General features: G+C 44.0%; 2 protein-coding genes across 3 annotated transcripts; both read right to left on the bottom strand.

Annotated features, from left to right (window-relative positions):
• Positions 1-3198: 3198 nt before the first annotated feature.
• Positions 3199-11833, bottom strand: LOC125517395 (portal protein). 2 transcript variants are annotated; one of them, XM_048682588.2, is made up of 22 exons: positions 11065-11833; positions 10786-10888; positions 10605-10689; positions 10438-10518; positions 10216-10350; positions 9985-10106; positions 9628-9792; positions 9441-9546; positions 8480-8585; positions 8275-8388; positions 8020-8192; positions 7818-7935; positions 6721-6945; positions 5908-6098; positions 5655-5822; positions 5413-5518; positions 5191-5319; positions 4953-5111; positions 4640-4843; positions 4340-4534; positions 4191-4262; positions 3199-3673 (listed from the first exon to the last, which is right to left on the bottom strand). In XM_048682588.2, the coding sequence occupies exons 1-22, from the start codon at positions 11647-11649 to the stop codon at positions 3560-3562; spliced, it is 3456 nt and encodes a 1151-aa protein (XP_048538545.1). In that variant the 5' UTR covers positions 11650-11833; the 3' UTR covers positions 3199-3559. The 2 variants fall into 2 exon arrangements, with proteins under 2 accessions (XP_048538545.1, XP_048538546.1); XM_048682589.2 differs by having other exon boundaries at positions 8275-8385.
• Positions 11834-18313: 6480 nt separating this feature from the next.
• LOC125517396 (uncharacterized) lies at positions 18314-19836 on the bottom strand. Its single transcript, XM_048682590.2, has one exon. It carries the CDS (start codon positions 19720-19722, stop codon positions 18463-18465), a length of 1260 nt encoding a protein of 419 aa, XP_048538547.2. The 5' UTR covers positions 19723-19836; the 3' UTR covers positions 18314-18462.
• Between the last annotated feature and the right edge of the window lie 41112 nt (positions 19837-60948).

The following is a 60948-nucleotide window of genomic DNA, read 5'->3' as shown; positions in this document are numbered from 1 at the left end:
ACGTCACGACCAACTTATATAGCTGTCTCCCACCATCGATTCAAACTCATTTGAAACTCGCCGCGTTCCGCCACTACCCTGTTGTGATGGTCCTGCAGGCCGTACCTGGCCCAAAAGGCCGGCCCTTTCGCCGCCCGGCTTGATCGGGCCGGACCAATTACATATAGTTGCGGCTTGTAAGGATGGTTGGGCATTTTTTTTGACATCCTTAAAATGAACCCCAAGTTTTTTTATAGTGTCCCACCAACATGACTAGTACGCATGACAAGTTTCGTGGCTTTTTGCCACTTTATGAATTTTCTACAATTTTTCCGGTGGAAATATCATATAACACTCATTGGACGTGACGCAACATACTTTTTGTGTCCAAATACGTTAAATTTTTGGATTGAGTGTGGGGGTGGGCATACCAACTCACTTGCAAAATTTGAGGCCACTCTGAAGATGGCAAAAAAAATGCGCTCGTTCTCCGGAGACCGTTCGGGTAGGGAGTAATGGCCCTGTCCGAAAGGACTTTTTTTTTCGACATCCCTCAAATGAACCCAAATTTTTTCATAGTGTCCTACCAACATGACTAGTATGTATGACAAGTTTCGTGGCTTTTTATCACTCTATGAATTTTCTACAATTTTTGCGATGAAAATACCATATAGCACTCCCCATACGTGACGCAACATGCTTTTGGTGTCTAAATACGTTCAATTTTTGGATTAAGTCTGGGGTGGGCATACCAACTCAATTGCATAATTTGAGTCTATTTTGTAGATGGCAAAAAATTGACCTCATTCTCCAGTGACCGTTCGGGTATGACCGAAGGCCCCGTTCGAAAGGACTTTTTTTCGACATCCTTCAAATGAACCCAAATTTTGTTCATAGTGTCCTACCAACATGACTAGTATGCATGACAAGTTTCGTGGCTTTTTGCCACTCTATGTATTTTCTACATTTTTTGCAGTGAAAACACAATAAAGCATTCCCCAGAAGTGACGCAACTTGTTTTTTGTCTCGAAATACATTCAATTCTTGGATAGAGTGCGGGGCTGGGCATACCAACTCAATTGCAAAAATTGAGGTCATTACGAAGATGTCAAAAAATTGATCCGGAGACCGTTCGGGTAGCGAAGGGCCTATCCGAAAGAACCTTTTAATCGATGACTAGCATCTATGACAAGTTTCGTTGCTTTTTGCTACTCTATAAATATCCATGATTTTTCCGCTGAGAATTGAGGTCATTCAAAAAATTTCACATCATTTATCAGAGACTGTTCGGGTATGAGCAAACCGGCCGTTTTGTCTCAATTTTATTTTACCACTTGTCGTCTCGTAATGTTCAAATGCGTGTATTTCCATCTATTTTTTGAAGCTTTATTGCACGACTAATATCAAATTAAACATAAGGATATATTTTTTCCAGATAAACCATTCCGAGTTCATTCATATTTAAAGATATTTTACATAACTTAGGACAAAATTTAAATCTAAACCTAAAACTAAACTACTCCTCGTCACTGGCGCCGGTGAGGTCGACGGCCGGCGCCATACCTCCGGCACCTCCTTTGCCGCCGTCGCCATCGTCGTCGCTGAAGTCGTCGTCCCACCAGTCGCCGCCCTCCTGCGCCTGCTGCGCTTGCACCGCCGCTAAGGCCGCCTCCCGGTCCCTCTCCTCGCACGCCGCCGCAGCCGCCGCCTCGTTTGCCGACTGGGCCAGCGCCGCAAGTAGCCCCGGGGTGTCGTCGGGGTCGCCGTCTTGCGCAAGGGCGGCCTGCGCTGGCGGGATCGGGAGCAGCGCCGGGGCAGGGGGCGCCTGCTGTGCCGGGGCACTTGGGCCGAGAGCGGGTGGGCCGTGGCGGCGTTGCGACAAGAAGAGCCGACCTCGCTGGTAATGTCTCCGATGGGGCGGCCGGTCGCCGCGTCCCTGAACGCGTCGAGGACGACATCAAAGTCTTTGTCGTGTCAGAAGCTGCGGCAGGCCTTCCTGTTGTACCAGCCGCTAGGGAAGGCGCAGAACTGCTCCCTCGTCAACGGGGGGCCGCGTGTGGGGACGACGTCTGCGCCGATCCACCATGGCCTCGGCACCTTGGAAGCCGGCGGCACCATCAGGCGGAACCGGGCGAGGTCCTCCGTGTCGCCGATGGTGAGGCTCAACGGCCAGACGCCGCCCGGCCACGCGCCTTCGTCGGAGTCGCTCGAAGACATCGCCGGGGTGCGGCTTGTCGGTGGCGTGGAGAAGAGAGGGACTGCCGTGGAGTGGAGAAGAGAGGGGCTACCGGGGAGAAGAGAGGGGCGGGGCGGCCTTTTTATAGCCGGCGGGTGGAGGAAGAGGCACGGGTGAGCCGTCGGTGGCGCGCGCCATGAGGGAGAGGCCGGCGGCGGGCGGCAGGTGCGGCAGCAGTGGCATGAGAAGGGGGCGGGCTGCAGGCGCGACAGCGGTGGCGTGTGAAGGCGGGTGCGCCGGTCGCGGCAGTGGCGGCAACCGAGCGGTCGCGTCAACGGCCGGCCCGAGGCAGAAGGCGGGCGGCAGGCGGGCGGTCGCCGCACGCGCGACAACGAAGAGCGCGGCCTATGAGGGCAGAAGGCGGGCGCCCTGAGGGGAGGCGATGGCCGGCAGGCGGCAGGAGACCGGGCACGAGCAGTCGGCACTTGCATGCACGCTGCAATTAGTGCGGGCAGTTACTGCATGATGATACAGCCATTCGCGCCACGTCCACACGTACGCCCCCACCGGTCAACGCCGACTTTTGTAAAAGAAACACACCCTGCATCTAACATAGTGGGCCCATGGATGCTAACGGCTTGGCTCGGCTCGCGTCCTCACGGCTGCCAAGCGGCTCGGCTCACCCTGCAGTCCCGTATACACGGGCGTGCGAGGTATCGGCGTGGACGCATGGGGATAGATTTTTTTTATACATAAGACATCGTGCCTCTAGCAGCGAAGGGGTATGAGCAAATCTCAGCCTTTGATGTGTTTAAGGGGGGTGTACCGAAGCCGAAGTGTAAAGAGTCTTTTGTCTCTCCGTGAATCTTGTATTACTCATATCAATCGTAGCCAGAATAAGGTTAGTGATAGCTTAACTAAGCTTGCTCGTTTAGAGAACAAAATCATGACTTGGATTGGATCAGGGCCTTCAGTTGCTACAAAACTTTCTACGATTGATTGTGTGAATTTTTTGAGTTGAGTAATACAATATTTACCCAAAAAAAAAGCAAAGCCAAACTTCGGACATATTTCAGATATTCTCAGCAGAGATCCATCTGAATGTTACACGGTTCTTCTCCCACGCCGCCCTCAACAGAGGATAGAGCGAGCATCAATCACCGATTACACATATACTCTTTGGAAAGCAAATCTTGCTTGCCACTAACCAATTACACAACTTTCCTCTTCACTTTCTGAAACAATTACAACCCACTATGAACAGAAAGAATGGAGCCATCTCTACCTGTATACATATTCTGCACACTAAAACAAAGCAAAACCGAATTTTCACCTCGGACATATTTCAGATCTTCTCAGCAGAGATCCATCTGAACGTTACACGGTTCTTCTCCCACGCCGCCCTCAACAGAGGATAGAGCGAGCGTCAATCACCGATTGCGGTGGATCCAGGTCCTTATCCTGGAGAGCGTTGCCCAGCAGCTTTTGCATCTCTGATGCGAAGACGTCATCCAGGATCTGCACAAGGTAGCTCCTCAGGATTAACAGATTTATAAACTACACCATATTACTAGCTCCGTCATCCTAAGGATCTAGCACTTGCTTATTGTTGTCGATATGTTGCACTGTGATCTGTAGTTTCACATGGAACTTGGCCGTCCCTTGATAATGCATGGAACCACCCACTGGAAATGTAGTCCAGGGTTCTCTATGAAGTGATACAAACTTTATAGGGCTGCTTCCCTAACATAGAGCTGCTTCCCTAACATAACGTCTTATATTATGAGACGGAGGGAGTATAAGATAAACACTGCAGGTACACCAAACTTATTAGTTTATCTCGGTGTACTATTGCCCGTGCTATTATTCCATATTACTATTTTCTAGTAACATGTCTTAATAACAGTTTACTTAGAGCTGCTTCCCTAACATAAGATAAAACACTGTAGGACATCTAACCTACTATTTTCCAATAACAGTTTTCATTTCTTAGAGCTGATTCCCAGATGAATATTGATGATGAGTGTGGGCTTACCCCTAAAGCGTAATCGGATCCACGGTACCAAATCCTGTTCTCCTTTCTGCTCTCGAGAAACCTCAACACAATCTGCCAAAATGAAGTTAATAAAGTAAGCATAAATTGTCATGGCAGCATTTGGACAAGTTTTTTCTCCTTGTATTTACCTGGCCCAACCTATCCCAGAAACCTCGGCAAATAGCGACAAATATTCTGCAGGAAAAGACCCCGTGGAGGTTGTGTATGGAATCAGAGAGTTGCGCACGGAGAGCCTGCATCCTTTCACGCATTTCACTTTCACCTTCAGTCTCTTTTGTTTCTTCAAGAATTCGTTTTAACCTTGTAGTCCGATTAGCTTGTGTCTGAAATCAACAATCACAATTATGACCTCTATATATGTAATATGTCTTATCTAAATCACATGAAGAACTGTATTAGCATTAAGAATGTGTCAGAATAATCCTTACTTCACTAACAATCTTCTCCACTATTGCCTGCAGGTATTTCTTGTACTTCTTTCTCAACATGACTGTGATGGAGTTCATTTGCTCTCCAAAAAGTGTGGTCCCGTTTGCTATGGTTAGATATGCTGCCCACGATTTGAGAATATCCTCAACCCGGCAGTGTAACACATCTAGCATTCTTTTAACTGTATTCATGAATGTTCCTAACTGTGATGAAGAACAATCGGCTGGTCATTAGTGAACGACTCACTGAACAAACCAAATTTTTTTAGATAAAGACTGAACAAACCACATGATATGATGCAAGCTTATATACCTGATTTGGCACAACATATGGAGCTACCGATTGTCTTCTTGTCAGTCTTTGAACATGCTTCTCAAGAATTTTTGGTATGCCGTCTCTCAGAGGCATTAGAGTCTCCATGTATTGCTTCTCCAGTGCCTTCATAACTTCTCTTTCGACATCAGCAATAGCCTGAATAAGAGAAAAGAAATATCAGTCGAGTGCATTACATGAAAAATGTGGGAAACTGATTCAAGGTGGTGGCACATACACTCTCCAAACTCATTAGATATTGAGGCCATCTGTTGATAACTACTCCATACTCATTTATGCTTTCTCTTATTTGCTCATATATTTGCTCAACAAATGGTGAAGTTGTAGATGCTGCAGGATAGGATAACTGCAAAAGGGCAAGGTGGTTTATGCAAGGAAGTCCAACTGCCAAGGTCAGACAAGCGACCTGTTTTTATCTACGATGTGTGTTTATGGTTACCTTCTCAGCTTTGCAATAATCAAGCAAGTGCAACCGGGTATCTTCAATCCACACCATAATGTAATCATGAAACAACTCCCTCGAAAGTACACCCCCATGAACAGGTCTACAATTGTATAAATGAAACAAAACGAATCAGCTGAAAAGAATATGCGGTTTGGGCATTTGGAGACACACATATCAATTGGAGAATACAGTAAAGGGATATCAACTGTATGATCTATTAGTTGTTTGTATCTTACCTGACTTGCCAGGAGTCAAGATCTCTCTCAAAATCAGCAGTCGCAATGAGCAGTTCAGCAACATGTTGTAAGGGTCTTGATGGGGGACTTGCAGAGAGAAAACCCTTCAACCGTTTGCATAGTTCTGTACTATAGAGAGATGCTGCTATGTTTGGAAGATCTATCGAACTAAAGGGGGAAAATGTGAGGGGAGTTCTGAGTAGTATCTAAGCAAACAAAAATACTTTTACTAGAGCAAGCATATATTTGCTACCTTGGGAGTATATTCTGATCGTGAATCTTGATGTCTGCTTGAATCTCAAGACTTATGTTAATGCATAATGTCTTCATTTTGAGATAGGCAGCAGAAATAGTCATGTCGTCTGTAAGAAGATTGTCATTATTGCTTGACATGAACTCGTCTGTCTCAATCATACGCCTCCTGCACCTCTTTGCCGCAGCAGTCTGTAAAAAGGGAGATTTGCCTGTTTACCTATGGTTACATAAATAATCAACAAAAGGCGTATACTATCATACGTCTAGACCCTCTATTTATGCTAGTTTAAGTGCAAGTTGCATCATAGGTGAAGCTTTAATCCATCTATGGTACTCCCCCTGTCCACAAATGTAAGATGTTTTGGCAGTTCAATTTAAACTGCCAAAAACGTCTTACATTTGTAGACAGCGGGGGTATATAATTTTCAGAGTAAGCTGCACCATATGCGAATCAATGAAGCATGTTTTCCAATTCATTCCTAATCCACTTGTCTCCAAACTGGACATTCCTAATTCACTTGTCTCCAAACTTGGACAATTAAATATGCAAGTCTCCAAACTGGACTATTAAATATTATGAAATCTTTAGCTAATGTTAGAGATAATCATAATGATAAACTCATTAGCCTGTACTGTGTTTGAACAATCAGCATAGAATAAGTACTATCACATATTTGAGCTATAAAATTGGAAATATAAATGCCTTCATCATCCCCTATATAAGTTAGACATGTGCAACTCATCGCTCTGAGAAAAAAATGGCATCTGAATGAAAAATACTTCGTCAGAGTATGCATTTCAGATGTCTGACCTGCAGATAGCTCCTGAGTATGCTCTGTGCTTCGTTAGAGAGTATATCATGCAGTACACTGAATATCTGAACTGCAGGTGCCAAAGCTGGTGCAGCACAATCTGATATCGGGCCAAATAGCTCCGATAAGCCCGTAATAGAATGCTCATCCAGTGATTTATAATTTTCGAACACAATCGCAAGAAGAACATTGATCCTATCTTCACAGTCAAGCAGTATACTTCTCTGCACACACATACAAAATAATCATGGCTCCGTAAAGTGTTATCCAATTTCTGCCATAATTCTGTTTTTTTTAGAGAGGAGGTGCTTGCCCAGCCTTAAGAATGAGACCCTTAATAATTCTGTTTATACTTGGCATAAGTGATGAAAAGAGAGGATCACTGGGTGGCTGTACCTTTGGCACACATGCCTATTTTAGTACACGCTGTGTTCACTTGGACATTTTGAACTTCTTACGTCTATGTGAATTATTGGTCTATGTATTCATGTCATCTGGCAGTATTTGCATGGAACCTTTTTAATGTAAAGACCTCTCTTGTCTCGTGAAAGCTAACGACCACCTTCCTCTTAAAGAAAAAACTGGGGGTGCTAGTAGTCTAGAATTTAGTACACATTGTGTTCACCAGGACATCTTAAAAGTATTGGCCTATGTATTCTTGTCGTCTGGCAGTATTTACATGGAGCCTTTTTCATGTACAAAACCAGGGTATGTCTAGTGGAAGCTAACGACCACCTTTCCACTTAAAGAAAAACCAGGGGTGTTGGTACACAAATTAGTACATATTGTGTTCCCTAGGACATGTTAAACTTCTATGAATTATTGGCCATATATTCATGTTGTAACATGACCTTTTTAGAGCCTCTCCCAGTGCTCCAAGGTGCAAATAGGCCAAGATGCATGGTGACATCCTAGTTAATGACGAGAGAGATTGCCCTTGAAACAATCTGTGGTGGAGTCATACAAATGCTAGAATGGTCCACGAAAGAGCTTAAGATACAACACTTTAAGATACTATGCAATGTGGAAATTGTATGTAAACACCCATGATGCAACAAGAGACAACCCACTGGAAGTAGCCTAATGTAAAGATTACCTCTTGTCTTGTTAAAGTTCTGTCATCCCGTGCTTTTATGACAGGGAGAAGCAGCTCATATGTAAGTTCCAAGCAATCCTTTGTTGGCGTTGCCACATTCATAATGTAACAAAGGTACCTGTAAAATGTCATAGATACCAATATCAAGTTTTGCTATATTTACTAGCCATCATTGAGCGTACACAACCAAATAATATATCACCTCAGTTTTCTATATGCGTCTGATACCCCATAGTAATCAGAAAATTCATCCAACAGCCATTTCCACGAACCACTGATGTGCAACATTTTGCTGTTGAAATTTTGAGCTCTCATTGCTGCTTCCAGAACCATGTCATATATAATTGTATCGACAGCCAGACCACCTTGCAGCATCTATTTTTACAATGCCATCTAAGATTAAGATAGATATTTAATGTTTGCACACTTTAATAAGTAGGAGAATAAAAGAGCAGACCTTTGCAGATCCATAATTGTCCGCAGGCATGGACAAGTTCAGACAAAGTTGAATTTTGCCCACACATTCTTGATCCTCAAGGTATAGAGGCCACCATCTGGTGACTTCCTCCTGCTGTTTCCAAATTTGTACAATTGAGAAATGGATTTTAGTACAGTCATGAATCAACTGCAACAATGAGGGTGTGAGCACTGAGAATACATACGTGGGCATCACTGAATGATGAAACTTGAATTTCTGCACGGCCTATGACAACTCTATTGTTGTCTTGTACTTCAACAAGAATAACGTCTCCCTGGCCCTCTAGATAACTGAAGCATAAGTATTAACTGTTAGTAGATGGTTCAAGAACGTTGTCTGAGCAAATATTTTAATTCCATTGGTAGAATGAATATGTAAGTGTATAACACAATCATAGCTATTTTCTCTGTTCCCAATTATTTGAAGTTTTAGTTTTGTTTTTAGTCACACTTCTTTATGTTTGACAACTCTATAGAAAAATATGCTAATATTTACAACATCAAATATGATAAGTGTATCTGTTATTTACAACATCAATCATAGCTAAGTCAAACCTCTAGATAACTGAAGCATAAGTATAAACTGTTAGTAGATGGTTCAAGAACATTGTCTGAGCAAATATTTTAATTCCATTGGTAGAATGAATATGTAAGTGTATAACACAATCATAGCTATTTTCTCTGTTCCCATTGATTTGAAGTTCTAGTTTTGTTCCAAGTCAAACTTCTTTATGTTTAACAACTCTATAGAAAAATATGCTAATATTTACAACATCAAATATGCTAAGTATATCTGTTGGTTCAAGAACATTATCTGAGCAAATCTTTTGATTGCATTGATAGAATGAATATACAAGTGTATAACACAATCATAGCTATTTTTCCCAATTATTTGAAGTTCTAGTATTGTTCCAACTTAAACTTCTCTATGTTTGACCAACTCTATAGAAAAATATGTTAATATATACAACATCAAATATATATGGTATGGAAATATATGTTATGATGAATCCAATGAAACTAATTTGATGTTGTAGATGTTAATATATTTTCCTATAGACTTGACCAAACTTAAAGAAGTTTAACTTAGGACAAAGCTAGAAGTTCAGATAATTTGGAATAGAGGGAGAGTAGGATAGAACTTACAAGAGTTGAGATTCACCAGTCCCCGGCTTCAAATATTGCAGAGAAATAGAATCTCTTTGTTGACCTTTGAGGGAGCTTTTTAATTCTAGTGTGCATGTAAACATCTCTGCAGGTATGATATTGTGTTACTAAATACAGAAATGAACTCTGTCAGATATAAGCCATAAAAGCATTTGACCCTCTTAACCTTCTGGCAAAGATGTAGATGATGTGGATGTCAGCATAGTGACCTGGCTCTTCAGAATTTTAGAAATCTGTCTAACATACTCGCTACCAGCTTGCATGTAGAGATTTCTAAAGGATGATGTTGCACGAAGCTTTGGTCTTTGCGGTACAACACGTATCTTTCTTACTGTTAGCAAACAATAAGAATATGAGAACAAACCATTGAAAGCACACACAAAGTAATCTGTACACTTGCATTCTGCAATGCGTTGATTGTTAACTTCTCATTCCAAAAAGAGTTTGCTCAATGATATTATTTCCAGTTTAAGAAAAACTGAAGTTGAAATCTATATTGATGTTCTGTGGTTCTGAGTCATACCTTCGATCTCAATCCGTTTAACAAGTTTCCTTGCCTTCATGCTACAACTTTCATCCTTATCATAGGTATGTTTTCCATCATCTTGATTCTTATGCTTTGGATGAAGCAAAAATTTCTGTATTCTATTCATCATAAAGAGTTGATAAGCTGTGAGCCCAAAGGCAAATTAAGGTCAAATGACATAAAGCTAGATTACCCATAACATTAATTCATGCATGAGTTGTTGCATACCCAAAGGCGCTTCTAAGTACCATGCACTCATCACGGAGGAATTCTGGAGCCTCCATGCAATTTTTTGCCCACGCATTCAGACAAAGCCGAAAGCATGCATCATATGCAACAAATGACTGCCATGCATTTTGGACACTGTCAAGTAAAAAAGTGGTCGATAAGAACAGAAAACAGATGAAACGTCTACAAATGGGTACCAAGTAAAAAAATAATAACACACACTTGGTTGTGAAGCTGGGTATCTGAGCTAATAAATTGTTCTCGATGTACGGCATCCGAACACCATCCGCCTGAACAGTTGATCTGAATTGCATTTTTTTGGTTAGGCGGAAAAAAAAAACAATCATGTGCCTGAACTACTCCAAAATGTAAATTATGATCTACCGTACCTCGTAGAAAGCTCATGAACATCTTGAGCCAGTATATCCGCCACTGAGGAGATCTCAGTCTTCTCAAAGCCTCCGCTCTCGTCAGCTATTTGCACATCAAGTAATGGTCTAATTATCTTTTCCAGGCAAACGGAAATACAAACAAACTATGTTTGCAATAAGTAGTGATCGTTGCTCTCACCAATTGCATCGAGAATGCCATCCACCTCCCCAACTCGTGCAGCAATTGGGGGAGCACTCGGTGGCCCGAAATCCTGGAATTTCTGCACATCAGCGTAGCGCTCCTGGATATAAAAATAATAATTAGAGCTGCATCCTACTTTTGCCAGCACAATTGCGCACCCATGCAAACTCTAATTAGGAAGCATAAACAAGCATGGACGGAACTGTTAGCCAACAGGATCAGTAATCGCTAATTGTACAGTGGAAAATATCAAGCAAGCTGGAGCAGCATCCTTACATGCGAGCTGCAGTCCACCTGATCCTGACCACGGGAGCTTTTCCCGGCAAACGCGGCCGCGGCCGCGGCTCGCACCTCGACCCGAAGGTTCTCCTTGGACTGGCCCCGGGCAAGCCCGCCGCCCCTCCGGCCGAACTGCGACGTGACCTCGTCCTCGACGCCATTACCGTACAGGTCCCTCGCCCTGCGGAACAGGCTGGAGTCGCTGGAGCACACCCCGTCCTCCTCGGCCGTGTGGTCAGAGAAGTAGCCGTAGCCGCAGTCCTCAGTCAGCCCCCAGGACGCGACGCTCTCCTCCCCCTCCTCCTCCTCCTCGGAGTCCGCGGCGAGGAGCACGGAGTGGCGGCCGAGGAGCCCCGAGTGGCGCGTGGCGGTTCGCACCGGCGGCGGCAGGCTCTTGGGGGAGAAGAGGCCGACGCACGCCCTGTTGTACAGCGCGGGGCTCCTCGGCGCCGCCGCGTCCGCCGAGATCTGGCCCAGAGGCAGCCGCTCCGCCAGCGGGGACCTCGCCGCGGCCGGGGGAGTGTCCGTGCCCTGCTTGATCCAGCTGATGGCCGACTCGTCGAGGCCCTCCGTGAACATCATCGCAGCCGAGGAGCGAGGATTTGGGGATCGATGTCGCCGCGGATTGGGGAATTCTGCGACTGGAAATTTTGGCTTGGGTTTGGGGATTTGGGAGGATTGCGGGGAGGGGAGGAGGGGCGTGTGATATGGTAGTAGTAGAGGAAGAATCCTAGGTGGGGACGATGATGGGCGAGATAGTGGGGAAAGTGGGGTGTTGTAACGGCTAGTTCCTCGGGCGCGGCCTTGAATGGATCCGCGCTGAGCTGGCACACGGCCTTCCGGGCTACGATCTGATGAGGGCCCATGTGTCTGTTGAGGTTGGACTTTGCGTGAGCCCTGGCGCCAGCAAGATAATAATAATAATAATAATAATAATAATAATAATAATAATAATAATAATAATAATAATAATAATAGGATACTCTCTCCTTTTATCTTCGTCTCATTTTAAGATTTCGGGGCCCATTAAATCTTTGCATGCAAAAATTAAAACCAAACCCGCCAATGCATGTAATATTCCTACTCATTTAGTGGCCAAGCATGCATTCACTATAATTAATTCAAATTAATGCATCACTTTAATTTAGATAGATTTGTAAAGTACGAGATACATTTCTCCACTTGCCACCTGCCTTGGTTGATAAGATTTCAGAGTAAACCGGAAAGGAGGGAGTAACTCATTTTGTGGATGGTCTATTGCCTAAAATTGTGATGTGTTGCATTTAATTGCAAAGCTCCTTAGTAATATAGTTGTAAAAAATAGAAAGTTAATGATTAGCCCACTTTAACCAAACAAAGCCTAGTCAGCCTGTCACATTCATTCTTGCTCTATTGACCTAAGTGAGAACACCATCTTCTACCCTCACAAGACCGGGTAGTATATATTTCTAGAGATACTATTTTTCATGTAATATAAGATCATCCAAAAGTGGATTATGAAATTTTTTGTTTCCTATGTTCTTTCTTTTCCCCTACTCTAGGGCTGCGACTAAAACACTAGTTGTCGCCCCATGTACTTCCCTTCTCGTCGCTGCCTGTGGGTGTTGCGTGGGCAAAGTCCGTGTGACACTAACGGTGGCGGGGAGGTCCTGATCGTGGGTGGCCTGCTTGTGGAGGAGTTGGAGGGGCTATCGGGGAATGGCGAAGGAGGTGTGTGCTCGAGTAGTGGTTTTTCGTTAGGTGGTGCTCGACGACGCCGTTGGTGATCCAGAGCAGCAGTATTCTAAGGTGGCCCGGCCTGGCTACATCACCGGAGAAGGAGTTGGTGCATCGTCCGGACCGCGGCGAGCTCGGCATCAGACCCTTGCTTGGCATGCAACGACATGGGTGTTTTTTTCCTTTTAGATTTTCTTTAGAAAGCCTTCGAGTTTGGTTTCGGGCGACAAGGCGGCGACGTTGTTTCAGTGTAGGAATAATGTCTCCCCGCTCTTTCCCCGCTTTGTTGGTGTGCCTATCGCCGACAGAGGACATGTGGAGCCATGTCTATGGTGGGTGTTTCGTGATCCGATCGATTTATGTTTTCGGTGGATCAGTCAAGATTCGGTTGGCTTCCGTGGTCTTCGGAGCTTCTTCAGACCCTTATTGGTGTTTCTTCTCCAGGGCCGTCGTTGCTTTGCAGATTGTGGCTGCCGGTGTCTCCTGGTCTGCATCGACGACTTTTCCGTCTGCTTCTTCTACAAGTTCCTGGGTTTAAAAAGTTTGCTTCACCAAGGAGGCCGCCCAAAGGTCTTCTAGTCTACACATCGATGACTTTTCGGCCGCTGCTTCTACAAGCTTCTGGGTTTAAAAATGTTTGCTCTGCCAAGGCAGTGGCTTAGAGGTGGCATCGAGCTATGCTTACGACACACTGCCAATGGATGCAGAAGGAGGAAGACTTTGGCACCCCAAGAATATGAATGTATTTTTATTTTTTGTATGAATGTGTTTGTAAGGACATGTGATGCATAATATATGGCCATAGGTCCTTTCACAAAAAAATCGTCTAAAAGCCGAGACGAACCTAGAATAGAACAACCATGTCAGTTGATGCCAATGAAAGATGAGAAATCCTTCACAATATTAGGCTGGCGTTTGGGAGAGCTCTACTCCACCTATAAACTATGGGAGTTTGGAATAAATTGTTTGGGGCATAAGTAACTCTAGCTTCAGATATATGGAATGATAATTGGGCTCCTCCGAGCCCAAATTTGATGGTGAGAAGTAGGGCTGGACCAAAAGCTCATAACTCGCGAGCTTAATGAGCGCTCGATAGTTCGGCTCGTTAAGTTCGTAGTTCGCTTCTTAATGAACAGAGCCAATCATTGATTTTAACTCGTTAAGCTTAACGAGCTTAACGAGCGAGCTAACGAGTTTCACGAGTAGCTCGTTAAGCTCGTTAGTAACAACACAACACATATTTTCATTTTACGTGACAAACTTTTATAGCACCTTAGCCCATCTATTCAATCTAATCGACCTATGAGACAACAAACTACTGCATTTCTTTTTATAGTCATCATATTTCATCTTGAAAACCACACCTACACATTCATCCTGTATATCGTAAAACATTATAATCTGTTAACGAGCGCTCACGAGCTTAACGAGTTTCAAACGAGTCGAGCCGAGCAGGTTTTCTGCTCATTAATCTTAACGAGCTTAACGAGCCGAGCCTTAACGAGTACGAGCTTAACGAGCCGAGCTGCTCGTTAGTCCACCCCTAGTGAGAAGACCTCGAGGAGGTATAATGCTGCAAAAATGTTTCAGATCTCATTCATCCAATGACAAGCAATTTGGACGAGGATTTTTTTCGCTCTGTTTTTTGGCCGGTTGATGCCGAAGCTATACTATCTATTCACCTTGTCACAGATAGAGAAGATTCCGTTGCCTGGCACAATTCTAGGGATGGGTATTTCTCAGTCAAATCATCTTACTTTGGTGAATGGGAGCACAAATACATTACCCTTGCAACTACTTTGCATATTGTCGGAAGCATGGTAAATAAGATACGGTATGTACTATGAAAATCAAATGTTCCAATAAAAGTAAAGATCTTCGGACGACGAGCTCTTCATGGCATTGTTCCTTATTTGGGAATCTTGGCGAGTGGACATATTAAAACAAGTGGACAATGTCCTCTGTGCAAAGTGGGCTATGAAGATTTGATACACACGATCTGTCAATATAAAAGAGCAAGTCAAGTGTGAAAGGAACTGAAGGAAATATGCCCTAGAGGCAATAATAAAGTTGTTATTTATATTTTCTTATATCATGATAAATGTTTATCATTCATGCTAGAATTGTATTAACCGAAAACTTAGTACATGTGTGAATACATAGACAAACAAAGTGTCCCTAGTATGCCTCTACTTGACTAGCTCGTTAATCAAAGATGATTAAGTTTCCTAGCCATAGACATGTGTTGTCATTTGATGAACGAGATCACATCATTAGAGAATGATGTGATGGACAAGACCCATCCGTAAGCTTAGCACTATGATCGTTTAGTTTACTGCTATTGCTTTCTTCATGACTTATACATGTTCCTATGACTATGAGATTATGCAACTCCTGAATACCGGAGGAACACTTAGTGTGCTATCAAACGTCACAACGTAACTGGGTGATTATAAAGATGCTCTACAAGTGTCTCCGATGGTGTTTTTTTGAGTTGGCATAGATCGAGATTAGGATTTGTCACTCCGTGTTTCGGAGAGGTATCTCTGGGCCTTCTCGGTAATGCACATCACTATGAGCCTTGCAAGCAATGTGACTAATGAGTTAGTTACGGGATGATGCATTACGAAACGAGTAAAGAGACTTGCCGGTAACGAGATTGAACTAGGTATGATGATACCGACGATCGAATCTCGGGCAAGTAACATACCGATGACAAAGGGAACAACGTATATTGTTATGCAGTTTGAACGATAAAGATCTTCGTAGAATATATAGGAACCAATATGAGCATCCAGGTTCCGCTATTGGTTATTGACTGGAGATGTGTCTCGGTCATGTCTACATAGTTCTCGAACCCGTAGGGTCCGCACGCTTAACATTCAATGACGATTTGTATTATGAGTTATGTGATTTGATGTACCGAAGTTTGTTCGCAGTCCCAGATGAGATCACAGACATGACGAGGAGTCTCGAAATGGTCGAGACATAAAGATTGATATATTGGAAGGTTATGTTTGGATACCAGAATGGTTTCGGATAGGTTCGGGCATTTTTCGGAGTACCGGACGGTTACCGGAACCCCCCCGGGGGTTAATGGGCCTTCATGAGCCATAGTGGAAGAGAGGAGGCGAAGGCCAGGTGGAGGCGTGCACCCCCCCCCCCCAAGCCCAAGCCGTATTGGACTAGGGTTGGGGGGGCTTTCCTTCTTCTCCTCCCTCTCTTCCCCCTTCTCCTTCTTGGAATAGGAAAGGGGGGATCCTACTTGGACCGGGAGTCCAAGTAGGACTCCCCACCTTGGCGTGCCACACCTTGGCCGGCCTCCTCCTCCCCCCTCCTTTATATACATGGGAGGGGGCACCCCAGAGACACATCAAAGTTTCTCTTAGCCGTGTGCGGTGCCCTCCTCTACAGTTACTCACCTCGGTCATATCGTTGTAGTGCTTAGGCGAAGCCCTGCGCCGGTAAACTTCATCATCACCGTCGTCACGCCGTTGTGCTGACGGAACTCTCCCTTGGCCTCAACTGGATCAAGAGTTCGAGGGACGTCATTGAGCTGAACGTGTGCTGATCGCGAAGGTGCCGTACGTTCGGTACTTGGATCGATTGGATCGCGAAGACGTTCGACTACATCAACCGTGTTACTAAACGCTTCCGCTTTCGGTCTACGAGGGTACGTGGACACACTCTCCCCGCTCGTTTTTATGCTTTTCCTAGATAGATCTTGCATGATCGTAGGAATTTTTTTGAAATACTACGTTCCCCAACAGAAACTAGGCTTAAAGGATCGGGTGGATCAACCCCCTCTTTCTTGATCGCTTGGGATCGATGGTGCTAGATGAGATGATTGAAACAAACCAATACTCAGTCTTAGTTCCCGGAATACAAATATTTGATCTTGTTTTTACCGCAAGCTGGTTTTTGTGGTGGCAGCGGAGACAAGTAACACATGGAGAGCAAATACCATAAATCGGTAGATCGATGATGCCGATTTTTGCTCTAGCTCTGAACTTCACAAGGGCAGATAAAAATGCTAGTTTCTACCCGTCGTCCTCCTTAAGGGGTTTATGTAGTCAATGTGGATGCAGCCTTTAATCCCGATACAAAACAAGGTTTGCATGGATTGTTATTAGGGATACCACGGGTGGTTTTGTTGTTGTGAGAAGTTTCTAAATCGACAATGTAGTTGTTTTAATGGATGAAGGAATGGCAACTAGAGATGGATTATGGTTCGCTGAACATATAGGCCTAAATAGGATTATTATTCAGTCAGATAATGAGGTGGTAGTTCAAAATATGAATGAAGGAGGATTTTCTGCAACATCCAGCCCGTCAATTTTCCACCATTACAATCTAAGGGCGAGTAGTTTTGATGAAGTGAAGTTTGTGCACTCTCCAAGGGAAACCAATACGGTGGCGCATGAGGTAGCTAGGTCAGTGTCTTTACTTTCTGAAGCTTGTACCTGGGTCGATGAACCCCCTAATTTTCTCTTGCCCTGGCTCGTATCCGATGTATCTTTGATTCACAATAAATAAAATGCACCAGATGGCTTTCCCTAAAAAAACTCCAGCTTAAGATAGTGAGTAGGTTGATGTGAAAAGACCAAAATACATTAGATCTTGTTTTGATCTATCCAGGTCTATCCCCGTGTTAACTTCATTTTTTTTTCCAGTAACCATAAATTAACAAACCACTGCTTGACATGAGCACCTAATTATCTAGAAAACAATCAACATAATAATGGAGTAACAAACCGATTCATTTTATCCTTCTCAACAAACAAGATCCTTCTCAGCCAATAATTTGTTTGACACAGCAGATCTTTTTTTCTGGCGGGGGACACAACGGATCTGATGAGCTTGAAGTTGCAATTTGCTCCAAGTCGTTTGAAATGAACTACAATTTCAGAAGGAGAAGAAAACTTCTTCAAAATAGGTCATATCAGTTCCACACATGTGTGAGATAGGCATGCGTCTCAGAGAAATTTGCAGCCACAATCATCTGGTATGAGCTTGGACATCAAGAGAACTTGCACCCGCACTCAAACACAAATTATCATCACAGCTGAGGGGACAAACAGAGCAGTGCAAACTATCATCACACTTGAATCCGCAACTCAACCAGAGGAACAAGCACCGGTGGAAGGTGACCCCAGTAATTGTCGTCTAGCTTTCGTCCCTGTTTGAAAGAGACGAGTTAACAAAACATTTCCCCGCTGAGCACTTGTTCGGTTAATTCTCTCCCCAAGAGAATTGGAGGGGATTGGCGAGAATTAAGATGTATTTTGACTTACAAGGGTTTTAAATCCTCCTCAAAACCCCTTCAATCCCCACGGATCCACACTCAACCGAACAAGGCCTGATGAAGAGCCACACATTACTGGGTGGAACGGCTGGCTTTCTATGGTGTACAAAAATGTCAGATGTCATTGTACATAGTGAATGTCGTCAGGTACGTGGGACTGTGTACATTTTTTTGAGGTATACGTGGGACTATATACATGTGCTCCATCCACGCACAAACACGTACTATGACTAATGGGAGGTATATCGATATATCTTTTTCAGCAATTTACCTATAATGGTATAACTATCTATCTCAAATACAATTCACGCTTTTCAAAGTAGTAAATGCCACAATTCTACCAAAGGCTACACTGAATTTCTCTGCAGATTCATTCACATCCTCTCCTGTGGGAAACCAGGAGCGGACAGGTGACAATTCTTCTGCAGGTGCAGTAGCACATCCTTGGCTTCCACAACCGATGATTTCCTGTGCTTTGCAAGCCTGCACGCAAAATCAGCCGCTGTGTTAATGAAGTCGTCGGCAATCTCCAGGATCAAATCTTCCACCTCTGGATCAACCTCGCAGAGTGGATCCACCTGCGCCACCAAATCATGTATCTTTCTCTTCCCAAGAAGTTGGCTGCAATTTCCCCCTCCTTGATGCGGCGCATTTGCACCCGCCGCGGTTCCGCCTGAGGAAGGTGTAGCCGGCTGCGATCCTGCCATGTTTGCGGGCTTCCCTGCGGATGATGCTGGCATCCTTGGAGATGCTTGCTGTTGTTGCCGTTGCTGCTGGTTCAGATGTTGGGCATTAAGATGGGGAAGTCGCTGTAGCGCCTGCGCAATCTGCTGGCGATTCAATCCTCTCTGCTGAAGTTGTTGTATCAGTTGCATCATTTGTTCTTGCTGGCGTTGATGTGGAGAAACAGGCGAGGCCATTGCCGATTGCATCTGATGCGTTGGTAACATCTGCACCACAGGACCATTTTGTGATGATCCAGGTTGCTGCTGTGGCCTCATTTGTGCATGATAGGCAGAACGTTGCTGAGTTTGAGCACCATATGGGGTAGTAATTCCATTAGGCCTCATCTGGTTCATCAGGGAAGCACCCATGGACTGCGCTTGTGCAGTGGGAGTGTTGAATTGCACGCCTTGTACCACGCCCCTCTGCCCTGGCTGCGCCATCATCGTTGGCTGGAACTGGAGCCCGTACTGCGCCGCGGAGGCTGCGTTGCCCTGCCCTTGAAGCATCCTCGGCTGCCCCTGCCCAAACATGGCCGCGCGCAGCCCCGGCTGCTGGCGCAACTGCCCCCCGCCGCCCGGGAAGGTCATCTGCGTGGCATATGTCGTGCCGGCTGTCGCGTACCGTGGAGGCTGGCCGACGGCGGGGGCGAGGGGGGCCTGGCCCGAGCGGTGGATCGCACCGAATCCTCCGGCGCCTTCAGCCGCCTGCGCGCGAGAAGGCGCCTGCAGCTGCGGCGGGAGGTCCGTGGATCTGCCTCCCGTAACAGCCGACGCCGGGTTGACCTGCACGGAGGAAACGATGGGGGGCAGGGGGATTTGGGGGTTGGAGTTCGGCGGGATGGAATCAGAGGCGGCGAGCTGGTCGGGCTGCTGCGATGCGGGGGAGGCTAGGGATGGCGGATCAGCCATGGCGGGGCCGGTTGTAGGGTTCCGGCGGCGGCGATCGGAGACGACGCGGGGTGGACGGTCTGCGTGATTGCGATGGGTCGTGTTGATGTGTTCCTTTTGACCATCACGCAGAGACCGGTAGTCTCATAACCGCGAAACTTATTACCATGTTAAAAAAAACCGCTAAACATGAATCCTGACTGGCACGATATTGTCTTTTCCCCCTCCTTATATATGATTTGTTTTTTGAACACATTAACTCCTTATACTAGATGATGCCCCGTGCCTGGGAATTTGTAGCGCCGTGAAGAAGAATGATTTATGGAGTGAGAAAATAATGTAACCATTAAAGGAATATAAAATATGTGTTAATTTCAATCCTTAATGGAATGGAATAATGCAAACTGTAGAAAATTAGTACATTGTAGTCGATAAAGCATTGCTAATGTGTAGACTGGTAGAATGCTTATATATATTGCAAAATATCAATTTGAGATGTTTAAGTTCAGCGGGGTATCTCAAAAATACACATTTAGTTTGAGTGGTCTAAGATTTAGCCACCATATTAATTCAAGAGAGGAACAACAAATAAAAGTATTTAGAAAATGAGAGAGAGAGAGAGAGAGAACTTCTATAATGTTGGTATTAACCTTGGTGTGTAGCCCATGAGTCCTCATTCTCCAATTTCTTTGTGCTACTGTTTGCCTTAAAAATGCTGGCATTACCCTTGGTGTGTTGCCCATGAGTCCTCATTGTCCAATTTCTTGGTGCTACTGTTTGCCTTAAACGGTCATGGCGAAGCGGCCACAACACTTTGCTCCGTTGCTTCTACAACAAATATAATCTAAGTTTTTTGGGAAAACTTTGTTTTTGCCACTCTAGCTTTTGCCAATTTTTTACTTATGCCACTCTAGAATTTGACTTCCCACGTTTGCCACTCTTAGCTTTTGACAATATATCACTTTTGCCATTCCGTGGCAAAAGCAAAATTTTCAGAGTGGCAATTGTGATACATTGTCAAAAGCTAAGAGTGACAAATGTGAAATGAAAAATTATCATTTTTGCCATGGAATGGCAAAAGTGATGTATTGTCTAAAGCAAAGAGTGGCAAAAGTGAGATGTCAAATTCTAGAGTGGCATAAGCAAAATTGGCAAAAGCAAGAATGGCAAAAACAAAGTTTTCCCAAGTTTTTTGGGACGCCCGAGGGGGGGGGTACCTCAAAAATACCAGTTTAGTTTGAATGGTCTAAGATTTAGCTATCGTAATAATCCAAGAGAGAAAAGCATAAAAATAGAAAATGAGATAGGGAGAGAGAGACCTCTTATAATGTTGGTCATTCTCCAATTTCTTCGTGCTAATGTCGGGCTACTGTGATGCTGCGGCAGCCATGACACTTTGCTTGTGTTGCTTCTACATTAAACAAATTTCTGCTTCCATCCATTGCAAATGCTAATTCCCGGGCATGCTCCTGTACTAAAATTGCACCAGATTTACATCACACACATGCACCTCAACGTAGACCTCTCTGAGCTATAGCTCACCTTCTTCATCATGAATTCATGATAAGGTTCCATGACTCACACGGCGGCCATACCAATATCCCCACACTATTTCTCTTATCAGTCCAGGGTCTCTGGAAACGGAAGATGAAAGGCGAGGACGTAAAACTAATTAGTCCTTATATCCTGAAAATCCAGATGTGTAAAATTTCGTAGCAGACTATGTAAATTACATCACCACTGAAGCATAACTGATTGCATAGAGTAGTGTCTATGTGATCTAAGCTCAATGAATTGCACATAGTATTAGCCAGATAGGTACAAATTTAATATCCACCCTCATCTAAGGATGGCGAATTGGACGGATTGTTTGTTGGATTGGTCAAACCTAAACGATTTTACTTGCTGCTAAAGTTCCCTACTGTTTAGAGATAAAAAAAACTCTGATGTCTGATGAGGTAAATAACTTACACGTACCTCTGAAGTAGAAAAAGTTTTTTTTGGGGGGGGGAGTAGAAATTGATAGGAGACGGGCCTCGAAGAAGAAACACAGTCGGGAGTGAGAAGAAGCCAAAGGTGTTGGGACGGGACAAAATCCCCGCTGGGCTCTCCTTAGGCAAGGGTCGCTGCCCGCTGGTCCTTCTCTCGGCCGCCCGACTATGCACATCGAGGCCTCACCCAGTCGCCTGACCCTCCATGCCACACCTTCGGATTGCTGGCTGCCGAGGCTGACGCCGTCCGTCGCCCTGGAATCCGCGTGTTGAAACACTTCGATCCTTGCCCGTGACTACTGTCGTTTCCTTTCCTTTACAAAATTCAGTAATTTCTCGAGAGCATGGACGATGGGGAGATTACCTTACCTTGACCAGGACCATAGGACATAGGAGTAGAAAGGGAGTGACCTGGGGGAGCATGTGAGGGGGATCGGGGGGCTGTATGTAGATTACCACCAGGAGACGAATCGATGCTAGACAACTGAAAGAATTAGTGATTATGTGACTGGTGGGTTACAGAAGGCGGAAAACAAAACAATCCTTTGGCTTCAATGACTGTCTAGGAAAGAGAAACAGACTTGTACATTGGTAACGGTGAAGGAAATATGTCCTAGAGGCAATAATAAAGTTATTATTTATTTCCTTATTTCATGATAAATGTTTATTATTCATGCTAGAATTGTATTAACCGGAAACATAATACATGTGTGAATACATAGACAAACAGAGTGTCACTAGTATGCCTCTACTTGACTAGCTCGTTAATCAAAGATGGTTATGTTTCCTAACCATAGACATGAGTTGTCATTTGATAAACGGGATCACATCATTAGGAGAATGATGTGATTGACTTGACCCATTCCGTTAGCTTAGCACTTGATCATTTTAGTTTACTACTATTGCTTTCTTCATGACTTATACATGTTCCTATGACTATGAGATTATGCAACTCCCGATTACCGGAGGAACACTTTGTGTGCTACCAAACGTCACAACGTAACTGGGTGATTATAAAGGTGCTCTACAGGTGTCTCTGATGGTACTTGTTGAGTTGGCATAGATCGAGATTAGGATTTGTCACTCCGATTGTCGGAGAGGTATCTCTGGGCCCTCTCGGTAATGCACATCACTATAAGCCTTGCAAGCAATGCAACTAATGAGTTAGTTGCGGGATGATGCATTACAGAAATGAGTAAAGAGACTTGCTGGTAACGAGATTGAACTAGGTATTGAGATACCGACGATCGAATCTCGGGCAAGTAACATATCGATGACAAAGGGAACAACGTATGTTGTTACGCGGTTTGATCGATAAAGATCTTCGTAGAATATGTAGGAGCCAATAGGAACATCCAGGTTCCGCTATTGGTTATTGACCGGAGACGCGTCTCGGTCATGTCTACATAGTTCTCGAATCCGTAGGGTCCGCACGCTTAACGTTCGGTGACGATCGGTATTATGAGTTTATGTGATTTGATGTACCTAAGGTAGTTCGGAGTCTCGGATGAGATCGGCGACATGACGAGGAGTCTCGAAACGGTCAAGACATAAAGATCGATATATTGGACGACTATATTCGGACATCGGAAAGGTTCCGAGTGATTCAGGTATTTTTTGGAGTACCGGGGAGTTACGGGAATACGGGGAAGAAGTATTGGGCCTCATGGCCCAAGTGGTGGAAGAGAGGAGGCAGGGCGCGCGGCCCCCTAGCCCAAACCGAATTGGACTAGGGGGAGGCCCCCTTTCCTCCTTTCATCGCTCTCCTTCCTTCTCCCTCTCCTCCTTCCTTTCCCCCTTCTAGTAGGAGTAGGAAAGGGGAGTCCTACTCCTACTAGGAGGAGGACTCCTCCTCCCAGCGCGCCCTAGAAGGGCCGGCCGGCCTCCCCCTTGCTCCTTTATATACGGGGGAAGGGGGCACCCTAGGACACACAAGTTGATTGTTCCAAGCCGTGTGCGGTGCCCCCCTCCACCATAATCCACCTTGATCATATCATAGTGGTGCTTAGGTGAAGCCCTGCATTGGTAGCAACATCATCACCGTCATCACGTCGTCGTGCTGACGGAACTCTCCCGTGAAGCTCTGCTGGATCGGAGTTCGTGGGACGTCATCGAGCTGAACGTGTGCTGAACTCAGAGGTGCCATGCGTTCGGTACTTGGATCGGTCGGATCGTGAAGACGTTCGACTACATCAACCGCGTTCTCATAACGCTTCCGCTTACGGTCTACGAGGGTACATGGACGATACTCTTCCCTCTCGTTGCTATGCATCACCATGATCTTGCGTGTGCGTAGGAATTTTTTTGAAATTACTACGTTCCCCAACAGTGGCATCCGAGCTAGGTTTATGCGTAGATGTTATATGCACGAGTAGAACACAAGTGAGTTGTGGGCGATACAAGTCATACTGCTTACCAGCATGTCATACTTTGGTTCGGCGGTATTGTTGGATGAAGCGGCCCGGACCGACATTACGCGTACGCTTACGCGAGACTGGTTCTACCGACGTGCTTCGCACACAGGTGGCTGGCGGGTGTCAGTTTCTCCAACTTTAGTTGAACCGAGTGTGACTATGCCCGGTCCTTGTTGAAGGTTGAAACAGCACAAACTTGACGAAATATCGTTGTGGTTTTGATGCGTAGGTAAGAACGGTTCTTGCTCAGCCCGTAGCAGCCACGTAAAACTTGCAACAACAAAGTAGAGGACGTCTAACTTGTTTTTGCAGGGCATGTTGTGATGTGATATGGTCAAGACATGATGCTAAATTTTATTGTATGAGATGATCATGTTTTGTAACACAGTTATCGGCAACTGGTAGGAGCCATATGGTTGTCGCTTTATTGTATGAAATTCAATCGCCATGTAATTGCTTTACTTTATCACTAAGCGGTGGCGATAGTCGTGGAGGCAATAGTTGGCGTGACGACAACGATGCTTCGATGGAGATCAAGGTGTCAAGCCGGTGACGATGGTGATCATAACGGTGCTTTGGAGATGGAGATCACATGCACAAGATGATGATGGCCATATCATATCACTTATACATGTGATGTTTATCCTTTATGCATCTTATTCTGCTTGATTGACGGTAGCATTATAAGATGATCCCTCACTAAATTTCAAGGTACAAGTGTTCTCCATGAGTATGCGCCGTTGCCAAAGTTCGTCGTGCCGAGACACCACGTGAAGATCGGGTGTGATAAGCTCTAAATTCACATACAACGGGTGCAAGCCAGTTTTGCACACGCAGAAAAACTCGGGTTAAACTTGACGAGCCTAGCATATGCAGATATGGCCTCGGAACACTGAGACCGAAAGGTCGAGCGTGAATCATATAGTAGATATGATCAACATAGTGATGTTCACCATTGAAAACTACTCCATTTCACGTGATGATCGGTCATGGTTTAGTTAATATGGATCACGTGATCACTTAGATGATTAGAGGGATGTCTATCTAAGTGGGAGTTCTTAAATATGATTAATTGAACTTTAATTTATCATGAACTTAGTACCTGATAGTATTTTGCTTGTCTATGTTGTAGATAGATGGCCCGTGCTGTTGTTCCGTTAAATTTTAATGCGTCCCTTGAGAAAGCAAAGTTGAAAGATGATGGTAGCAATTACACGAACTGGGTCCATACCTTGAGGATTATCCTCATTGCTGCACAGAAGAACTACGTCCTGGAAGCACCTCTAGGTGCCAAACCCGCTGCAGGAGCAATGCCAGATGTTATGAACGTCTGGCAGAGCAAAGCTGATGACTACTCGATAGTTCAGTGTGCCATGCTTTACGACTTAGAACCGGGACTTCAACGATGTTTTGAACGTCATGGAGCATATGAGATGTTCCAGGAGTTGAAGTTAATATTTCAAGCAAATGCCCGGATTGAGAGATATGAAGTCTCCAATAAGTTCTACAGATGCAAGATGGAGGAGAATAGTTCTGTCAGTGAACATATACTCAGAATGTCTGGGTACCATAACCACTTGACTCAACTGGGGGTTTATCTTCCTGTTGATAGTGTCATTGACAGAGTTCTTCAATCACTGCCACCAAGCTACAAGAGCTTCGTAATGAACTATAATATGCAAGGGATGGATAAGACGATTCCCGAGCTCTTCGCAATGCTAAAAGCTGCGGAGGTAGAAATCAAGAAGGAGCATCAGGTGTTGATGGTCAACAAGACCACCGGTTTCAAGAAAAATGGTGAAGGGAATAATAAAGGGAACTTTAAGAAGAACGACAAACAAGTTGCTGCTCAAGAGAAGCAACCCAAGTCTGGACCTAAGCCTGAGACTGAGTGCTTCTACTGCAAAGGGACTGGTCACTGGAAGCGGAACTACCCCAAGTATTTGGCGGATAAGAAGGATGTCAAGGTGAACAAAGGTATATGTGATATACATGTTATTGATGTGTACCTTACTAAAGCTCGCAGTAGCACCTGGGTATTTGATACTGGTTCTGTTGCTAATATTTGCAACTCGAAACAGGGACTACGGATTAAGCGAAGATTGGCTAAGGACGAGGTGACGATGCGCGTGGGAAGTGGTTCCAAAGTCTATGTGATCGCCGTCGGCACGCTACCTCTACATCTACCTTCGGGATTAGTTTTAGACCTGAATAATTGTTATTTGGTGCCAACGTTGAGCATGAACATTATATCTGGATCTTGTTTGATGCGAGATAGTTATTTATTTAAATCAGAGAATAATGGTTGTTCTATTTATATGAGTAATATCTTTTATGGTCATGCACCCTTGAAGAGTGGCCTATTTTTAATGAATCTCGACAGTAGTGATACACATATTCATAATGTTGAAGTCAAAAGATGCAGAGTTGATAATGATAGTGCAACTTATTTTGTGGCACTGTCGTTTAGGTCATATTGGTGTAAAGCGCATGAAGAAACTCCATTCTAATGGACTTTTGGAATCACTTGATTATGAATAACTTGGTACTTGCGAACCATGCCTCATGGGCAAGATGACTAAAACGCCGTTCTCTGGAACTATGGAGCGAGCAACAGATTTGTTGGAAATCATACATACTGATATATGTGGTCCGGTGAATATTGAGGCTTGCGGCGGGTATCGTTATTTTCTCACCTTCACGGATGATTTGAGCAGATATGGGTATATCTACTTAATGAAACATAAGTCTGAAACATTTGAAAAGTTCAAAGAATTTCAGAGTGAAGTGGAAAATCATCGTAACAAGAAAATAAAGTTTCTACGATCTGATCGTGGAGGAGAATATTTGAGTTACAAGTTTGGTCTTCATTTGAAACAATGCGGAATAGTTTCGCAACTCACGCCACCCGGAACACCACAGCGTAATGGTGTGTCCGAATGTCGTAATCGTACTTTACTAGATATGGTGCGATCTATGATGTCTCTTACTGAGTTACCGCTATCGTTTTGGGGTTATGCTTTAGAGACAGCTGCATTCACGTTAAATAGGGCACTATCTAAATCCATTGAGACGACGTCGGTTTGGCAAGAAACCAAAGTTGTCGTTTCTTAAAGTTTGGGGCTGCGATGCTTATGTGAAAAAGCTTCAACCTGATAAGCTCGAACCCAAATCGGAGAAATGTGTCTTCATGGGATACCCAAAGGAGACTGTTGGGTACACCTTCTATCATAGATCCGAAGGCAAGACATTTGTTGCTAAGAATGGATCCTTTCTAGAGAGGGAGTTTCTCTCGAAAGAAGTGAGTGGGAGGAAAGTAGAACTTGATGAGGTAACTGTACCTGCTCCCTTATTGGAAAGTAGTCCATCACAGAAACCGGTTCCTGTGACACCTACACCAATTAGTGAGGAAGCCAATGATGATGATCATGAAACTTCAGATCAAGTTACTACCGAACCTCGTAGGTCAACCAGAGTAAGATCCGCACCAGAGTGGTACGGTAATCCTGTTCTGGAGGTCATGTTACTTGACCATGACGAACCTACAAACTATGAGGAAGCGATGATGAGCCTAGATTCCACAAAAAGGCTTGAGGCCATGAAATCTGAGATGGGATCCATGTATGAGAACAAAGTGTGGGCTTTGGTTGACTTGCCCAATGATCGGCAAGCCATCGAGAATAAATGGATCTTCAAGAAGAAGACTGTCACCGACGGAAACGTTACTATCTACAAAGCTCGACTTGTTGCGAAAGGTTTTTGACAAGTTCAAGGAGTTGACTACGATGAGACCTTCTCACCCGTAGTGATGCTTAAGTCCGTCCGAATCATGTTAGCAATTGCCACATTTTATGATTATGAAATTTGGCAAATGGATGTAAAGACTGCATTCCTGAATGGATTTCTGGAAGAAGTGTTGTATATGATGCAACCTAAAGGTTTTATCAATCCAAAGGTTGCTAACAAAGTGTGCAAGCTCCAGCGATCCATTTATGGACTGGTGCAAGCCTCTCGGAGTTGGAATAAACATTTTGATAGTGTGATCAAAGCATATGGTTTTATACAGACTTTTGGAGAAGCCTGTATTTACAAGAAAGTGAGTGGGAGCTCTGTAGCATTTCTAATATTATATGTGAATGACATATTGTTGATTGGAAATGATATAGAATTTCTGGATAGCATAAAAGGATACTTGAATAAGAGTTTTTCAATGAAAGACCTCGGTGAAGCTGCTTATATATTGGGCATCAAGATCTATAGAGATAGATCAAGACGCTTAATTGGACTTTCACAAAGCACATACCTTGATAAAGTTTTGAAGAAGTTCAAAATGGATCAAGCTAAGAAAGGTTCGTGCCTGTGTTACAAGGTGTGAAGTTGAGTAATACTCAATGCTCGTCCACTGCAGAAGATAGAGAGAAAATGAAAAGTGTTCCCTATGCTTCAGCCATAGGCTCTATCATGTATGCAATACTGTGTACCAGACCTGATGTGTGCCTTGCTATTAGTTTAGCAGGGAGGTACCAAAGTAATCTAGGAGTGGACCACTGGACAGCGGTTAAGAACATCCTGAAATACCTGAAAAGGACTAAGGATATGTTTCACGTTTATGGAGGTGACAAAGAGCTCGTCGTAAATGGTTACGTCGATGCAAGCTCTGACACTGATCCGGACGATTCTAAATCGCAAACCGGATACGTTTTTATATTGAACGATGGAGCTATCAGTTGGAGCAGTTCTAAACAAAGCATCATGGCGGGATCTACGTGTGAAGCGGAGTACATAGCTGCTTCGAAAGTAGCAAATGAAGGAGTCTGTATGAAGGAGTTCATATCCGATCTAGGTGTCATACCTAGTGCATCGGGTCCAATGAAAATATTTTGTGACAATACTGGTGCAATTGCCTTGGCAAAAGAATCCAGATTTCACAAGAGAACCAAACACATCAAGAGACGCTTCAATTCCATCCACGATCAAGTCCAGGTGGGAGACATAGAGATTTGCAAGATACATATGGATCTGAATGTTGCAGACCTGTTGACTAAGCTTCTCTCACGAGCAAAACATGATCAGCACCAAGGCTCCATGGGTGTTAGAATCATTACTATGTAATCTAGATTATTGACTCTAGTACAAGTGGGAGACTGAAGGAAATATGCCCTAGAGGCAATAATAAAGTTATTATTTATTTCCTTATTTCATGATAAATGTTTATTATTCACGCTATAATTGTATTAATCGGAAACATAATACATGTGTGAATACATAGACAAACAGAGTGTCACTAGTATGCCTCTACTTGACTAGCTCATTAATCAAAGATGGTTATGTTTGCTAACCATAGACATGAGTTGTCATTTGATAAATGGGATCACATCATTAGGAGAATGATGTGATTGAGTTGACCCATTCCGTTAGCTTATCACTTGATCGTTTTAGTTTACTGCTATTGATTTCTTCATGACTTATACGTGTTCCTATGACTATGAGATTATGCAACTCCTGATTACCGGAGGAACACTTTGTGTGCTACCAAATGTCACAATATAACTGGGTGATTATAAAGGTGCTCTACAGGTGTCTCCGATGGTACTTGTTGAGTTGGCATAGATCGAGATTAGGATTTGTCACTCCGATTGTCGGAGAGGTATCTCTGGGCCCTCTCGGTAATGCACATCACTATAATCCTTGCAAGCAATGCAACTAATGAGTTAGTTGCGGGATGATGCATTCGGAAATGAGTAAAGGGACTTGCCGGTAACAAGATTGAACTAGGTATTGAGATACCGACTATCGAATCTCGGGCAAGTAACATACCGATGACAAAGGGAACACGTATGTTGTTATGCGGTTTGACCGATAAAGATTTTCGTAGAATATGTAGGACCCAATATGAACATCCAGGTTCCGCTATTGATGACCGGAGACGTGTCTCGGTCATGTCTACATAGTTCTCGAACCTGTAGGGTCCGCACGCTTAAAGTTCGGTGACGATCGGTAATATGAGTTTATGTGATTTGATGTACCGAAGGTAGTTCGGAGTCTCGGATGAGATCAGGGACATGACGAGGAGTCTCGAAATGGTTGAGACGTAAAGATCGATATATTGGATGATTATATTCGGACATCGGAAAGGTTCTGAGTGATTCGGGTATTTTTCGGAGTACCGAGGAGTTACGGGAATACGGGGAAGAAGTGTTGGGCCTCATGGGCCAAGTGGTGGAAGAGAGGAGGCACGGCACGCACCCCCTAGGCCAAACCGAATTGGACTAGGGGGTCGGGCCCCTTTCCTCCTTTCCTCCCTCTCCTTCCTTCTCCCTCTCCTCCTTCCTTTCCCCCTCCTAGTAGGAGTAGGAAAGGGGAGTCCTACTCCTAATAGGAGGAGGACTCCTCCTCCTGGCGCGCCCTAGAAGGGCCGGCCGGCCTCCCCCTTGCTCCTTTATATACGGGGGCAGGGGGCACCCTAGGACACACAAGTTGATTGTTCCAAGCCGTGTGCGGTGCCCCCCTCCACCATAATCCACCTCGATCATATCGTAGCGGTGCTTAGGCGAAGCCCTGCGTCGGTAGAAACAACATCATCGTCATCACGCCGTCGTGCTAACGTAACTCTCCCCTGAAGCTCTGCTGGATCGGAGTTCGTGGGACGTCATCGAGCTGAACGTGTGCTAAACTCGGAGGTGCCATGCGTTCGGTACTTGGATCGGTCGGACCGTGAAGATGTTCGACTACATCAACCGCATTCTCATAACGCTTCTGCTTATGGTCTACGAGGGTACGTGGATGATACTCTTCCCTCTCATTGCTATGCATCACCATGATCTTGCGTGTGCATAGGAATTTTTTTTGAAATTACTACGTTCCCCAACAAACGGAAGACATGCATTTTGCACGCCAAGAGTTGCCGATGTGGCAGGACTGTTTTTTTTCTTGTGAGAGGATTGCTGATGTGGAGGGGCTACATGTAGAGATAAATCCTATAGTGGGGATGAACTTCTTAAGTACTCCCTCCGTTCCATATTATTGTACTAAATCAGCGACGAGTAATATGGAACTTGTAGTAAATCAGCGACGAGTAATATGGAATAGAGGGAGTGTATAGGATATGAATTATGAAGCCAAAGTAGCATGGAAAGAAGATGTCAGTACTAGTTTCGTACTATGAAAATGTATTTGTGTGTGAAGGCATATTTTCGTTGAAAATGAGCCATAGAAGAATTAATCAAACTATAAAGTTAAAACATTTACAAAACAAAATAATAAAAGCAAAAAAGCATTAATTGTAAATCCTTGCAAGTCGATGTAAAAAGTATATGCTCTGCATAGGTTACATGTGAACCCTTCCATCTCTTCTCTTTGCAACAACTGAGGTGTGCCTAATTAACATGTGCATTGCTAAAATCAAGATGCTCCTAGCATGACATTCAACCAAATATGCTTTTAACATAGCATTCTTTTTTATCAAACATGCCATCAATATCAATAACAATATCACCCGCAAGAAAAAACAATATAACTGCTAGGTGGAGGTGTAGCAAAAAGTTCCTTATAAGTCACTCGAAGTCTCTCATAAGACATGACGATCTTAATGAGCTCCTCTTTAATGACTTTGGGTTGTTGAGGTGCCTAAAGTTCGCCTTAAGGTTATTATGAGCAAATGTTAGGTTCATTTACTTGAAGTTTTGTATTCCTTTGGCAAGTTAAGCAAAGTTTTCAACTTCTTACATTCTTTTAAGAAGTTTTTTAAGAGTTTTTTTGCTCTACATGGAGATCTCTCAAACATGTCATTAACTCCTTTTCTTCTATTAGAAAACCCCATTTACTTGTCAAGTAAAGCATTATGCTCCAAAAAAACTATTAAGATGGTTCCTGAAACGCTCTAGAGGAAATCCATTAAGAGTTTTCAAGATCTCAGAAACATTTTTCATCTATTTCTTTATCACTTGCATCATCATAGTAACTTCACATAGGGGAGGATGGAGCAATAGTTGGATCATATTCGTTACATTCTCTTGCCATGAGGCAAATATGATAATCATCACCATCCTTGAAGTAGTCAAGTTTGAAGAGTGAAGTGGACTTGGGTGGTGCCCAAATGGCTAACCCGACGATCTCAACTCCTTCATCAGAGTCAGAGGCTCCAAAGTTGTACTCCCTACCAACAAAAGGCTTTGGTTACTTGTCCTTTTTGTAAGACCCGCTATTGTTGTAGAAGGATTTCTTATAGTATATCTTCGCATCCTTCTCTGATTTCTTGTCATTCTTTGTGTGACAACAATAAGCAATGAAATGATTGTGATACCACATTTTGATGGTCTTTTCATTCTTGCTACATTGACCCTTCTTGTTGAACTTGCTGAAATTCCTTGCCATGAGAGCTTCGAATATATTTTGGAATAGCTCAACTTGTCCTTCTTGGCTCTCACCTTTGTTATGCTACTAAGCTTGCACAAGGTTGTATTTTAGGTTAAGGATTGGCTTTTTCTTGGAGATTTGAATGGCATGCATTTTTTGGAGGTTCTTGCAAAGTTCTCACGGGTGACGAACATAGGAAGAACACGATAGGTGAAGAGGATATTGAGATACAGTCTTTGTTTGATAAGGACCACCATGCTAGCATGATTTTGCATGAGTGCTCTCAAGAACTTCTCAACAACAAACTTGTCATTTACCCACTCTCTCTTGAATCATTTGAAAGCAAAGAGAGAGATCGGTGAGTCTAGTAAATAAATTTGAGGTGATTTGTCTTCTATCATAGCAAACAAATACATCTTGCTCTTAGAGGTTGATTGGTTGGACGTTTAGATGCTTGGGTTGCCTGATGCAATCACTCTAGAGCATCCCAAGGTAGTCATGGTCTTCAGAACCATGGTGAAAGCTAGGAAGTTGGATTGACATTCCTTTATCTCACACCAAGATGGTGGGAGTCATAGCCTTGAGAATCATTGTGAAATCTAGGAAGTTGGAATGACATTCCTTTATCTATGTGGGAATGATCCTTTATCTATGTGGGAATGAGGTTCTTTGGATTCACTGAAAATAAACATTGTGTAGTAACTTCCCAGAGACCAAAGATAGCTCCATACAGAATTATCTCCATTAGAGTTTTCCAATGAGCATATTGAGCACTATCAAGATGGGTGGAGGGCCTATGTTAGCTATTGCTACTTCTTGAGCTTGTGTTGGTTTTTCCTTGAAGAGGAAAGGGTGATGCAGCAAAGTAGAGATAAGTATTTCCCTTAGTTTGAGAACCAAGGTATCAATCCAGTAGGAGACAACACACAAGTCACCGAATACCTGCACAAACAAACAACAACTTGCACCCAACGCGATAAAGGGGTCGTCAATCCCTTTACAGTTACTTACGAAAGTGAGATCTGATAGAGATAGATAAACGGTAAAGTAAATATTTTTGGTATTTTTGGTTTATAGATCGGAAAGTAAAAGATTGCAAAAATAGTAAATTGGAAACTAATATTGTAGATCGGAAACTTATATGATGGAAAATAGAACTTGTATGATGGAAAATAGACCCGGGGGCCATAGGTTTCACTAGAGGCTTCTCTCAAGATAGCAAATAATATGGTGGGTGAACAAATTACTGACGAGCAATTGATAGAAAAGTGCAAAGTTATGATGATATCTAAGGCAATGATCGTGAATATAGGAATCACACCCGTGTCAAGTAGACCAAAACGATTCTGCATCTACTACTATTACTCCACACATCAACCACTATCCAGCATGCATCTAGAGTATTATGTTCATAAAGAACAGAGTAATGCATTAAGTAAGATGACATTATGTAGAGGAAGTAACTCAAGAAATATGATGAAAACCCCATCTTTTTATCCTCGGTGGCAACAATACAATACGTGCCTTGATGCGCCTACTGTCGCTGGGAAAGGACATCGCAAGATTGAACCCAAAGCTAAGCACTTCTCCCATTGCAAGAAAAACCAATCTAGTCAGCCAAACCAAACCGATAGTTCGAAGAGAATTACAAAGATATCAAATCATGCATAAAAGAATTCAGAGAAGATTCAAATAATATTCATATCTAAGCTGATCATAAATCCACAATTCATCGGACCTCGAAAAACACAAAGCAAGAGTATTACATCGGATAGATCTCCAAGAACAACGAGGAGAACATGGTATTGAGAATCAAAGAGAGAGAGAAGAAGCCATCTAGCTACTAGCTATGGACCCATAGGTCTGAAGTAAACTAGTCACGCTTCAACGGAAGGGTAATAGAGTTGATGTAGAAGCCCTCTATGATCGAATCCCCCTCCCGCAGGACACCAGAAAAGGCCCCTAGATGGGATCTCACGGGTACAGAAGGTTGCGGTGGTGGAGAAGTGTTTTCGTGGATGCCCATGTTGGTTTGGGGATATATGGGTATATATAGACGAAAGAATTAGGTCAGGAGGTGCACGAGGGGCCCACAAGGGTCCCTCCGTCCTTGTGGCTGCCTTGTGGCTCCTCCGACTTCATCTCCAAGTCTTCTGGTCCAAGAAAAATCATCGCGAAGGTTTTATTCTGTTTGGACTTCGTTTGGTATTCCTTTCCGCGAAACTCAAAAACAAGGAAAAAACTGGCACTGCGCTCTAGGTTAATAGGTTAGTCCCAAAAATAATGTAAAATAGCACGTTAATGCATATAAAACATCCAAAACAGATAATATAATAGCATGGAACAATAAAAATTATAGATTCGGTGGAGACGTATCAAGCATCCCCTAGCTTAATTCCTGCTCATCCTCGAGTAGGTAAATGATAAAAATAGAATTTTTGATCTGGAATGCTACCTAACATATTTATCCATGTAATAATTCTTTATTGTGGCATGAATGTTCAGATCCATAAGATTCAAAACAAAAGTTTAATATCGACATAAAAACAATAATACTTCAAGCATACTAACAAGGCAACTATGTCTTCTCAAAATAGCATGGCCAAAGAAAGCTTACCCCTACAAAATCATATAGTCTGGCTATGCTCCATCTTCATCACACAAAATATTAAAATCATGAACAACCACAATGACAAGCCAAGAAATTGTTTCATACTTTTAATGTTCTTAAACTTTTTCAACTTTCACGCAATACATGAGCATGAGCCATGGACATAGCACTATAGGTGGAATAGAAGGTGGTTGTGGAGAAGAAAAAAGAAGGAGATAGTCTCACATCAACTATGTGTATCAATGGGCTATGGAGATGCCCATAAATAGATATCAATGTGAGTGAGTAGGGATTGCCATGCAATAGATGCACTAGAGCTACAAGTTTATGAAAGCTCAAAAAGAAACTAAGTGGGTGTGCATCCAACTCGGTTGCTCACGAAGACCTGGGGCAATTGGATGAGAGATCGACGTTGATTAGGAAATGAGAAGAGATAAGTGATGATTCCAGCCATTGGATGAGAGATCGACATTGATTAGGAAATGAATCTCTATAACAAAGCCTAACTAGACATCAGACATAGAAATGTTGAATTCTTGAGAGTTAGAAGCTTAGATATGGGTGAGGTGGTGTACTTGCACGTGCATGATGGTAGCAGGGGCGACGTGTGTCTCTTCGATGTAGGATGTGTGAGCCAATGGCCAAGGAGTTACGGTGCTACCACAAGTATACATAATTGTCTAGATAAGGTCGAGGGAGAGTTGGAGTCACTTCGCTCGTGGCCTGTGTGAGGAAGGAAAAGAAACCAAAATGGCATCAAGGGTTTAGGTGGTTGTTGTCCTCCTCCTTTGACAGATAGCTGAAGTAGGGGTCAGTCTCACGAGCCACATCCGTGAGTCACCGCTGATCGTCCCCATCGGTGGTTGCGGGGCGGAAGTGCTCGCAGATGTGCTCCCCTTTGTTGGGAATCGTTGCATGGAAAACAAAAAATTCTACGCTCACGCAAAGATCTATCCATGGAGATGCATAGCAACGAGAGGAAGAGTGTGTCTATGTACCCTCGTAGACGGAAGCGGAAGCGTTTGACAACGCGGTTGATGTATTCGAACTTCTTCTAGCTCCGACCGATCAAGCACCGAACGCACGGCACCTCCGAGTTCTGCACATGTTCAGCTCGGTGACGTCCCTCGCTTTCTTGATCCAGCAAGGTGTCGAGGTAGTAGATGAGTTCCGTCAGCAGGACGACATGGTGACAGTGATGGTGAAGTGATTGTCGCAGGGCGTCGCCTAAGCACCGCAAAACTATGACCGGGGGTGTAAGCTGTGGAGGGGCGCGCCGCACACGGCTAACAATTGATGTTGTGTGTGCTAGGTGCCCCCTCCTCATATATATAGGTGGGAGGGAGAGGGGAGAGGCCAAGGGGAGCCCCAAGTGGGGCCGAATCCCACTTGGGCTCCTACCTTGGTTCGACCCCACCTTCCTTGTATAGGCGCCATGGGAAGGAAGCGGGAGGTGGCGCCCCCCTTTCCTTTCTCCCTTGAGGAGGGGAAGGAAGGAGGGACTTGCCCTCCCCCCTTTCCTTTCCCTTTCCTTTCCTTAGGGCTGGCCGGCCTGGTGGAGGGGCAAGCCGGCCCCTTGAGGGCTGGTCTGTCCCTCCCTTAGCCCATTAAGCCCATATCTTTGCCGAGGGTACCCGGAACCCCTTCCGATGACCCTATATGTACCCGGTACCCTCCGGAACACTTCCGGTGTCCGAATACCATCGTCCTATGTATCCATCTTCACCTCTCGACCATTACGAGACTCCTCGTCATGTCCTTGATCTAATCCGGGACTCCGAACAACATTCGGTCACCAAATCACATAACTCATATAATATTATATCATCATCGAACGTTAAGCGTGCGGACCCTACGGGTTCTAGAACTATGTAGACATGACCGAGACACCTCTCCGGTCGATAATCAATAGCGGAACCTGGATTCTCATATTAGCTCCTACATATTCTACGAAGATCTTTATCGGTCGAACCGTTATGACAACATACACAATTCCCTTTGTCCATCGGTATGTTACTTGCCCGAGATTCGATCGTCGGTATCTTCATACCTAGTTCAATCTCCTTACCGGCAAGTCTCTTTACTCATTCCGTAATACATCATCCTACAACTAACTCATTAGTCACTTCGCTCGCAAGGCTACTTATGATGTGTATTACCGAGAGGGCCCAGAGATACCTCTCTGATACTCGGAGTGACAAATCCTAATATCGATCTATGCCAACCCAACAAACACCTTCGGAGATACCTGTAGAGCATGTTTATAATTGATACGTCTCCGACGTATCTATAATTTATGAAGTATTCATGCCATGTTTATAACAATTCTACATGATTTTGGTATGATTTGATTACAACTAACCCGGACTGACGCTGTTTTCAGCAAAACAACCGTAGTGTTGTTTTTGTGCAGAAATAAAAGTTCTCGAAATGGGCTGAAAATTTATGGAGAATATTTTTGGAAAATATAAAAAATACTGGAGAAAAAAGATACCAGAGAAGGGTCCCGGGCTGACCACAAGGGTGGGGCGCGCCCCCTGTTGGGGAACGTAGTAATTTCAAAAAAAATCCTACGCACACGCAAGATCATGGTGATGCATAGCAATGAGAAGGGAAGAGTGTTGTCCACGTACCCTCGTAGACCGTAAGCGGAAGCGTTATGATAACGCGGTTGATGTAGTCGTACGTCTTCACGATCCGACCGATCCAAGTACCAAATGTACGGCACCTCCGAGTTCAACACACGTTCAGCTCGATGACGTCCCACGAACTCCGATCCAGCAGTGCTTCACGGGAGAGTTCCGTCAGCACGACGGCGTGATGACAGTGATGATGTTGCTACCGACGCAGGGCTTCGCCTAAGCACTGCTACGATATGATTGAGGTGGATTATGGTGGAGGGGGGCACCACACACGACTAAGGGATCAATGATCAACTTGTGTGTCTTGGGGTGCCCCTGCCCCCGTATATAAAGGAGCAAGGGGGGAGGCCGGCCGGCCCTTGCAGGGCGCGCCAGGAGGAGGAGTCCTCCTCCTAGTAGGAGTAGGACTCCCCTTTCCTACTCCTACTAGGAGGGGGGAAGGAAGGAGGAGAGGGAGAAGGAAGGAGAGGGAGGAAAGGAGGAAAGGGGGTCCGGCCCTAGTCTAATTCGGTTTGGGCTAGGGGGGCCGCACGCCCTGCCTTGTCCTGCCTCCTCTTTTCCACCAATTGGCCCATGAGGCCCAATACTTCTTCCCCCGTATTCCTGTAACTCCCCGGTACTCCAAAAAACACCCGAATCACTCAGAACCTTTTTGATGTCCGAATATAGTCATCCAATATATCGATCTTTATGTATCGACCATTTCGAGACTCCTCGTCATGTTACCGATCTCATCCGGGACTCCTAACTACCTTCGGTACATCAAAACACATAAACTCATAATACCGATCGTCGCCGAATGTTAAGCATGCGGACCCTACGAGTTCGAGAACTATGTAGACATGACCGAGACACGTCTCCGGTCAATAACCAATAGCGGAACCTGGATGCTCATATTGGTTCCTACATATTCTACGAAGATCTTTATCGGTCAAATCGCATAACAACATACGTTGTTCCCTTTGTCATCGGTATGTTACTTGCCCGAGATTTGATCGTCGGTATCTCAATACCTAGTTCAATCTCGTTACCGGCAAGTCTCTTTACTCGTTCCGTAATGCATCATCCTGCAACTAACTCATTAGTCACATTGCTTGCAAGGCTTATAGTGATGTGCATTACCGAGAGGGCCCAGAGATACCTCTCCGACAATCGGAGTGACAAATCCTAATCTCGATCTATGCCAACTCAACAAGTACCATCGGAGACAACTGTAGAGCACCTTTATAATCACCTAGTTACGTTGTGATGTTTGGTAGCACACAAAGTGTTCCTCCGGTATTCGGGAGTTGCATAATCTCATAGTCATAGGAACATGTATAAGTCATGAAGAAAGCAATAGCAACAAAATAAACGATCATCATGCTAAGCTAACGGATGGGTCAAGTCAATCACATCATTCTCTAATGATGTGATCCCGTTAATCAAATGACAACTCATGTCTATGGTTAGGAAACATAACCATCATTGATTGAACGAGCTAGTCAAGTAGAGGCAAACTAGTGACACTCTGTTTGTCTATGTATTCACACATGTACTAAGTTTACGGTTAATACAATTCTAGTATGAATAATAAACATTAATCATGATATAAGGAAATATAAATAACAACTTTATTATTGCCTATAGGGCATATTTCCTTTAGTCTCCCACTTGCACTAGAGTCAATAATCTAGTTCACATCGTCATGTGATTTAACACCAATAGTTCACATCTTTATGTGATTAGTTCACATCTCCATGTGACTAACACCCAAAGGGTTTACTAGAGTTAATAATCTAGTTCACATCGCTATGTGATTAACACCCAAAGAGTGGTCATGTTTTGCTTGTGTGAGAAATTTAGTCTACGGGTCTGCAACATTCAGATCCGTATGTATTTTGGAAATTTCTATGTCTACAACACTCTACACGGAGCTACTCTAGTTAATTGCTCCCACTTTCAATATGTATCTAGATCGATACTTACAGCCATCCATATCGGTGTCAAAGCTTGCTTCGACGTAACTCTTTACGACAAACTCTTTGTCTCCTCCATAACCGAGAAACATTTCCTTATTCCACTAAGAATATTTTTGACCGCTATCCAGTGATCCACTCCTGGATCACTATTGTACCCTCTTGCCAAACTTATAGTGAGGTACACAATAGGTCTGGTACACAGCATGGCATACTTTATAGAACCTATGACTGAGGCATAGGGAATGACTTTTCATTCTCTTTCTAATTTTTGCCGTGGTCGGGTTTTGAGTCTTTACTCAACTTCACACCTTGCAACACAGGCAAGAACTCCTTCTTTGACTGTTCCATTTTGAACTACTTCAAAATCTTGTCAAGGTATGTACTCATTGAAAATATATCGAGCGTCTTGATCTATCTCTATAGATCTTGATGCTCAATATGTAAGCAGCTTCATCGAGGTCTTCCTTTGAAAAACTCCTTTCAAACACTCCTTTATGCTTTCCAGAAAATTCTACATTATTTCCGATCAACAATATGTCATTCACATATACTTATCAGAAATGTTGTAGTGCTCCCACTCACTTTCTTGTAAATACAGGCTTCACCGCAAGTCTGTATAAAACCATATGCTTTGATCAACTCATCAAAGCATATACCAACTCCGAGATGCTTGCACCAGTCCATAGATGGATCGCTGGAGCTTGCACATTTGGTGAGCACCTTTAGGATCGACAAAACCTTCTGGTTGCATCATATACAACTCTTCTTTAAGAAATCCGTTAAGGAAAGTAGTTTTGACATCCATTTGTGAGATTTCATAAAATGTGACAATTTGCTAACATGGTTTGGACAGACTTAAGCGTCGCTACAAGTGAGAAAATCTCATCGTAGTCAACACCTTGAACTTTGTCAAAAACCCTTTTCGACAAGTCTAGCTTTGTATATAGTAACATTACTATCAGCGTCCATCTTCCTCTTGAAGATCCATTTATTCTTAATGACTCACCGATCATTGGGCAAGTCAATCAAAGTCCATACTTTGTTCTCATACATGGAGCCCATCTCAGATTTCATGGCCTCAAGCCATTTCACAAAATCTGGGCTCATCATCGCTTCCTCATGGTTCGTAGGTTCGTCATGGTCTAGTAACATGGCTTCCAGAAAGGATTACCATACCACTCTGGTGCGGACCATACTCTGGTTGTCCTACGAGGTTCGGTAGTAACTTGATCTAAAGTTTCATGATCATCATCATTAGCTTCCTCACTAATTGGTGTAGAGATCACTAGAACTGATTTCTGTGATGAACTACTTTCCAATTCGGGAGAAGGTACAATTACCTCATCAAGTTCTACATTCCTCCCACTCACTTCTTTCGAGAGAAACTTTTTCTCTAGAAAGGATCCACTCTTAGCAACGAAGATATTGCCTTTCGGATCTGTGATAGAAGGTGTACCCAACATTTTCTTTTGGGTATCCTATGAAGACACACTTCTCCGATTTGGGTTTGAGCTTATCAGGATGAAACCTTTTCACATAAGCATCGCAACCCCAAACTTGAAGAAACGACAACTTTGCTTTCTTGCCAAACCACAGTTCATATGGTGTCGTCTCAACGGATTTAGATGGTGTCCCTTTTTAACGTGAATGCAGCTATCTCTAATGCATAACCCCAAAATGATAGTGGTAAATCGGTAAGAGACATCATAGATTGCACTATATCCAATAAAGTACGGTTATGACGTTCGGACACACCATTATGCTGTGGTGTTTTAGGTGGCATGAGTTTGTGAAATTATCCCACATTGTTTTAATTGAAGGCCAAACTCGTAACTCAAATATTTGCTTCTGTGATCAGATCGTAGAAACTTTATTTTCTTGTTACGATGATTCTCTACTTCACTCTGAAAATCTTCGAACTTTTCAAGTGTTTCGGACTTGTGTTTCATCAAGTAGATATACACATATCTGCTCAAATCATCCGTGAAGGTCAGAAAATAACGATACCCGCCGCGCACCTCAACACTCATTGGATCGCATACACCAGTATGTATTATTTCCAATAAGTCAGTTGCTAGTTCCATTGTTCTGGAGAACGGAGTCTTAGTCATCTTGCCCATAAGGCATGGTTCGCAAGCATCAAGTGATTCCAAAATCCCATCAGCATGGAGTTTCTTCATGCGCTTTACACCAATATGACCTAAACAGCAGTGCCACAAATAAGTTGCACTATTATTATTAACTTTGCATCTTTTGGCTTCAATATTATGAATATGTGTATGACTACGATCGAGATTCAATAAACCATTCATCTTGGGTGTATGACCATTGAAGGTTTTATCCATGTAAACAGAACAACAATTATTTTCTGACTTTAAATGAATAACCGTATTGCAATAATCATGATCAAATCATATTCATGCTTAACGCAAACACCAAATAACATTTATTTAGGTTCAACACTAATCTCAAAAGTATAGGGAGTGTGCGATGATGATCATATCAATCTTGGAACCACTTCCAACACACATCGTCACTTCACCCTTAACTAGTCTCTGTTCATTCTGCAATTCCCGTTTCGAGTTACTAATCTTAGCAACTGAACTAGTATCAAATACCGAGTGGTTGCTATAAACACTAGTAAAGTACACATCAATAAAATGTATATCAAATATACCTTTGTTCACTTTGCCATTCTTCTTATCCGCCAAATACTTGGGGCAGTTCTGCTTCCAATGACCAGTCCCTTTGCAGTAGAAGCACTTAGTCTCAGGCTTAGGTCTAGACTTGGGCTTCTTCACTTGAGCAGCAACTTGCTTGCCATTCTTATTGAAGTTCCCCTTCTTCCCTTTGCCCTTTTCTTGAAACTAGTGGTCTTGTCAACCATCAACGCTTGATGCTTTTCTTGATTTCTACCTTCGTTGATTTCAGCATCACGAAGAGCTTGGGAATCGTTTCCGTTATCCCTTGCATATTATAGTTCATCACGAAGTTCTAGTAACTTGGTGATAGTGACTAGAGAACTCTGTCAATCGCTATCTTATCTGGAAGATTAACTCCCACTTGATTCAAGTGATTTTAGTACTCAGACATTCTGAGCACATGCTCACTGGTTGAGCTATTCTCCTCCATCTTGTAGGAAAAACACTTTGTCAGAGGTCTCATACCTCTCGACTCGGGCATGAGTCTGAAATACAAATTTTAGCTCTTGGAACATCTTATATGCTCCGTGGCATTCAAAACGTTTTTGAAGTCCCGGTTCTAAGCCGTAAAGCATGGTGCACAAAACTATCAAGTAGTCATCATAGCAAGCTCACCAAACGTTCATAACGTCTGCATCTGCTCCTGCAATCGATCTGTCACCCAACAGTGCATCAAGGACATAATTCTTCTGTCGGGACCCCGATTCTAAGTCACACCGATCTAGCCCGTAACACCTCATATCACTTTGTGGCCTCACACACGGTATTCCCATGGGTGTCGCCTTACCATGGCCCGGGACCGTTTGCGCCTTTTGGCTCACGTATATGATAGTATCGCTAGCATCCATATGATAGAGAACCCGGGCCAACATGGCTAGTCGTGAACCCAAAGCGGTGCTAACCTATGGGGACAGGCATCCATGAATCACATCGAGCATGTCGGTCAACAACATATGAATCCGGGCTGTAGCACTGGGCTAACAGGACTTCGGAAGTCACCGCGTGACATTTGCCCGAAGGGACAGACACAGGAACGAATTGAAACACATGCCGGCCAGTTAAGTGTTCTGAGCAGTAGTGCTGGGCTAGCAGGACTCCGGTGAACCGGGCTGTAGCGGACTACTATGGCTCAAGCAAGCACTAGACTACATTTCCCCATAAGAGAGGCTGCCAAGGACGAACAACTAGATTGTCGGATCCCACACATAGCAATACACGTCACACGTATGCATAACATGCAAGTATGTGAGGTACAACATGGCATCACAACATAACGCAAACTCATATAGATAAAGGCTCATAAGAACCACATAGCATTAGAAACAAACAGGGGTCACATGACCCATCATTCAGAGCATACAAGCAACAAGCGGAAACATTACATGTCTGAGTACAGACAACTACAAATGAAAAAGGCTGAAGAGTGACTATCTACAACATCCGATCAAGATCGTAGCTGAGGTACAAGCTACTTGTCGAAGTCCAAGTGGTACTACTAGTGAGACAGACGTCTCATCTACAAAACATAAATAAAGCAACATGAGTACAAAGGTACTCATCAAGACTTACATCAGATCCTATCATACATGCACTTGTATCAAGAAGGTAATGTGGAGTTTAGTTGCAGCAAGCCAGCTTTGACTCAGTGGCTATCCTGTACTATGACTGCTGGTAACTCTTTTGAGGTGGCACACACGAGTCCACTAATCACCACGTTAATACACTACTATGGATTCATTCCCGTCTTCCTACGAGAAGGCCATCCATAGCACTCACACTTGTCTTGAGCATTTTAGAGTATCCACTTCAAGTTGTCTATGTACCACGTAAGCATCCAAGAAGTCCGTAACCGAGGACACGGCTATTCGAATAGATCATGATAACCCTGCAGGGGTGTACTTCTTCACACATGCTCTCACCACTTATCACCATGTACACGTCATGTATCTCGGCAACCTTCAAGCGGAAGCCTGGCGAGGGTGTCGGCCATGACCTGACTAACCACACAAGACTCTAGTCCAGGTTTATCGCCTATTCGGGTTCCATCCGCAAGGAGATCCGGCCGGGGTGTCGCTCACGGCCCCAAACGATGTGTGCAGGGTTCCCAAGCCCACCTCGCTGGATGGATCTACGCTTGGTACACCGTGCCACTTGTGCCTAGTCTGTCCCAAGCCCACCTGGCCGGGTGCCACGTGGTAGACTACTAACACTACCTACAAACACCAGAAACTAATTGCAACTCCTGGACAAAGATCAAGTTGGTTAATAAGTCGAGAGAGTTTGGAGTGCCCGGAGCCCAATGTGTGGTAGTAGCTAGTCATTGGACAACATACACAGAACTCAGTGCTTAAGGACGGTTCCAGTGAGACAACCCACCATGTACTCCTACATGGCCTCTCACCGCTACCTTTACCAAATCGTGTACACACGCTTAACTCTCAGCACCAGAACATATCGTACCACTCCAATTCATTCCCGATGAATCAGACCTGACACAACTCTAAGCAATAGCAGGCATGGCATGGCAAGAACACAACATGGCTCAATCAACTCCTACACATGCTAGTGGGTTTTAACTATTTACTGTGGCAATGACAGGTCATGCAGAGGAATGGGTTCAACTACCGCAGCATAAAGTAGCAGTTGAATCGTTGTTGTCCTAATGCAATAATGAGAGTAGGAGCGAGAGAGTGGGATTGTATCGGGAAGAACAAGGGGGTTTGCTTGCCTGGTAGATCAACAGGGGGGGCACTGCTCCACTGATAGGTACTCTCGAACACTTTCCGGAGCAGGACCTATCGAGAAGGAACGGTGTCGGAAATCAAACACAAGCATATGCAACATTATGATGCATGAACATGGCATGAAGATGTGATGTTGTTTGAGCTAATGCAACCAGCATTCAATTGGTTAAAGTCCATTTGAACTAAAGGTTCAAAAGCATCTTTAACATAAGCTCTTAAATATGCCATTTTAGTGTTTCCCTTATACAGCATGTATAGATTGGTTTTTCATGCATGAAAATGGTACAGATGGATAGATTGAATTTTTCTGATAACTTTTCATATATAAATTATTTCAATCTGAGCTACGGTTGAATTTCTATGAATTTTTGAAGTTTATATAATTTTCTGGAATTTCCTGATTTATTTTAATACCAGGAAATGATATATTGCGTCAGCATGACGGCAGCATTGCGTCAGCAGGTCAAAGGAGCTGTCTGAGTCAAACCTGATGACCGGGTCCCACATGTCATTGGCTCATTGTTAACTGGGAGTTAATCCCGTGTTGACTGGGATTTGACCTGTTGCGGGGCCCGCCTGTCAGTGTCTGTTAGAGAGGGGTTAGTGGTGATTAGCGCCTAACTAAAACGTCCACGTCAGCCCACCGGAGTTCGGCCGGCGACGATCTCAACCGCGGCGGAAACTCGCTGGAAAACAGCTACGGGGCTCGGTTTTGCGCGTGGTTTGCGTCTACGGGTAGCTGAAGGTCTCGCGCATCTAAAGGAGGCAACGGCTCGCGCCGGAGTGGACTAAATCGACGGCGGCGGCAGCTTTTGCGGCGGCCGGAGTTCGGCCTCGACCGGAATCGCGGCTGCAGCATGCAAAAGACAAGGGGGAGAGGGGGATTCGAGGTGGGAGCTCACGGCGGAGTTGCTGAGCAGGCCAGTGGGCTCGGGGAGGCGCTGAAGACGGCGAATCGGAGTCGGCGGTCGGCGGCGTCCGAGGAGGAAGACGATGGCGACGGCGGCTCCACAGGGCGTCCGGCGTCTTGTGGCTTGACGGAGAGGAAGAGGGAGATGCCGCGAAGCTCTCGGGCTTGTCGGAGAGGCGAGGGGGAGGCGGTGGCTGCGGCTATGGCGAATGGCGGTGACGGCAGCGCTCGGGCGCGGTGAGAGAGAGCGAGGGAGAGGAGAGGAATGGGCACGGGAGAGTGAGAGGGGAACGGGGCGGCGCGTGGCGTCGTCCAGGGAGGCCAGAGCGACGAGGAGGGGAAGCAGGAGGTGGCGGGGAGACGTGGCCACGGCGTGCGTCGTGCCCGGCTTCTCCTCTGCCTACTGGCAAGAGGTAGAAGACGGGGCTGCCCCTGGTGGGCTGGGCCGCCAGGTGGGCTGGCCAGGCAGGTAGGCACAGGTAGCTTTTCTCCATTTTTGTTTTCTTTTCTAATTTCTGACATTTGTTTTGATTTAATAAAAATACTAAATCAAGTTATTTTCTTCTGAAAGTTTTTGCAGGGGCCTAAAGGATTATTCCAAAGCCCCTCACCAAAATTCAGAATTATTGGACAATATTTTATATCTATAAAAATATTTATCCAACGCAAATAATTACTGGATTAATTCCAAATGGTCAAAATAAATATTTATGAGCTCCTGAAAATATTGGTTTGAATTTTACCTCTGCCCAATATTTTCAGAGAGAGACATGAACATTTTCTTGGATCCTTTTGGAGCAATTTTTATCTGGGTCATTTCCAGAAATGATTTCTGAGGTTTTACAAATCCCCATTTCAAATTTAAATGAAATTTAAACATGATGCACACATGACTAGCTAGCCTAGGTCATACCAGAACTAGGGATGTGACAACTCGCCCCCACTCGGAAGAATCTCGTCCCGAGATTCAGGAGTCGGCGGGAAGGAAGCGGGGTACTCAAGTCGAAGACGATCTTCACGCTCCCAAGTAGCTTCTCTCTCGGAATGATGAGACCACTGAACCTTGAGAAACTTGATGTTATGACGTCGGGTGACACGCTCTGCTTGATCAAGGATGCAAACATGGTACTCTCGATAAGTGAGGTTATCATCAAGCGTTTCGTGGTCCACTCCGCGGATGGGATCCGAGAAGCAACGCCTGAGTTGAGAGACGTGGAAGACATCATGTACTCGAGAAAGATGTGGGGGTAGTTCCAACTGGTAGGCAACCTCTCCTCGTTTAGCGAGAATGCGAAAAGGACCAATGTAACGAGGAGCCAACTTGCCTTTGATACCGAAACGATGGGTACCCTTCAAGGGAGTAACCCGAAGATAAACCTTGTCGCCAACTTCATAAGCCACTTCCTTATGGCGACGGTCATACTGGCTCTTTTGACGAGATTGGGCTGTTTTCAAATTCTCACGATTGACGCGAACTTGCTCTTCTGCCTCCTGGATCATATCCGGTCCAAAGAATTGTCTTTCACCGGTTTCTGACCAGTTCAAAGGTGTTCGACATCTTCGTCCATACAGAATCTCAAAAGGAGCTTTCTTGAGGCTGGTTTGGTAGCTGTTGTTATAAGCAAACTCGGCGAAGGGAAGACACTTCTCCCAATCCATACCGAATGAGATAACACAAGCTCTAAGCATGTCTTCAAGAATCTGGTTGACCCTTTCCACCTGACCACTTGATTGAGGGTGGAAAGCGGTACTGAAGGAAAGATGGGTGCCCATGGAAGTTTGGAAACTCTCCCAGAAATGAGAAGTGAAAAGACTACTACGGTTTGAATTGATCTCTAGTGGAACACCATGAAGTGATACTATTCGAGAAATATATAAGTCAGCGAGCTGACTAGCAGAGATACTCTCTCGAACGGGTAGGAAGTGAGCCACTTTGGAAAGACGATCAATGACTACGAAGATAGCATTATTCCCTCTCTTGGTCCTGGGAAAGCCGGTGATGAAGTCCATACCAACTTTATCCCATTTCCACTCAGGAATAGCTAAAGGTTGAAGAGTGCCAGCAGGTCTTTGATGCTCTGCCTTAACGCGACGACAAACGTCACAGTTAGCAATGAACTGAGCAATTTCTCTCTTCATCCTAGTCCACCAGAACCTCTGGCGTAGGTCCTGATACATCTTAGTACTACCGGGATGAATCGTGAGAGGAGATTCATGAGCCTCCTTAAGGATTAATTGTCGAAGATGTTGATTCTTGGGAACCACCAAGCGACTCTCAAAGAAAACAACACCACGATCATCTATAGAGAAACTACCACCAACTCCCTTGTTAATGTTTCTCTTGATCCGGGAAATTCCCGTATCCTGCTGCTGAGCAGAGATGATTTGATCCACAAGAGTAGGTTTCGCCACCAAGGTAGAAAGGAATCCGTGAGGAGCAAGGTGGAGGTTAAGCTTACATAATTCCTCATGGAGAAATGGTTGGCCCTGCTGCAACATGAGATTGTTGCAATAGGACTTACGACTTAGCGCATCAGCCATGACATTCCCCTTACCTGGGGTGTAGGTAATCCCTAAGTCGTAATCTGAGATCAACTCCAACCAACGTCTTTGCCTAAGGTTCAAATCTGGTTGGGTGAAGATATACTTGAGACTCTGGTGATCGGTGTAAATCTCGCAATGTTTACCGAGAAGGTAATGTCGCCATGTCTTAAGTGCATAGACTACGGCTGCAAGCTCTAGATCATGTGTAGGATAATTCTCCTCATGTGGATGCAACTGTCGAGATGCATAGGCAATCACATGGCAATCTTGCATAAGAATGCAACCTAGTCCCTATTGTGAGGCATCACAATAGATAACAAAGTCCTTAGTGAAGTCCGGTGGCACAAGTATGGGAGCAGAAGTCAGGCGTCTTTTCAGTTCCTGAAAACTGTGCTCACACTATGGGGACCACTCAAACTTTTTATCTTTCTTGAGAAGTTCCATGAGAGGTTTGGTCACTTTGGAGAAGTTCTCAACGAATCGGCGACAATAACTGGCTAGACCAAGGAAACTCCTAACTTGCTTAAATGTTCCAGGTGGAGTCCAATCAAGAACGGCCTGAACTCTTTCGGGATTGACAGCAATGCCCTTACCAGAGATTACGTGGCCGAGATAGGTCACTTCTGGCAACCAAAATTCGCACTTGGAGAGCTTGGCATAAAGGCGGTGCTCTCTGAGTTTTTCTAACACAAGTCTAAGATGTTTGGCATGCTCTTCCTCGTTCTTCGAGTAAATAAGGATATCATCGAGGTAAACCACGACGAACTTATCTAAGTACTCCATGAAGATCGAGTTCATCAAGCGAGAGAAAGTAGCTGGAGCGTTGGTTAGACCAAAGGACATGACGGTGTACTCGTTCTGGCCATAACGAGTGACAAAAGCCGTTTTAGGAATGTCCCCGTTTCTGATCTTGATTTGGTGGTAGCCTAACCTCAAATCCATCTTGGAGAAGACAGAGGATCCAGTGAGCTGATCATACAGATCGTTGATCCTGGGGAGCGGATACTTGTTCTTTATCGTGACCAAATTAACGGGACGATAATCTACAACCATTTGGTCCGTACCATCCTTCTTCTTGACGAAGAGGACGGGGCAAGCCCAGGGAGAAGAACTAGGATGGATGAAACCCTTTTGCAAGGATTCATCGAGTTGTTTCTTAAGCTCGGCTAGTTCTAAGGGTGCCATCTTGTAAGGTCTCCTAGAAATTGGGGCGGTTCCGGGGATAAGATCTATAACAAACTCTACATCTCTGTCAGGTGGAATACCTGGCAGTTCCTCTGGAAAGACATCCGGAAAGTCGCGGACTACCGGGATATCTTCAAGGTCAGGAAGAGGGCTGGCATTTAGAGAATATAGTTGACGCCTTGCAATTTTGGTGGAGACAGTGACTATCTTGCCAGAGGGGTGTGTGAGCTGAACAGACCTGGTGTAACAGTCAATCTTGGCATAATGAGCTTTCATCCAGTCCATACCCAAGATGATGTTAATATCTGAAGACTTGAGGGATATCAAGGAAGCTAGAAATACAAGTCTGTCAACATGTATTTCATTTCCATAACTTATCCTAGATGTTTGCCACTTGGATCCAGGAGTTTGAATGAGTAGTGGGGAGGGCATATCACAAAATGACATGTCGTGCAAACGGGCATAACTTTCGGAAATGAAGGAGTGAGATGCCCCGGTATCGAATAGAACCGAAGCTGGGTGACAGTTGACAAGGAGTGTACCAAGAACGACATCTAGATCATCATGAGCGTCTTTAGCTGAGACGTGATGCACACGTCCAAGTTCAGTGGGAGCTGACTTGGCACTGATCATCTGGTGTGAAGGCTTACTACCACGGCCAACAGACTTGTCGGGCTGGGGTGGAGCAACATGGGTCTGAGTGCAAATACGGGCAATGTGGCCTGGCTCTCCGCACTTGTAACAAATCTTGGAGGTAGGACAAGGACCCGCATTGACAAGTGGTCTACCAATAGGCATGGGTGTAGCATATGGTTGAACTGGGTGAGGTGCCACACAAGAAGGCCTTGGTGTATAACCGGGTGGAAGAGCGGAGTTCGGAACCCAAATCCGGCGCTTCTGAGAACTAGAACCGGAGGAAGAACCCAAATCACGATTGTGCTTACGAGATTCCTCGTAGGTGAGTTGAGCTGTCTCTGCATTAATGGCCTTGTTCACAAGAGCGTGGAATGTATTGCAACGATGCAAGTGGAGATCACGACGCAACTTGGGGTTGAGACCCTTCCGGAATCTAGCCTGCTTCTTGGCATCTGTGGACACTTCTTCTGTAGCATAGCGGGCGAGGTTCTCAAACTCTCTACTGTAAGCATCAACAACCATCTTACCCTGGGTGAAACTATAGAACTCTTCTCTCTTGCGATCGATGAGGGCTTCAGGAATGTGATGCTCGCGAAAAGCCTCAGTGAAATCTCTCCAGGTAGGAATTTGACCAGCTGGAAGCATAGCCTCATAGTTCTGCCACCAGAGACTAGCAGGACCTTCCAGGTGATATGCAGCATAAGTGACCTTGTCACTTTCAGCTACGTTCGCAGAACACAGCTTGTGTGTGATACTATGGAGCCAGTCATCTGCATCGAGTGTCTCAATGGAATGATGGAAGGTGGGTGGTTTCAGATCACGTGGTGTCTCGACACGACGAACTTTGGCAACGGTGCATACTCAGGGAGAACACTTGTACCTTGAAATTTAGTGAGAGATCATCTTATAAAGCTACTGTCGAACTAAGCAAAATAAGATGTATAAAAGATAAACATCACATGCAATCAAAATATGTGACATGATATGGCCATCATAATCTTGTGCTTTTGATCTCCATCTCCAAAGTACTGTCATGATCTTCATTGTTACCGGCATGACACCATGATCTCCATCATCTTGATCTCTATCAACGTGTCGTCACATGATCGTCTCACCAACTATTGCTCTTGCAACTATTTCTATCGCATAGCGATAACGTGAAGCAATTATTTGGCACTTGCATCTTATGCAATAAAGAGACAACCATAAGGCTTCTGCCAGTTGCCTATAACTTCAAAAAACATGATCATCTTATACAACAACTTATATCTTATCACGTGTTCACCATATCACATCACAACATGCCCCACAAAAACAAGTTAGACGTCCTCTACTTTGTTGTTGCAAGTTTTACATGGCTGCTATGGGCTGAGCAAGAACCGTTCTTACCTACACATCAAAAACCACAACACAGTATAGTGATTGCTTTTTGATCTTCAGAAATAACCATGTTCATAAATCCGATTTAACTAAAGCTGGAGAAACAAACACCCACTAGCCACCTGTGTGCGAAGCACGTCGGTAGAACCAGTCTCGTGTAAGCGTACGCGTAATGTCGGTCTGGGCCGCTTCATCCAACAATGTCATTGAATCTAGAATCAACTAGTGACGACAAGCAATATGTAGATACCCACGCCCACAACTCCTTTGTGTTCTACTCGTGCATATAACATCTACGCACAAACCTGGCTCAGATGCCACTGTTGGGGAACGTAGTAATTTCAAAAAAATTCCTACGCATGCTACCTCTTGAGCACTGCGTTGGTTTTTCCCCGAAGAGGAAGGGATGATGCAGCAGAGTAGCGTAAGTATTTCCCTCAGTTTTTGAGAACCAAGGTATCAATCCAGTAGGAGGCTACGCGCGAGTCCCTCGTACCTGCACAAAACAAATAAATCCTCGCAACCAACGCGATAAGGGGTTGTTAATCCCTACACGACCACTTATGAGAGTGAGATTTGATAGATATGATAAGATAATATTTTTGGTATTTTTTATGATAAAGATGCAAAGTAAAATAAAAGCAAAGTAAATAACAAAGTATTGGAAGATTAATATGATGAAGATAGACCCGGGGGCCATAGGTTTCACTAGTGGCTTCTCTCAAGAGCATACGTATTATATGGTGGGTGAACAAATTACTGTTGAGCAATTGACAGAATTGAGCATAGTTATGAGAATATCTAGGCATGATCATGTATATAGGCATCACGTCCGAGACAAGTAGACCGACTCCTGCCTGCATCTACTACTATTACTCCACTCATCGACCGCTATCCAGCATGCATCTAGAGTATTAAGTTAATGAAAACAGAGTAACGCCTTAAGCAAGATGACATGATGTAGAGGGATAAACTCATGCAATATGATGAAAACCCCATCTTGTTATCCTCGATGGCAACAATACAATACGTGCCTTGCTGCCCCTACTGTCACTGGGAAAGGACACCGCAAGATTCAACCCAAAGCTAAGCACTTCTCCCATTGCAAGAAAGATCAATCTAGTAGGCCAAACCAAACAGATAATTCGAAGAGACTTGCAAAGATAACCAATCATACATAAAATAATTCAGAGAAGATTCAAATATTGTTCATAGATAGACTTGATCATAAACCCACAATTCATCGATCTCAACAAACACACTGCAAAAAGAAGATTACATCGAATAGATCTCCACAAGAGAGGGGGAGAACATTGTATTGAGATCCAAAAAGAGAGAAGAAGCCATCTAGCTAATAACTATGGACCCGAAGGTCTGAGGTAAACTACTCATACTTCAGCGGAGAGGCTATGGTGATGATGTAGAAGCCCTCCGTGATCGATGCCCCCTCCGGCGGAGCTCCGGAACAGGCCCCAAGATGGGATCTCGTGGATACAGAAAGTTACGGCGGTGGAATTAGGGTTTTGGCTCCGTATCTGATTGTTTGGGGGTACGTAGGTATATATAGGAGGAAGGAGTACGTCGATGGAGCAACATGGGGCCCATGAGGGTGGAGGGCGCGCCTGGGGGGGGGGGTTGGTGCGCCCCCTACCTCGTGGCCTCCTCTTTTGTGTCTTGACGTAGGGTCCAAGTCTCCTGGATCATGTTCGGTGAGAAAATCACGTTCCCGAAGGTTTCATTCCGTGTGGATTCCGTTTGATAATCCTTTTCTTCGAAACCCTAAAATAGGCAAAAAACAACAATTCTGGGTTGGGCCTCCGGTTAGTAGGTTAGTTCGCAAAATAATATAAAAGTGGATAATAAAGCCCAATAATGTCCAAAACAGTATATAATATAGCATGGAGCAATCAAAAATTATAGATACGTTGGAGACGTATCAAGCATCCCCAAGCTTAATTCCTGCTCGTCCTCGAGTAGGTAAATGATAAAAACAGAATTTTTGATGCGGAGTGCTACTTGGCATAATTTTAATGTAACTCTTCTTAATTGTGGTATGAATATTCAGATCCGAAAGATTCAAGATAAAAGTTCATATTGATATAAAAATAATAATACTTCAAGCATACTAACTAAGCAATCATGTCTTCTCAAAATAACATGGGCAAAGAAAGTTATCCCTACAAAATCATATAGTTTGGCTATGCTCTATCTTCACCACACAAAGTATTTAAATCATGCACAACCCCGATGACAAGCCAAGCAATTGTTTCATACTTTTGACATTCTCAAAACTTTTTCAATCTTCACGCAATACATGAGCGTGAGCCATGGATATAGCACTATAGGTGGAATAGAATGGTGGTTGTGGAGAATACAAAAAGGGGGAAGATAGTCTCACATCAACTAGGCGTATCAACGGGCTATGGAGATGCCATCAATAGATATCAATGTGAGTGAGTAGGGATTGCCATGCAACGGATGCACTAGAGCTATAAGTATATGAAAGCTCAAAAAGAAACTAAGTGGTTGTGCATCCAACTCGCTTGCTCACGAAGACCTAGGGCAATTTGAGGAAGCCTATCATTGGAATATACAAGCCAAGTTCTATAATGAAAAATTCCAACTAGTATTTGAAAGTAACAAAATGAGAGACTCTCTACTATGAAGATCATGGTGCTACTTTGAAGCACAAGTGTAGTAAAAGGATAGTAGCATTGCCCCTTCTCTCTTTTTCTCTCATTTTTTATTTGGGCCTTTTCTCCCTTTTTATGGCCTCTTTTTTTTTTTTTCTTTTTTTATTTTCGTCCGGAGTCTCATCCCGACTTGTGGGGGAATCATAGTCTCCATCATCCTTTCCTCACCAGGACAATGCTCTAATAATGATGATCATCACACTTTTATTTTCTTACAACTCGATACTTAGAACAAAATATGACTCTATATGAATGCCTCCGGCGGTGTACCGGGATATGCAATGACTCATGAGTGACATGTATGAAAGACATTATGAATGGTGGCTTTGCCACAAATACGATGTCAACTACATGATCATGCTAAGCAATATGACAATGATGGAGTGTGTCATAATAAACGGAATGGTGAAAAGTTGCATGGCAATATATCTCGGAATGGCTATGGAAATGCCATAATAGGTAGGTATGGTGGCTGTTTTGAGGAAGGTATATGGTGGGTGTATGATACCGGCGAGAGGTGCGCGGTATTAGAGAGGCTAGCAATGGTGGAAGGGTGAGAGTGCGTATAATCCATGGACTCAACATTAGTCATAAAGAACTCATATACTTATTGCAAAAATCTACAAGTTATCAAAGCAAAGTATTACGCGCATGCTCCTAGGGGGATAGATTGGTAGGAAAAGACCATCGCTCGTCCCCGACCGCCACTCATAAGGAAGACAATCAATAAATAAATCATGCTCCGACTTCATCACATAACGGTTCACCATACGTGCATGCTACGGGAATCACAAACTTTAACACAAGTATTTCTCAAATTCACAACTACTCAACTATCACAACTTTAATATCACCATCTTCATATCTCAAAACAATTATCAAGCATCAAACTTCTCATAGTATTCAACACACTCATAAGAAAGTTTTTACTATTCTTGAATACCAAGCATATTAGGATTATTTAAGCAAATTACCATGCTATTTAAGACTCTCAAAATAATCTAAGTGAAGCATGGTAGATCAATAGTTTCTATAAAACAAATCCACCACCGTGCTCTAAAAGATATAAGTGAAGTACTAGAGCAAAACTATATAACTCAAAAGATATAAGCGAAGCACATAGAGTATTCTAACAAATTCCAAATCATGTATGGCTCTCTCAAAAGTTGTGTACAGCAAGGATGATTGTGGTAAACTAAAAAATAAATACTCAAATAATACAAGACGCTCCAAGAAAAACACATATCATGTGGTGAATAAAAATATAGCTCCAAGTAAAGTTACCGATAGAAGTAGACGAAAAGTGGGGATGCCTTCCGGGGCATCCCCAAGATTTGGCTTTTAGGTGTCCTTATATTATCTTGGGGGTTCCATGGGCATCCCCAAGCTTAGGATCTCTCCACTCCTTGTTCCATAATCCATCAAATCTTTACCCAAAACTTGAAAACTTCACAACACAAAACTTAAAGTAGAAAATCTCGTGAGCTCCGTTAGAGAAAGAAAACAAAATACCACTTCAAGGTATGTAATGAACTCATTCTTTATTTATATTTGTGTTAAACTACTGTATTCCAACTTATCTATGGTTTATAAACTAGTTTACTAGCCATAGATTCATCAAAATAAGCAAACAACACACGAAAAACAGAATCTGTCAAAAACAGAACAATCTGTAGTAATCTGTAGCTAGCGCAAGATCTGGAACCCCAAAAATTCTAAAATAAATTGCTGGACGTGAGGAATTTATCTATTAATCATCTACAAAAATAATTAACTAAATAGCACTTTCCAAATAAAAATGGCAGTAGTTCTCGTGAGCGCTAAAGTTTCTGTTTTTTACAGCAAGATTAACAAGACTTCCCCCAAGTCTTCCCAACGGTTCTACTTGGCACAAACACTAATTAAACACAAAATACACAACCTAAACAGAGGATAGATAAATTATTTATTACTAAACATGAGCAAAAAGCAAGGAATAAAAATAAAATTGGGTTGCCTCCCAACAAGCGCTATCGTTTAACGCCCCTAGCTAGGCATAAAAAGCAAGGATAGATCTAGGTATTGCCATCTTTGGTAGGCAATTCTTCAATGAGGCATCTACCATCTTTAGGAATTTATTTCTTTTTATTGATTATCAAACTTTTAGGCACAAGATCAAAAAAATCATTTGTAACAAATGGTTCCTTAATGATAGCAAAATGATTGGGATGAATACTTATAGATTTGAGATCCGCAGTTTCCTTACTAGAGGATTCTCCCTTTTTTTTAGGAACATACATAAGGTTGGCAATTTTAGTAGGAGGACTTGGAGTATTCTTTACGGAAGAAAAAGCGGTTCCCAAGTTGGTGATGATACCCTCAAGTTTATCGATTCTAGTGGAATCATGATTTATTTTCTCATTAACTATAGGTTCCTTCTCTTTAATATTTTTCAAAGTGACTCCTACTTTAGATCCATACTGAGAGATTCGGTTGTGGATATTTTTATCCAAATTTTAAATTGACTCTACGGTAGCAACCTTATTTTCAATAATTTCGAGCCTTTGCATTACATGCTCCAAAGTTAATACAGTTCCATTAACCAAAAGAGGTGGTGAGCCAAATAAATCTATCATAGCGTTATAAGAATCAAAAGTGTGGCTACCCAAGAAATTCCCTCCGGTAATGGTATCAAGGACATATCTGTACCAAGGAGCAACGCCTACATAAAAATTGCAAAGAAGAACAAAAGTAGATTGCTTCCTAGTAGATCTATTTTGAGCATTGCAAATTCTATACCAAGCGTCTTTTAGATTTTCTCCCTCCCTTTGCTTAAAATTTAGAATTTCATTCTCGGGAGACAACGAAGAAGATAAGGGACTAGCCATAACGACAAGCAAACAAAAAGCAAGCGGGCAAAAAGAGGCAAATAGAGAAAGAGAGGGAGGATAGAGAGAGAGAGAGGGCGAATAAAATGGCAAGGGTGAAGTGGGGGAGAGGAAAACGAGAGGCAAATGGCAAATAATGTAACGCGGGAGATAGGGATTGCGATGGGTACTTGGTATATTGACTTTTGCGTAGACTCCCCGGCAACGGTGCCAGAAATGGCTCGTTGTCGGGAGTCAAATCTTGACTTGCGCGAACCTCACCGGCAACGGCGCCAGAAATCCTTCTTGCTACCTCTTGAGCACTGCGTTGGTTTTTCCCCGAAGAGGAAGGGATGATGCAGCAGAGTAGCGTAAGTATTTCCCTCAGTTTTTGAGAACCAAGGTATCAATCCAGTAGGAGGCTACGCGCGAGTCCCTCGTACCTGCACAAAACAAATAAATCCTTGCAACCAACGCGATAAGGGGTTGTCAATCCCAACACGGCCACTTATGAGAGTGAGATTTGATAGATATTATATGATAATATTTTTGGTATTTTTTATGATAAAGATGCAAAGTAAAATAAAAGCAAAGTAAATAACAAAGTATTGGAATATTAATATGATGAAGATAGACCCTGGGGCCATAGGTTTCACTAGTGTCTTCTCTCAAGATCATAAGTATTCTACGGTGGGTGAAGAAATTACTGTTGAGCAATTGACAGAATTGAGCATAGTTATGAGAATATCTAGGCATGATCATGTATATAGGCATCACGTCTGAGACAAGTAGACTGACTCCCGCCTGCATCTACTACTATTACTCCACTCATCGACCGCTATCCAGCATGCATCTAGAGTATTAAGTTAATGAAAACAGAGTAACACCTTAAGCAAGATGACATGATGTAGAGGGATAAACTCATGCAATATGATGAAAACCCCATCTTGTTATCCTCAATGGCAACAATACAATACGTGCCTTGCTGCCCCTACTGTCACTGGGAAAGGACACCACAAGATTCAACCCAAAGCTAAGCACTTCTCCCATTGCAAGAAAGATCAATCTAGTAGGCCAAACCAAACTGATAATTCGAAGAGACTTGCAAAGATAACCAATCATACATAAAAGAATTCAGAGAAGATTCAAATATTGTTCATAGATAGACTTGATCATAAACCCACAATTCATCGGTCTCAACAAATACACCGCAAAAATAAGATTACATCGAATAGATCTCCACAAGAGAGGGGGAGAACATTATATTGAGATCCAAAAAGTGAGAAGAAGCCATCTAACTAATAACTATTGACCTGAAGGTCTGAGGTAAACTACTCACACTTCATCGGAGATGCTATGGTGATGATGTAGAAGCCCTCCGTGATCGATGCCCCCTCCGGCGGAGCTCCGAAACAGGCCCCAAGATGGGATCTCATGGATACAGAAAGTTACGGCGGTGGAATTAGGGTTTTGGCTCCGTATCTGATCGTTTGGGGGTACGTAGGTATATATAGGAGGAAGGAGTACGTCGGTGGAGCAACAGGGGGCCCACGAGGGTGGAGGGCGTGCTTGGGGGGAGGGGGGTAGGCGCGCCCCCTACCTCGTGGCCTCCTCTTTTGTGTCTTGACGTAGGGTCCAAGTCTCCTGGATCATGTTCGGTGAGAAAATCACGTTCCCGAAGGATTCATTCCGTTTGGACTCCGTTTGATATTCCTTTTCTTCGAAACCCTAAAATAGGCAAAAAAACAACAATTCTGGGCTGGGCCTCCGGTTAGTAGGTTAGTCCCAAAAATAATATAAAAGTGGATAATAAAGCCCAATAATGTCCAAAACAGTAGATAATATAGCATGGAGCAATAAAAAATTATAGATATGTTGGAGACGTATCAACGCACACGCAAGATCATGGTGATGCATAGCAACAAGAAGGGAAGAGTGTTGTCCACATACCCTCGTAGACCGTAAGCGGAAGCGTTATGAGAACGCGGTTGATGTAGTCGCACGTCTTCATGATCCGACCGATCCAAGTACTGAACGTACGGCACCTCCGAGTTCAGCACATGTTCAGCTTGATGATGTCCCACGAACTCCGATCCTGCAGAGCTTCACGGGAGAGTTCCGTCAGCACGACGGCGTGATGACGGTTGTCGGTGTCAAAACCGGCGGATCTCGGGTAGGGGGTCACGAACTGTGCGTCTAAGGCGGATGGTAACAGGAGGCAGGGGACACGATGTTTTACCCAGGTTCGGGCCCTCTTGATGGAGGTAAAACCCTACGTCCTGCTTGATTTATTCTTGATAATATGAGTAGTACAAGAGTTGATCTACCACGAGATCAGAGAGGCTAAACCCTAGAAGCTAGCCTATGGTATGATTGTATGTTGTCCTACGGACTAAAACCCTCCGGTTTATATAGACAACGGAAGGGGCTAGGGTTACACAAGGTCGGTTACAAAGGAGGAGATATACGTATCCGTATTGCCTAGCTTGCCTTCCATGCCAAGTAGAGTCCCATCCGGACACAGGACGAAGTGTTCCATCTCGTATCTTCATAGTCCAACAGTCCGGCCAAAGGATATAGTCCGGCTGTCCGGAGACCCCCTAATCCAGGACCCCCTCAGTAGCTCCTGAACCAGGCTTCAATGACGACGAGTCCGGCGCGCAGTGTTGTCTTCGGCATTGCAAGGCGGGTTCCTCCTCCGAATACACCACAGAAGAGTTTGAATAAAAGGATAGTGTCCGACCCTGCAAAATAAGTTCCACATACCACCGTAGAGAGAATAATATTACCACAAATCTAATCTGCTGACATGTTTTGGCAGCATGACATCACGCCACGGCCTGGTAATTATTTGAACCATTTTTCTTTAACCAGCCCCGCACATAACGCGAGGCGGTTTCTTGACACGTCTTGTCAAAGCAGAGATCGTGTTCCCCTTATCACGAGATTCTCATCAATACGGACGTGGGTAACCCAACCGCGCCATCAATTATGGCGCTTGGGGGATAAGCGAGTTTTACCAGGCTAGTGGGGGCGCACAGTTTAGTCCGCCCTTATAAAAGGATAAGATCTCACCTTTTTCTACCCACGCCTTCTTCCTCCTTGCTCATCCATTCTCGCGCACTCGAGCTCCAGTGCCCAAGTCCGCATCCTCCTCCTCAACTCTCTCCAAACATGTCCAGAGCGGGAGGCAAGTGGATGGCCTCCTCCGTCACGGAGGGGCACATCAAAAAGTTATGTGGAGCCGAATACTTAGCCGCGGATATCGCGCACCGGCTGCCAGCCGCGGGGCAGGTCGTCCCTACCCCAGAACCTCATGAAAGGGTGGTTTTCCTCCCCCACTTCGTCTGTGGACTGGGGTTTCCCCTCCATCCATTCGTCCGTGGCCTCATGTTCTATTACGGACTGGACTTTCATGATCTGGCCCCAAATTTCATCCTCAACATCTCGGCGTTCATCGTCGTGTGCGAGGCTTTCCTCTGCATCCAGCCCCACTTTGGCCTGTGGCTGAAGACCTTCAATATCAAGCCGAAGGTGGTGGGCGGCCAACAAGCGGAATGCGGCGGAGCCATGGTGGGTAAAATGCCCAAAGTTATATGGCTCGAGGGCTCCTTCATGGAGACCATAAGGGGG

The sequence above is a fragment of the Triticum urartu genome, chromosome 6A (assembly GCF_056163025.1).
Source record: "Triticum urartu cultivar PI428250 chromosome 6A, HENAU_Tu73, whole genome shotgun sequence".
NCBI classification, from domain to species: Eukaryota; Viridiplantae; Streptophyta; class Magnoliopsida; order Poales; family Poaceae; genus Triticum; species Triticum urartu.
The sequence above is the reverse complement of the archived record's forward strand: the minus strand, read 5'-3'. Positions and strand labels throughout refer to the sequence as shown.

Coding starts and splice junctions, on each gene's coding strand:
- LOC125517396 (XM_048682590.2), bottom strand. CDS start 19,722: ATGGCTGATCCGCCATCCCTAGCCTCCCCCGCATCGCAGCAGCCCGAC.
- LOC125517395 (XM_048682588.2), bottom strand. CDS start 11,649: ATGATGTTCACGGAGGGCCTCGACGAGTCGGCCATCAGCTGGATCAAG. Junction 10,690..10,785: donor TGGCATTCTCGATGCAATTG/GTGAGAGCAACG, acceptor ATGTGCAAATAG/CTGACGAGAGCGGAGGCTTT. Junction 10,351..10,437: donor ATACCCAGCTTCACAACCAA/GTGTGTGTTATT, acceptor TTTACTTGACAG/TGTCCAAAATGCATGGCAGT.